Raw genomic sequence first — 72,089 nt, 5'->3', positions numbered from 1 at the left:
CAGTGACTGTATGTACATACCCCAACCAGAAGTCATGGATTACCGGCAACATTCATACTGAGCTAAAGGGTAGATCTGCTTATTTCAAGGTGCATGGAAGCTTATAAGAAATCCTGCTATGCCCTCCGATGATCCATCAAATATGCAAAGTGCCAATACAGTACTACACCGGCTCTGACGCTCGTCTTACGCGGCAGGGCTTGCAAACTATTGTAGACTACCAAGCGAAGCACAGCCGTGAGCTGCCCAGTGACACGAGCCTACCAGACGAGCTAAATCATTTCTATGCTCGCTTCGAGGCAAGCAACACTGAGGCATGCATGAGAGCATCAGCTGTTCCGGACGACTGTGTGATCACGCTCTCCGTAGCCGACATTCACCGGTCAACATTCACAAGGCAGCAGGGCCAGACGGATTACCAGGACGTGTGCTCTGGGCATGTGCTGACCAACTGGCAAGTGTCTTCACTGACAGTTTCAACATGTCCCTGATTGATTCTGTAATACCGACATGTTTCAAGCAGACCACCATAGTCCTGTGTCCAAGAACACTAAGGCTTCTTGCCAAAATGACTACAGTCCCGTAGCACTCACGTACGTAGCCACAAAATGCTTTGAACGGCTCGTAATGGCTCACATCAACACCATTATCCCAGAAAACCTAGACCCACTCCAATTTGCATACTGGCCAAAGAGATCCACAGATGATGCAATCTCTATTTGCACTCCACAATGCCCTTTCCCACTTGGAAAAAAGGAACACCTACGTGAGAATGCTATTCATTGACTACAGCTCAGTGTTCAACACCATAGTACACTCAAAGCTCATCATTAAGCTAAGGATCCTAGGACTAAACACCTCCCTCTGCAACTGGATCCTGGACTTCCTGATGGGCCGCCCCAGAGTGGTGAGGGTAGGTAGCAACACATCTGCCATGCTGATCCTCAACACTGGAGCACCTCAGGGGTTCATGCTCAGCCCCCTCCTGTACTCCCTGTTCACCCATGACTGCATGGCCAGGCACGACTCCAACACATTGACTACCCGGACTACCTGCATTGTGTCCCGCCACCCACCACCGATCGGTGGCCAGAAAGACCGATCGGCCGGCCATATGGGACCAGCCGGCCAGATAGGGCAAGTCGGATGGCCAGATAGGACCAGTCAGCCGGCCAGATAGGACCAGTCGGATGGCCAGATAGTATTAGTTAGCCGGCCAGATAGGGCAAGTCGGATGGCCAGATAGTATTAGTTAGCCGGCCAGATAGGGCAAGTCGGATGGCCAGATAGTATTAGTTAGCCGGCCAGATAGGGCAAGTCGGATGGCCAGATAGTATTAGTCAGCCGGCCAGATAGGGCAAGTCGGATGGCCAGATAGTATTAGTCAGCCGGCCAGATAGGGCAAGTCGGATGGCCAGATAGTATTAGTCAGCCGGCCAGATAGGGCAAGTCGGATGGCCAGATAGGGCAAGTCGGATGGCCAGATAGTATTAGTCAGCCGGCCAGATAGGGCAAGTCGGATGGCCAGATAGTATTAGTCAGCCGGCCAGATAGGACCAGTCGGATGGCCAGATAGTATTAGTCAGCCGGCCAGATAGGGCAAGTCGGATGGCCAGATAGTATTAGTCAGCCGGCCAGATAGGGCAAGTCGGATGGCCAGATAGTATTAGTCAGCCGGCCAGATAGGACCAGTCGGATGGCCAGATAGTATTAGTCAGCCGGCCAGATAGGGCAAGTCGGATGGCCAGATAGTATTAGTCAGCCGGCCAGATAGGACCAGTCGGCCCGCCAGATATTAACAGTTGGCTGGCCAAATAGTACCAGTCAGCCGGCCAGATATTAACAGTTGGCTGGCCAAATAGTACCAGTCAGCCGGCCAGATATTAACAGTTGGCTGGCCAAATAGTACCAGTCAGCCGGCCAGACGGGATCAGATTCAACTTCCTGTGTATAGTGAACCACAAGTCCAGCATTCATAGCGAATGCAGACACCACCCAGCGAGGTAGATGGGGCATGCCCACAAACATGATGTTGTTTATGTCGAACAGCCAACTCACAGTAATCTCAGATCTTCTCTAGGCAATTTTTTGTTTGTATTCGTTTTTCATCATTGTTTGTCATCATACACGTGTAGTGTTCTGTCTGACTGTGCTAATTGAAAACAAGCTTGTTCTACCTACCAGAGATTTACCCAGATGCAGCCAGTGGTTTGCGGCTATCAAAAATGATGCTTTCGGTACCCTTTGTCTGTTGTTTCAAGGACTTTGTCAGCATCTTCATCAAACTGGAGCCACTCTTTCTCCTGTTTGGCTCGAGGCCACTTACCTCATGGAATTACAAGGGAATAACAACAGCTCTGGACTTTCCTGATCTCTCTCTGACTCGGGTTCCTTTGGAAAAATCACATTAGTATTAATAAAGTTCAATGAATGTTCATTGAGCGTCCGTTCGTTATGCACTTCCTGACCTTGTTAACAAGCATGCAAATACACAATAATGAATAATTAATGAAGTCCGCACAGCATGGAACCCCCCCCCCATCACGTTCTTCCATGATTTGCATTCATGATTTCCCTCTCTAGTGGAGGAGAAGACCGAGAACATCACAGCAAACCTGAGTTCAAATAGTATTTGTTTTCTTTCAGATACCTTGAGAGTTTGTTTAAGCCTGCCTGGAGTGCCAGACAGGTGGGGTTTGCACTTTCGGGTCTATTCAATTGGTTCTGTTGCGCCAGACAAGCTAAATCAAGAGCAGATAAAATATTTGAACGAAAACAGATACTGCTTGACCCCAGGTCTACATCACACAAATACATCTCTCTTGCAAGTATGCAAGGGGAAGTTGGTCCATTTATCCAATAATCTATACACACATCAGTGTGAAAATGTATCTGTAGAAGCCAGAACATCCAGACCATCCCAACACCTCTCATTGATTTTATTGGTAGGGAAAGGTTTGTGAAGAATACTTGAGATATTACATGAAAGCTGAAAATGTCATCTGCGCCTAGAAAGCCCAAGGTGTCAGTAAAGAGTTCAGTCCTGGTTTTGACAGTATTGGAAAGATTGTTCTATAATTTTTATTTATTTAATTGAAATCTTTATTTGTTCAGATGCCTCTATTTCTGATTTGAAAATGGGAGAAGGTATACCAAGTCAGCAATAGTGTCACGCTGGTATAAAGAATTTTGGAGACAGGCGCAAGAATACACAATAGGGGTTTTTAATACACCCAAAACAAACACGTATACAAAAACACTTGGCTGTACACAAACAAACGACACGATACCTGTAACACACAATATATATAGCACGCAGCATAGCAACTGCACCAACGCATAGGTACTCGCTGCACCAACACATAGGTACTCACACCACTAACGCATAGGTACTCAAACCACCAACGCATAGGTACTCACACTACCAACGCATAGGTACTCGCTGCACCAACGCATAGGTACTCACACCACCAACGCATAGGTACTCACACCACCAACGCATAGGTACTCACACCACCAATAGGTACGCACCAAGGTACTCGCTGCACCAACGCATAGGTACTCACACCACCAACGCTGCACCAAACGCATAGGTACTCACACCACCAACGCATAGGTACTCACACCACCAACGCATAGGTACTCACACCACCAACGCATAGGTACTCACACCACCAACGCATAGGTACTCACACCACCAACGCATAGGTACTCACACCACCAACGCATAGGTACTCGCTGCACCAACGCATAGGTACTCACACCACCAACGCATAGGTACTCACACCACCAACGCATAGGTACTCACACCACCAACGGTCATGGGAACAATAACCGACAAAGACAGCGGGAACAGAGGGCACAGAAATAACACACTAATCAGGGGAAATGGGAACCAGGTGTGTGTAATCAGACAGTCCGGGGTTGATGATAATGAATCCCGTTCAGTGAAGCCTAGAAGCCGGTGACGTAACCCTCTGAAACTGGTGAACAGAATGAGGAGCACTACCGGGGGGATCCGTGACAAATAAGATAGAAAGAGTCATTAACACAATGCTAATCATGGACATTTCATGGTTAGAATACTCTACATATAATGTTTCATGTGAATCAATAACAAATATGACATGTTAATCACTGCCATCTGCTTGATGTAAATCCATTTTTCTTGTGAGATATTAATTAAACCGTGTGCTTTTTTTGACATCCCGATTTAGATATTTATTATACGTATTCATTAATGCCATACACAGTCGAGAAGTTTGATGTGCATCTAGATGTGAGTGAAACCTGCTTTTTCAGGTCCGTTGTTGAGTCTTGACAATGAGAGAATCAAGATGTTTTCTTCTTCTTCTCAATCTTCTCACCTCATGTTCACAGCTTCGCCGAGACCTCTGTCTAATCCCAGAGGGAGGTGGAAACTGCCACTCTTCCTCCAAGCCGGGGACATTTTTGAGAAAAATGTAGGAAGATGAAACAGAGAGATAGCGATGGTTGAAGATGTGGCCGGCCTCAGGAATGACTAAACACGTGCCGGATTTGACAGTCGTCTGCTGGGCGATCATTGGGATTCTGTCACACACCGTTTTCATCAGAAACTAAATGACACACAGTGGAGCAATAAATACTAGGCAGTCCTTTATAGTCTCCCCACTGTCAGTCAGCCCTACTGTATACTATGTACTGTCTTGTAAGTCTAACTTTCTGCTAACTTTTTGTGCATTTCACATTATTTATCAAAAATATCTGCTAATTCTCTTACAAATATTTTAGAGATTCAGTTGGTAGGTTCATAAAGCTTGAATTCGAACCTGATACATCAGACAGTATTTGAATGTTCCTCTTAATCTATTTTGTACATCATAGTACTTAAACATTGTTAGGCCACCCTGAAGCTTTGGTGCTTGGCCTCTGATTACTCTATGACTACTTGAAATATTTGCCCACGAGCAATTGAGAGTTCTTGCCCGTCTGGGCTTGTGAAGTTGTTTGCTGGTGCCCAGGGACTAAGCTAAACATCGGTCTGGAGCTGGCCCTTAATGACTGTGACTAGGAGCTTAATCATCCTGATGCTAATTGCATTTGCACCTCTTTCATGTAGTGAGAAAACCCTAGTGTCTTCCCCCTCCCTCCCAGCCTTCAGCTCCTGATCCGAGAGGGAGAGAGAGAGAGCACCACTAGATGAAAATCAGAGCATCTATCACCAAGAGTCAGTGGAGGGTAATCAACAGGAGTTTGGAAAAACCATAACAAAACAAAAACATTTATGGGTCTCATACCCCAAACACAGCAGTGTTCAGTGCTTAGCTGTAAATGGCTAAGCTCCGTACATACTGGAGAGTCACTGGAGAGTGCTGCGCTCTGCTTCTTTGCTCATCGTCTGTCACTCAGGCCACAGAAGTCCAGGAGTCGGGATAATTTGACGGTGTGGAGAAAATTGAGAAACAGCATCATTCCTCCTGCCCAGTAGTCTGTATCTGACTCATTGAGAACACCCCCCCCCAAAGAGAGATGTGAAGCTCCCTGGGGAAAAGGGTCTCGGCAGAACAGGTTGGAACAAAGCAGCTGACCTTTGACCTCTGTCACTCGCCCACAATAACAAGGTTGTCTACTGTCTCCTACAAACCTGCAGGCGAGGGCAGACTTCAACTTAATCTACCACTACCCCCAAACCCCCATCCCACTCTGCCTTACAGCAGAATAGCTGACAACTCCGTTTTGATGCCCAAATGAGACCCAATGCCCCTCCCATCCCCTCTTACCTCTCCTCACTCTGTTCATTCCGCAAGGTGACATTCCATCAGACAACTTATGCAATGTGACCCCAGTCTTTTTCTAGACACAGCTTTTTGTCTGTTAATTGGAAGGCATAAAAGGAAAATGACTGAAATGAAAAAAACATTTTTTTTCTTTTCATAGGTCAAGGTGAATCCAGGAGTGTGACACTAAGTGAGGTGATATCTGTCAGAGCTGCTTACAGCTTCATAATGCAGGGATTTTAATCCATACATGTAATAGTAGACAATATTACTTATTATCATTGATATGACATTCAATCAAACAAAAACGGACATAGACGGTGTATAACAAACTGATGGCTTGAAAAGCATGGATTGATGTTCAACTGACAAGATGGCCATAGTGGTCCGATCACCGGTAGCCACAACAGTAAAGCAAGTATAACATGACTAAGCCCTAGAGCCTAGCGAAGGCACTGTAAACTGGCGTACACAGATGGTTGCCCTGCCTGCCTGTCTGGTACATTCCTTCTACTGAATGTATTGTGACTAATCTGCTTATACAGTTGAGTTGCAGCCAGCAGCGGAGCAGTGGCCATACCAGGGAAACGCGGTGATGTCAGACTCACAGTGTGCAACTCAGGTAGCTATAGAACGCTCAGGTTCACGGCAAGGATCGGCAAAATCAGCTTTCACTCCACACAAAGTTGAAACGTGCCGTATTTGCTCACACGTTAACGCACGCACGCACGCACGCATGCACACACGCACACACGCACACACGCACACACGCACACACGCACACACACACACACACACACACACACACACACACACACACACACACACACACACACACACACACACACACACACACACACACACACACACACACACACATTGGTCTAGAAGTCATTATGACTTTATACAAAACATACACACTGGAAAGCATTCGAATCCTCTCTATCCCTCCTACGTGAATTAATTTCACTGAGACATTCCAAAGATTTCTTTTGTCTCTACCAAATTCAAAACAGTGGGGTCAAACATACTTGACTATAGACATGTATCTTCATGTATTTTATAATCTCACAGACAGGATGAAGTCCTGGATAATAAAACTTAATAACAAATGAAATCATACATATATCAAATTGACTAATCATCACTCGGAGCCATTTCAATGAGGTGGGAAGAAACCAGGGTAAACCTGATGCCAATGTTAATGGATGTAAAGTGAGTAGCACTAATTCCTTGTGAAGACATAACGGATTAAGCCTTAATTGAAGCTGATGTATGCATGGCTTCAGAAAGCAAGCCCCTTGCCCCTCCATTCACAGTCTATGATCTCCGGTGAGGAGAAATGGAAGTGAAAAGATGTGACTCCGAGTCAGGTTTGTCTACGTTGTTGACATGGCCAACGCTTCTTTTCTCGTCCAATTACGAGATGACGACGGCAAAGTCAATATTGCAGAGTGCATCTCCTGTGGCTCGATGAGGCAGACTTATGGCTCCTGGTGATTTTAATTGGCTTTAAGACCTAGCATTTTGTTGTCTGACCCACTGTGCTCAGCATGTATCCAGTTATCATGTTAATGGTTTGGCCTAAAATTCTACCAAAAAATGTGGGTCCGTAGCGGGGGTTGTACAATATCATGTTAGTCATCCTGTCTGTTCAAATACTTCAGCTGCGCTAGACTGAGCTTCTCTGGCGTGTCTGGCGCAAAGGAAACAATGGAACAGTCCCAAATGTGCAAACTCCATCTCCCACCCATTTGGCACTCCAGGCAAGTTCAATCAAATTCTAAAATAAAAGATTATACTATTTGCAACCAAGTACAGTAGATAATGATATATACTGCAGTCTTGCTAAACATTTTAGAAATCCTTGTCAAGAACAACATGTGAGATTTAACCCTCTGTACAGTGTATTTAACCCTGCATAGTGTGAATTTAACCATATATATGCTATGTATAACCCTCTATACGGTATATGTGATCCTCTATACTGTGTATTTAACCCTCTACACTGTGTATTTAAACCACTGTGATGTGTATTTAACCCTTTATGCTGTGTATTTAACCCTCTATGGTCAATTTGTGGATATTTGTTGTTTATTCCTTGATGGATCAGAAAAACCATTAGAAGCGGGCCAGCTGGACAGCCCACAGACTGAAAATACACATGACCACACAGCCTCCCTCTCCCTTAATTGCTCGGTGAAGCCAAGCTCTCACATATCAGGAGTAACAACAAAACCAAGAACAATTTCATGCCTGAGGGATTTGGAATACATTAGGACTAGAGAATGAACATCTCCAGTACAAAGATATCAGGCCAAATACAAAGAGGCTAAAATGCGGAGGAATTAATATGCCATAATCCGTTTTCTCTCCCAGGGGAATAGTCGCCATGTACTGCAAGCTGGGAGGATTGGAAGAAGCATTTTCTTTATCCACAAATCCTTTGTACTTAAAGTGGTCAGCAACAATTGGTCATCTTTATCGATGGACATTTTTGTTCATGACCCTCAACTAAGTATAATGCTGACGCAACTTCAAAGTAGGTTCAAATATCATGATAAGCGACAAAACATTAAAATGTATGAGTATATATTGCATAAGAAACAAACCGAGCTTGTGGTCTCTCCAGTATAAATGTAGCTCTTATTAACAAACTGCTATGGATATCATTTACTTGACTGTGATACAAGACCAAAGTATGTGTTGAGAATACATGACACATATCCCACTCTATATAAACAGGGCCCACAAAAAGTATTCACTCCCCTTGACTTTTCCACATGTTGTTCTGTTACAGCCTGAATTTAAAATGGATTACATTGGGATTTTTTTGTCACTGGTGTACAAACAATACCCCATAATTTCAAATTGGAATTATGTTTTTCTACATTTTTCCAAATTACACTGAACAAAAATATAAACACAAACATGCAACAATTTCAAAGACTGAGTTACAGACTGAGTTACAGGTCATAAACCCAGGAAAAAAAGAAACATCCCTTTTTCAGGACCCTGTCTTTCAAAGATAATTCATAAAAATCCAAATAACCTCCCATAACTTCATTGTAAAGGGTTTTAACACTGTTTCCCATGCGTGTTCAATGAACCATAAACAACTAATGAACGTGCACCTGTGGAATGGTGGTTAAGACACTAACAGGTTACAGACGGTAGTCAATTATGGTCACAGTTATGAAAACAACAACGTCGCCTATGGGCACAAACCCTCCGTCGCTGGACCAGACAGGACTGGCAAAAAGTGATCTTCACTGAGGAATTGCGGTATTGTCTCACCAGGGGTGATGGTCAGATTCGCGTTTATCGTCGAAGGAATGAGCATTACACCTAGGCCTGTACTCTGGAGCGGGATCAATTTGGAGATGGAGGGTCTGCCATGGTCTGGGGCTGTGGGTCACAGCATCATCGGACTGAGTTTGTTGTCATTGCAGGCAATCTCAACGCTGTGCGCTACAGGGAAGACATCATCCTCCCTCATGTGGAACCCTTCCTGCAGGCTCATCCTGACATGACCCTCCAGCATGACAATACTTGACATTATAAATCTTAGGCATTGACATCCACACCACTTCATATGTATCTTGTATGGTTCTCTAGCCTCCCAGAGACTACGTCCTGTACATATAAAACAACACTCCGTGCTCAATAACACCTCGTGCTATTACTAGTAGTCCCAGACTATGATGGGCGATGGTGAACGGAACCCCTAGATAACATTATATATCGAAAGGTATTATCCAAACGCACTCGGTAGTCCCAGACTACAGTAGTCCGTTGAAAAAGAAAAGGAGAGCCTCACACTCTAGGAGCTCAGATGCAATAGTTTTTTAACCAACGTTTCGACAGACAAGCTGTCTTCATCAGGGTAATGATCATGCTGTTTAATCAGCTTCTTGATATGCCACAGCTGTCAGGTGGATGGATTATCTTGGCAAATGAGAAATGCTCACTGACAGGGATGTGAACACATTTTTGAAGCGTGATAAAATTCCCGTTTGACTAAAAGACGACGAGGACCCGCCCAGACCCTTACTGTGAGCTGTCCAGGAGGAGACACATCATCCGCAAACAATTGAGGGACACTGCAAATGATTTCAGTAAGTACATTTAAATTAATTTGTATGAAAAAAAAAAAAATGAAATTATGTCTATGTGGTCTGGGACCACTAAAAAGATAGTCTCTGGGAGGCTAAAGAGGTCTGGGACTACTGAGTCAGGGTAGAGGAGCACCACCTGTCTATATGCATTTCTGGGAATTGTCTATGTGGTCTGGGACTACTTACAGTAGTGTGTTTGGAAATAGTGCTAAATGAATATGTATGTGAGAGTTGTGTGAGTGTGATTATATATAGGCTTTTCTGGGAATTGTCTATGTGGTCTGGGACTACTTACAGTAGTGTGTTTGGAAATAGTGCTAAGTGAATATGTATGTGAGAGTTGTGTGAGTGTGATTATATATAGGCTTTTCTGGGAATTGTCTATGTGGTCTGGGACTACTTACAGTAGTGTGTTTGGAAATAGTGCTAAGTGAATATGTATGTGAGAGTTGTGTGAGTGTGATTATATATAGGCTTTTCTGGGAATTGTCTATGTGGTCTGGGACTACTTACAGTAGTGTGTTTGGAAATAGTGCTAAGTGAATATGTATGTGAGAGTTGTGTGAGTGTGATTATATATAGGCTTTTCTGGGAATTGTCTATGTGGTCTGGGACTACTTACAGTAGTGTGTTTGGAAATAGTGCTAAGTGAATATGGATGTGAGAGTTGTGTGAGTGTGATTATATATAGGCTTTTCTGGGAATTGTCTATGTGGTCTGGAACCACTGCAGACTGGGACCACTGCAGACTGGGACCACTGCGGTCTGGGACCCTGTCGTCTGGGACCACTGCCGTCTGGGACCACTGTTGTCTGGGACCACTGCCGTCTGGGACCACTGCCGTCTGGGACCACTGTTGTCTGGGACCACTGTTGTCTGGGACCACTGTTGTCTGGGACCACTGCCATCTGGGACCACTGGTGTCTGGGACCACTGCCGTCTGGGACCACTGTTGTCTGGGACCACTGCCGTCTGGGACCACTGCCGTCTGGGACCACTGTTGTCTGGGACCACTGTTGTCTGGGACCACTGCGGTCTGTGACTACTTTGATTTCCTCGAGAACATGATATGTGTACCTCTCGGGCTGGCTGTGCTGTGATCATTGCTGGTGGTGTGGATGTAACTGGTGTGGATGTAAATACCTAAGTTGATTTATAACGTACAGGGGTTCTGTATGTGAAGATATGAAAGGAGAGAGTACTATACCGAATATGCTGTATGAATGTATAATGGGTTACTAGAGACTTGATAAAGTAACAATATAAATAGAGTATAATGTGTTACTAGAGATTTGAAAAACTAACAATGAAAAAAAAAAAAATAATAATATACAACTTGCATATCCACATGTAGACAGACATACCTTGTCCACAAGTGGTGTAAAACGTATTCTGAGAAATGTTCAGAGTGGTCCCTTGGTGGATAATTTGACGAAGAGAAGGTTAAAGCATTGTATGACTGTCTAAAGGGTCTGGAAACAGAGGTCTCAGACAAAGATGGCCGGCCTCATATTCACTTTTGGTAAAGGTTACGGGACTTGACTTACCCCTAACCACCTTACCTTACCCTTAACCTCTCAAGCTCTGTCAGGTAGGATGGGGAGCGTCGCTGCACAGCTATTTTCAGGTCTCTCTAGAGATGTTAGATCGGGTTCAAGTCCGGGCTCTAGCTGGGCCACTCAAGGACATTCAGAAACCTGTCCCGTAGCCACTCCTGCGTTGTCTTGGCTGTGTTCTTAGGGTTGTTGTCCTGTTGTAAGGTCCTGAGCTCTCTGGAGCAGGTTTTCATCAAGGATCTCTCTGTACTTTGCGCCGTTCATCTTTCCCTCCATCCTGACTAGTCTCCCAGTCCCTGCTGCTGAAAAACATCTCCACAGCTTAATGCTGCCACCACCATACTTCACCATAGGAATGGTGCCAGGTTTCCTCCAGACGTGACGCTTGGCATTCAGGCCAAAGAGTTCAATCTTGGTTTCATCAGACCAGAGTATCTTGTTTCTCATGGTCTGAGAGTCCTTTAGGGGCTTTTTGGCAGACTCAAATGGGCTGTCATGTGCCTTTTACTGAGGAGTGTCTTCCGTCTGGCCACTCTACCATAAAGGCCTGATTGGTGGAGTGCTGCAGGGATGTTTGTCCTTCTGGAAGGTTCTCCCATCTCCACAGAGGAACTCTGGGGCTCTGTCAGAGTGACCATTGGGTTCTTGGTCACTTCCCTGACCAAGGCCCTTCACCCCCGATTTATCAGTTTGGCCAGGTGGCCAGATGTAGGAAGAGCCTTGGTGGTTCCAAATTTCTTCCATTTAAGAATGATGAAGACCACTGTGCTCTTGGGGACCTTCAATGCTGCAGAAATGTTGTGGTGCCCTTTCCCAGATCTGTGACTCGACACAATCCTGTCTCGGAGCTCTACAGACAATACCATAGATCTCATGGCTTTGTTTAGGCTCTGACGTGCACTGTCAACTGTGGGACCTTATATAGACAGGTGTGTGCCTTTCTAAATCATGTCCAATCAATTGAATTTACCACAGGTGGACTCCAATCAAGTTGTAGAAACATCTCAAGGATGATCAATGGAAACTCCATTTTGAGTCTCTTAACAAAGGGTCTGAATACGTAAATAAGGTATTTCAGTTTTTTTATTTCATTCATTTGCAAAAATTTCTAAAAACCTGTTTTTGCTTTGTCATTATGGGGTATGGTGTGGAGATTCATGAGGAAAACATGTATTTAAACCATTTTAGTATAAGGTTGTAAAGTAACAAAATGTGGAAAAAGTCCAGGGATCTGAATACTTTCCAAATGCACTGTATATTCTACATAGGCCCACATTTACTATCAACACACTGTGCGGCTTCTCTCCTTGGCAGCCTTGACAGTTGTTCTTGCACACTCCCTGTGTCCTATGATATATCACCATGAAAGGCCTTTTTTAATTTCCACCTTTCTGCCTTATAATGAGGAGGAAGGGGAAGAAATTGTAAGAATCTCTGGATGAAGGAATGTTGCTTGGCATATGGCATGTTAGATTTATAGCAACATGCGTTTCCAGGGCTCAAGCATGCTTATACAGTGACACTATATCATCCAAGTCATACAGCATCTTCACAGGCCATTTGTATGAATATCCTCTTCTCAGCACACTGACACAACCTCTTGTATACCTCATTTGCAAACGTCCTGTTACTGCCCCTTCGCCCACACTCCATTTTTAAATGTTTGACTTTTCAGGTTCTCTCATCGTAGGAGACCAAATGCATGTTGAGACCAGGCTGTTGTTTTGAGGGAGTTTTGTATTGGGAGGAGGGAGTTACTTATTTTGGAAGGGAGGAGGGAGTTGTATTGGGTGAAGGTAGTTAGTTGTATTAGGAGGATGGAGTTAGTTGTATTAGGAGAAGGGAGTTAGTTTTATTTATGAGGAAAGAGTTAGCTGTATTGGGTGGAGGGAGTTAGTTTTATTAGGAGGAGGGAGGTAGTTTTATTGGGAGGAGGGAGTTAGTTGTATTAGGAGGAGGGAGTTAGTTGTATTAGGAGGAGGGAGTTAGTTATATTAGGAGGAGGGAGTTAGTTGTATTAGGAGGAGGGAGTTAGTTGTATTAGGAGGAGGGAGTTAGATGAATTAGGAGGAGAGAGTTAGTTGTATTAGGAGGAGGGAGTTAGATGAATTAGGAGGAGGGAGTTAGATGAATTAGGAGGAGAGAGTTAGTTGTATTAGGAGGAGGGAATTTGTTTTATTAGGAGGGTGTTAGCTGTTCTTGGTGGAAGGAGTTAGTTGTATTAGGAGGAGGGAGTTGTGTAAGGGAATAACTTTAATTGTATAATTCTTAAGACCTATGTTTGAGACCTGTACTAGAGACTATGTTGAAGGGATCAGATCCATTTCACTGCTCTCTGTCTCCCCTCAGCATGGTGATGGGGGGTGAGGAGAGCTGAACGGTGAATGGGATTCAGATTTGTCATCCTTTGCACCGTTGTGTCATCGCTGTTCACACTGTCCTTTTATGACACTTGCACTTTCTGAATGTTGGCTACTGTATAATTGCTCCCTCCTTCTCTCTCTCCCTCTGTCTTGTGCGGCTGTCAGTCCCTGTCATGCTCAGTTACAGTAGATCACATTTTTCCTGTGTGATAAGATATCCGCATCTCTATCCGCATCCCTGTTCCAGCAGCGCGAGGATGGTGGAGTATCAAATTCTCAACCTTTTTAACAGGCACCAGTCTTCTTCCATCATTAATTCACTAGACTTGACTGACGATCTCCCTCAACAGAAATGTTCAGACGTGTCGTGTTGCTAAAGTATTGTTGAGGCTCGCCAGCCTCGGGGGCTCAGGACCGATTAGGAAACAACCTGTTTTTGGAATTAATGAGCAGTGATGGACTCCCGGTAGTAGTCAGGAGCAGGTCACACATCCTTGTAGTGGTAAGGTCAAGGATGAAGAGATTGGTGTGGCAGCGCTCTGCTTATTTCTGTATTGTAGGTGTTATAGATTTCTACCCGGACAAATATTGTTTTATAAGAACTAGCTTTATCCACTGTATAATGAACATTATGTAGATGATCATTTACATGTAGAACAATACTGGTGTATTTTTTCTTCACAATGGTAGTTGTTATTGATAATCTTATCTTAATGTCTGTGGTCCTCTGCATGAAGGAAAACCATTTATGACAGATTCATTGTATATTATGTCTTATTTCATGAATAGTTTCTACCCTTATAAAGTTGGTAAAATGTCAATATTCCTGTCCTAGATTTCTATTAATGCACTTTATGCTTGAATGGATTGATATACTTTAATGCTGTATGTTGTTGTATTGTATTGATGTGTACAATATTTCCAAAGAACGAACAAGGGCTATATGCATAGTAGAAACGGGCTTGGCGTGATATTGGGACTGCATTCCCAGATTTGAGTACTGATATGCTTTATGTCATTCATATGAAATCATCCAACTATGGAGAATTGTTTTATCTTGACTGTGCACTTGTTACACATGCATACATGCACGTACGTACGTACGCACGCACGCACGCACGCAAACACACACACGCAAACCCTCACACACACATACAGGGAGAGAGAGAGAGGACCCTTCGAGACTACAGATAAGAGACTGAATTCCACCTGAGCCCGCTCCTTCTCCTTAAAATATACAAAACCCTATTTGGGAAACTGATCCAGCAGTAGACAGCGATGGGTCATTTAGATAGTGGTTAATATTCGATCCACCTCAGACAGACAAGACAGACAGTTCACATTGGTGACCCTACTGTCTCAGTCCTTATCACAGGCTTCCTAGAGCCTCCGAGGTGTGTATTCCAGGGTTCCACAGGGAGGTGTGACATTCTTCGTGAGAGGGGGGCTATGGGTGTATAGATCCTCATGCTCAAGGTCACAGAGATGGAGTTTCCTCCCCTCTGTCACAATGCTGTCACAAAACGACTCCTAGGGCCTCAATTCGGGACGTTTTTATCCAGCAGTGTTTAGAGGCAATGGCTTATTTACATTCTCGTCTGCATCCTCTGTGCTGCAATGTTGTTGTCGGCCAATCAAAGTGGCACTGTCTACAGTCAGTGTTGTTATTGTCGGCCAATCAAAGTGGCACTGTCTACAGTCAGTGTTGTTATTGTCGGCCAATCAAAGTGGCACTGTCTACAGTCAGTGTTGTTATTGTCGGCCAATCAAAGTGGCACTGTCTACAGTCAGTGGCTCCATGTGTAGCAAGCAACGTATTAGATCTCTAATTGATTCAAAATGGAATTAAAATGACAAAGTGAAGTTAGTTAAATGAGAAGGAGTGTAGGCAACAATGATGAGCAACCAAAAGCAGTGGTGTAGTGCTACATTGTTTTTGTATTTAACCTTTATTCAACCAGGTAAGACCCATTGAGGTTAAAAACTTATTTTGCGAGGGTGACCTGGCAGGTAGGCAAAACAGCAGCATTTACATAAAATATTACAAACAAATACAACATACACACAAAAGACAAAGTGTCAACACACACAAGTGTCAGAAGTTACAGATACATTTGAAGATCAGAAACTGTCACGCCCTGATCTGTTTCACCCGTCATTGTGCTTGTCTCCACCCCCCTCAAGGTGTCGCCCATCTCGCCCATTATCCCCTGTGTACCTGTGCAAGTTCATTTTGTTTCTCAACCCTACCAGCGTTTTTCCCCTTGCTCTTGCCTCGTCTATTTTCTTGTTTTCTAGTTTTCCCGGTTTTGTCCTTTCTGAGCCTGCCTGCCTGCCGTCCGGTACCTTTGCCCCACTACTCTGGATTACCGACCTCTGCATGACCTGACCCTGCCCATGTTCGAATTAATACACTTTTGTTACTTCGACATTGTCTGCACCTGGGTCTTACCTTCAAACGCGATAGAAAAAACTACAGCCATCACAAACAGTGTCGTCAGTCAGGATCTTAAAAACAGATGAAAAGTATTTTTCCCCCATCTCAGTTCTAGCCTTAGGAACAGACAAGGACAGCAGCTACTGTGACCGAAGGCTGTATTGAGTGACTGTTCTGGCCAGTAAAGAACAGAGATACAAAGGGAGTTTCCCTATCAATGCTTTATACACAAAAGTGTACCAGTGCTATAGCCTAAAAATGTCAGAGGCAAGATATTTTTCATCTGCTCCTAGTACTGTATTATTGTATCACCTGCTAACTTGCCATTAGTGCAATAAGTTGTTGTTAAATTCATAAGATGATGAGAGGGAAGGACAAATCGGAGCTGTAGGTGAGGGAGCTTTAGGTGAGGTAATCATTTCTCAATCAAAGTTTGTACGGACAGATTTAGCCTATTGAATATCATTGTAGAATATCAATATCCAATTGCAAGCTCTGCCTATGCCTACACATATTGTCTCAATAACATTTTCTATTCTTAATACCCTCAAACCCCAAGTTAGGCATGCCTAATTTCAAAATAGTCCGTCTTCACGGTCAATAGTGAATAATAATTCTTCCTGTTTTACCCGTGAAATGTACAAACTGCATGGCAATCATTTCATCTCAATCAGTTTCATGCATTCAGATCTTCTTGAATTACTGTATCTTGAGCGAATTAAAGCAGATGGTGTTCACAAACGAGTGTTTCGTGTAGGCCTATTTTGTTTCAATCAAAGCATATATCCTGCCTAGTGACATGTTCTGTTGAGTTTTCAGCTTCAGATAAGAAATGACTGAGGAGGTGTTTTGGTGTAACATATTATAGGCTTACTATGCGACAGTATATGCTGTTATATTCGGTTATGTAAAATACTAATGAATCATTATGTGATCTTCCGGGACAGTGATTCTGTCAACATGTGTGCGCAACTGGTAGAAGGACATCAGGTGCAGGAGAGCAGAGATGAGTGAACAGGCCCACTTTAATCAGGCAGAGGAAAACAGCCGGACGCAACTGCGTCACAACACACTGGCCCAAGGAAAAAACGATGGCACACAAATAGGTACAAAATAACAAAACCACGGTTTACAACAATACCCGGCGCAAAACCAGCCTGTAGCGTCACACATGTAACGAACAAACAATACCACACACAGAAATGGGGGGAACAGAGGATAATATACACGTAGAGTAATGAGGGGATGTAAACCAGGTGTGAGGGAAAACAAGACAAAACAAATGGAAAATGAAAGGTGGAGCGGCGATGGCTAGAAGACCGGTGAGGTCGACCTCCGAACAAGGAGAGGGACTGACTTTGGCGGGAGTCGTGACAGATTCAACTTTGATCTAAACGAGCACCATTGTGAGAAGTGAACATCTTCTATTTTTAATAATAATAATAATAATTAAATAATAGGTGATGAGTATGACTATTAGGTGTAGGCAACAGATGTTGATGATGAGGGTTATTTTAAGTGGTTTAAGCACCCTCATCATCATGGTGCTGAAAGGACATCACCTAAACCAAGTGATCCCATATCGTTGTGGGTAACACTGCAAGAGGGTGTCCCCAGAGTTTTATGAACGTGGAGGCAGACACACAGTGAATATGGGTGATAGATCTCATTGGAGTGATGAGGTTCATGCAGTGGATCAGTTTGTCTACGCAGTAGAGGTGGTACGCTAAGCACTTGGACAGTAGAGCGAGTTCAAGTGCGTCGTACACGAGCACCAAGTACATAACAAACTGTTTTGAGGACAGACAGTTTTTAGCAACCCTGGAATTTTCTATCTGTGGAAAAAAACAGAGTTTGCCCATTTAAAGTGGGACAAGCCTCTGACCGACAGGCCTCTGACCGACAGGCCTCTGACCGACAGGCCTCTGACCGACAGGTCTCTGCACACGCCTACAGTTAAAGCGAATGTATTCTTGATCCGTAAAATGTGGTTGGAGGCTTAGTATGACGCAATTTCGGAGCCTCTGGATGCATGCAGAGGCCAAATCGAGCTCCATACTGCATCGCCATGCACCTCTTAAATTTTTGTAACAACGTGAAGGTCTCTCTGTAGCCCCGCATTGACATGATTGGTTATCGGTAGGTGGGGGGTGGTGCGTCCTGTATTAACACAAACTAACTCCCTTCACCATAGCTCTCATCTGCTCCACTAAGCGTGAGAACAACTGCCCTGACGTCTGCGAAGGCTGCATCGCAATAAATGCTGTATGGCCACTTCAGAAATGGGACTGACCATGCACAGCCGTTTATTCATCATCTGGCCACCGCCAGAGAGAGAAGACAGGGAAGCAAATACCATTTATCTACAGTACCATTAGGCTGCTATAAATGTCATTATAGCTTTTTCATGGCATGTTAGTGGTTAATAAAAAATAACGGATTTAGAATTTATTATATTTTTACCATCTCTGTGTATTCTCAAATTGAAAAAATGTAGGGATCGCCTTCCACCCTGCTACAGCAGCACTACATCCATGACCATCAGGTAGGCTACTGTTTTAATCTGAATGGAGTTGTTGTAGACAAGGATTGGAAACACAGCAGCAGAGTGCTCCCTGGAACACCTCACCCCAATTACAGCCAGCTGGCTAGGAGAGAAGTATTACAGCACTTGGTCATTCATACTCTCTCAGATGATAGCTTCAGCTAGCCCACAGAGGAAATGGCATCCCTAGTGTCGTGAACAGCAGTATGCACTCTGATTGCCTAGCAAGGTCAACAGTCCACCAGCACAGGGAGTGTGTGTCAACGTTGTAGGTAGCGCTGGAAAGCTTCCCTCAGCATCAATTGAAAGAGGTAGAATTTTTTTAATTGACAAAGAGGGAAGATGAAAAATAGCTACTGTATATAACAGGAAGAAATATGAGCAAATAAAGGGGGAAATATGAATTTTCTGGCAACCAGTGAGCTGCTCCATCTCCAATATGAAAGCTAGTTATTTTGTTTTCCATAGAGGCAGTGATGGATTTGAGGCTAACTGTGGGAAATCACATTTCTTCATTAACTGTGTCAGAGTTCACCAACTGGCACAATGATCTCATTCCTCTTTGGTGATTGTTCATTACATTACAGAGAAAACATTTCTAAAACATTTCCTGTTCCATATATATCAACCATCCCCATGACAGCGAGCTACTTAGACTTATCAAGATCCATTAGTCATTAGCATACAAACAAAGCCCAGTCTTGGATTAAACATTTGCTGATGTGGTTCCTGTTGGTATTGTATGTGAAAGGCTCAATTCTGGACAAAATAACATTGATCCTTTGCCACATAAATGCATGCTAGTCGATTTTAGCTCTCAATTTTTTTACATGGAATTTAGCCAGTTAACATTATAGTTATTATTTAGATGTACATTTGTCAAATTCGGAGTCAAGATCGACATGATAATTTACATGAAACAAGGCTGCTTTTACATAAAGAACACATTTTACACCCAGATTGGTCCGTCGGACTGCCAGATGTTGAAGCGTGATTCATCACTCCAGAGAACGCGGGGTTGTATCATGGTGGAATGCCTTCGACACCTTGTAGAGTCCACGGCCAGACGTATTGAAGCTGTTCTGCTGCTCTCGGTCTCGATGGGAAGTTATTGGACGACGGCTAACATCGCTCACTAGCGATTTTAGTCTCACAATTCTCTTTACCAAACAAACCTCTTGGTAGATGGTGAAAATATCAAGGGATGTATTTCTAAATGCTGAAGCAATCTGCAGCAATCTGCCAAGTTATTTCAAATGTCAACGTTAAAATGACAGAAATGTTCATTTCTCTTTCATTTTCAATTAGAGAAATTCTATTTTTAGCCATTGGTCAGAGGAACAAAGCACAAGCTATCTAAATGATTACTAAGTTGTCTCCCGGGTGGAAAAGCTCTATTCAGAGCAAACCACAATGACATTATAATTTGCTATACTAAAAGGCCAAGTCAATTTGAGCTCTTTTCTTATTTCCAAAGATTACTAGTAAAGAATCCAACACCCATCCCTATAATTTGCATGTGATGTGTCTGTCTATTTGATATCCTAATGAAGGATGGTTGGCCTACATGCATTCTCATGACTGGATGACTTTGTTCACAATGCAGCAGAACAATGTCTATTACAGGACTGTGGCCAATTACTTTGTGTGAGGCTTCCCCTCTCTCTCTGTCATTTCACATATGATTAAAATGGGGGTGAATAGCTATAACAAACAACTTCACCAAAGTAGAAGGGTCTCTTTTAAATATTCACCATATGAAGACAGTCTACCATAGAGTCAGTTTGGGTTATTTCCAAATGTCCAAGGCTGGGTCTTTGTAAGGTTGCTTTGTCACACCCTGACCATAGTTTGCTTTGTATGTTTCTATGTTTTGTTTGGTCAGGGTGTGATCTGAGTGGGCATTCTATGTTGTGTGTCTAGTTTGTCTGTTTCTGTGTTTGGCCTGATATGGTTCTCAATCAGAGGTAGGTGTTAGTCATTGTCTCTGATTGGGAACCATATTTAGGTAGCCTGTTTGGTGTTTGGGTTTGTGGGTTATTGTTCCTGTCTTTGTGTTTGGTACACCAGATAGGGCTGGTTTTGGTGTTGCACGGTTTTTTTATATTGTTCATTTACCATCTTCATTAAAGACGTATCAAAAATAATCACGCTGCGTTTTGATCCGCCTCTCCTTCAACAGAAGAATCCTGTTACATGCTTGGTATTCTATTGAGCCATTACGTAAGTTGATGGTATATGCTTAAATGCAGTGTTGTTGAATTTGAATAATACTTCCATTTGATTATGTTGATCTGAATAAGAAGCACATTAGAATTACAACAAAATTAGACAGAACTCCACGTGGCGAGTAATAACTCAATCATCAGAATCATTAGCCTGGTCCAAACCCATATCAAAGCTAGGTTGACTAGCAGAGAAGACAGTTGGTCACAGAGGGTTGGCATCGCTTTGTCTACGATCAAACCCCCATCAAAATATGTCTGCACAAAAGCATTTACATCAAGGGGGATAGGAGAAGGAACAGCTCGGTCGACATTAAAAGAGCCACAGATCAAAAGAGCTGATTACTTTATGTGTGAAGGTTGAGATGCAGTGACAACATTGATGGCTGCGTATTGTTTGGGCATTCAGTCATAGATGCTAATTCGACATGGGTTCAAAAAAGTATGTATTTTTCTTTCAAGTACTTAATTGAGCTTGCCTGGCACAATGGAACCTATTTAATAGACCCAATATTGCATATATACTGTATGAGCACCATTATACAGTGTGGTATAAACCCCACTCACAAACATAATCAATTCAGCTTACAACTTATCACTATGTAAACTAACAGCACCTTATAATTTAGCCTCTGTTTCCTTAAGCAATGTTTTAGGAAACGGAGATAAATTCGCTCCGTTGGAGTTTTCATCTGTGGAAGATTTAGGGGTGTATTTTGCACCATAGTATTTCTCTCTGCTTCTTCCCAGAATCCTCTGCTGTCCGTTGTGATCTGCTGCCAAGTTTGTTAGCCAACGTTAACCTCCCCATTGTGGTGCTGGCTGACACATTTGCATATCAGGCAGGTAATTAATTTCCTTACCTGCTCCACTTTTGTTTTGTAGGAAAAGCCCAATGAATCGGGAGGGACAATACTGAATTCCTGCGTTGTTTTCTCAAGCGTGAAATTGCTTTTTCCAATGGTTTGCTTATGAGTTAATAAAACACTGGTCCCTCTCTACCCGCCTGCCTTTAAGAATGAATTGATGGGTGAGAGGAACAACATGCCCAAAGTATTGTTCTATTTCTGACCCTCACTCTCTCACACATACAAATGACACTTACATTATGGTAGATAATGTCTTACAAGAACCTTTGGCTTATCAAGTATCACGGACGGGTCTCCGTTTTGATTTTAGTACACACTGGGCTGTATTCAACAAGTAAGCAGATGCTACTGGGTAGGGCAAAACAACATTCTTTCCATGTCATAAGAATGCATATTTTGAATTACAATATAGTTAATTATAAATCAATTTTTTAATCATGTTAAAAAAACAGCACACGGATCCAAAAATGTGCATACTATAGTACGTATAAAATCTGCCATAACAGATTGTCCCTGTAAACAGCCGGTGCAGGTTGCTTACATACCTCTGGGGTCACATGTAATCCAGTGACCTACCAGTATTCTGACATCAATAATATACAGTAGAGGGTCATTTTAGGATATGTTCATGGGAGAAAAATGTAAATACTAATTATTGTATGTTCAAACCCAAATCATTTTTTTTTTACAGGTATCCATACATCTGAGAGAAAACAAGGTTGAGAGTGAGGGAGGGATAGAGAGAGGTGAAGTGTTTGACTGCTTAACATAGATAAGGCAATAGAAACACTACACAAATATTAATTATTGAAATTACAGTGAAACCTGGTGGTGGCGATTCATCCCAAGGTCAACGAGGACCAAGGCTGAAGCACACAGACTCACCCATACATGTGCCCAAATTATGGTCCCTAATATCAAAGCTAAGCCTATGAAATATTCAGGGGGAATCTACGGGGTGCCTAGTGACCAGGGCTGCAGTTTTACTCTGTTAACAGCTTTAAACGTGAGGCATCTCTATGACTCTAATCCCACAACCCTGAGTCTAGGCCAACTTCATGGAGGATGTACTAATGGTTCGTCTCTCTCTCTCTCTCCCCCCTCTCTCCCTTTCTGTCTCTCTATTTCTCTCTTTCTCTTTCTTTCTCGGTATCATGTTAAACTTTTTTGTGGATTTCATTCATGATTGTATTAACATCATGATAGTAAGTAGTACAGAACATGTTCTATTAACATCATGATAGTAAGTAGTACAGAACATGTTCTATTAACATCATGATAGTAAGTAGTACAGAACATGTTCTATTAACATCATGATAGTAAGTAGTACAGAACATGTTCTATTAACATCATGACAGTAAGTAGTACAGAACATGTTCTATTAACATCATGATAGTAAGTAGTACAGAACATGTTCTATTAACATCATGATAGTAAGTAGTACAGAACATGTTATATTAACATCATGATAGTAAGTAGTACAGAACATGTTCTATTAACATCATGATAGTAAGTAGTACAGAACATGTTCTATTAACATCATGATAGTAAGTAGTACAGAACATGTTCTATTAACATCATGATAGTAAGTAGTACAGAACATGTTCTATTAACATCATGATAGTAAGTAGTACAGAACATGTTCTATTAACATCATGATAGTAAGTAGTACAGAACATGTTCTATTAACATCATGATAGTAAGTAGTACAGAACATGTTCTATTAACATCATGATAGTAAGTAGCACAGAACATATTCTGTTAACATCATGATAGTAAGTAGTACAGAACATGTTCTGTTAACATCATGATAGTAAGTAGCATTACACATCAATCCCAAATCTCGCATCATACCCGATGTGGAAGATAATTCCTCAAGCAAATATGGAGAAATGAATCTGGAACTGCATAAACAAATATGAGGATAATTAAAATATGATACCTTCATTTTCTGCAATAACCAGTGGAGGCAAATACTAAAAGGGGGAAGTATTATTCCACATTTCCTCTGTAGCTAACCTGTGGATCTAGTGAATCTTTTGGGTTCCCTGGGAAATTACCGGGAGAAAAACAAGAAAACATGGTGTCAAGGTCGGCCTCTTGCAATCAAATCCACATGAACACTGTGATCAGTCTGCTGTTAGAATAAGTGGCTATCCATTCAAGTGATTGCTACGCACAATATTTCTGTCTCACAAATAATTAATTCAGGTAGAGTCAATTTCACGTGTATAATATAATTATTCAGGCTGTAGTTTAGTCCGTACTGGTTTCATCATATACATATTTAGATATGTGCTTGGTACTGGCTTTAAATTAGTGGTATTGTTTGCCTATGGACAGTGTTTTGTCTAAATTAAACTGTAATTTCAGACCCAGGATTCAAACTCATGCCACAATTCCACCATTGTGTCACGCCCAAGAGGCTGAAAAGATTTGGTATGGGCCCTCAGATCCTCAAAAAGTTCTAACTGCATCACTTCTTGGTAACAGCTTGGCATCCGACCGTAAGGTGCTATAGAGGGTAGTCCGTACGACCCAGTACATTACTTATTTTATTTACTTTTCTGCTCTTTTGCACACCGGTATCTCTACTTGCACATCATCATCTGCTCATTTATCACTCAAGTGTTAATCTGCTAAATTGTAACCGTTCGCTCCTATGGCCTATTTATTGCCTACCTCCTCATGCCTTTTGCACACACTGTATATAGACTTTCTTTTTTTCTACTGTGTCATTGACTTGTTTATTGTGTTATTGGCTTGTTTATTGTTTACTCCATATGTAACTCTGTGTTGTTGTCTGTGACACACTGCTTTGTTTTATCTTGGCCAGATCGCAGTTGTAAATGATAACTTGTTCTCAACTAACCTACCTGGTTAAATAAAGGTGAAATAAAATTTTTTTTTTAAACTGGGGCCAAGCTCCCTGCCATCCAGGACTTCAATACCAGGTGGTAACTCCAGCCACCCAGGTCATAGACTGTTCTCTCTGCTACCGCACAGCAAGCGTTACCGATGCACCAATTCTGGAACCAACAGGACCCTGAACAGCTTCTACCCACAATCCATAAGAATGCTAAATAGTTATTTAAATAGTTAACCAACCTGGACTAACTGCATTGACCCTTTTTGCACTAACTTGTTTGTCTCATCACACAGACTAGTTACTGGTACCCCGTGTATATTGCCAAGTTATCGTTACTCATTGTGTATTTATTCCTTGTGTTATTATGTATTTGTTTTTTCTCTCTGTATTGTTGGTAAAGTAAGCATTTCACTGTTAGTCTACACCTGTTGTCTATGAAGCATTGACAAATAACATTTGATTTGAAAGGGCATGTCGTGTTTGAATGACGCCATCTCAAGGAAGACAATGCAATTCCACAACATACACCATAAGCTAGCTAGCATGCTAATCACTAACCACTACTACCAAAACCATGGTCTGGGGATGACACTGCTTCAAGAAGGCAGTAGCAATGCTAATATGTATCAACCTGCTACATAAGCACCATATCAGAGTGAAAGTTGAGGAGTCACTGTCCTCTCCAATCTCACATGTTCTCCAAAGTTGTTCCATGCATGAACTGAAATGCACTCCTAGTATTTCAAATACATTTGATTCCTCTCACTCTCTTATCCGTTCTAAAATTCCCACAATGCATCTCTGAAAAAGATCAAAACAATGGCTGAAGCCTGATATAGTTGATCAGGAAGGATCTTCCCATTACATAATAAACAGAATTAAGACTTCCACTCATGGCTAATGTTTTAGTCTTAAACCCCAAGTTGATCTAAAGCTCTTTCAGCCATAGAAAAGAGTGGAGCAACCAAAAACCACACAAGCCTCTTAAGATAATTCTTCTATTAACTCTGGATTAGAATTATTGTCTGTTGTGGTCCCATTCTTTATTCCAGGAATGCATTATGATAAAACTTGGGTTTAATGGGGCTTACTTGGTACAAATACTTAAGGGTAATCCTAGTGTGATGCTACTATGTGGATTGTACTTGGCCAAGCACATACATTCGTACACATGATATGTACACACACGCACATACGCAAACACACACACACACACACACAGGCACATATACATGCACACACACGTACCTGACTGGACTCATAGTGGCTCATCATCATTTTTTTTACTAAATAGAATTTTATTAAACCGTTTTTTTTTTATAGCTTCCTCTGATGTAACATGCTCGGCGTATATATGCTATAGACGGGGAGAGTGAAACAATCAATGGAAAACACACATTGATTTGGAAAGAACTCACTCCATTAGGAAACATTCCCATCTCATTAGTTCAATATACTTAATGTCATCATGTCACTGTACATAATACAGGACCATCTATACAGTCATCGCTAGATAACCTTTTTTGCATATCAGTTTACAGTGTTTCAAAACAGGGATTTATGTCATAGTAGCCTCTATAAACTATCAAACATTTTGAAAGTGATGTGTTAATATTCATGTGATATAGTAAGGGGTGTATTAAATCAATAGCGTCAGGAGTTTCCTGGTTAAACATGACAGCCCAATTCTCTGAAAAAGAATGGGGTTTGATCACTGTATGTTTATTGACTAAGACTAACGTTAATGCAAGCATGTTGTCTTGCTGTGAGGTGTCAGTGTTGTTTTACCTAAATGCTGGAAAGCAAGTTTGATTGAATAGGGGCCAGAGCATGTTGTTTCTCATCAATGTCATACTGCAGTCAACATGTGATCCATCCCAATACAGTGCAGCTTGATGCATACACCCACAACCCCCAGGCATTCTGCACCCTATCAGCATATGCCAATCACTAGGATAAACCAATCACATTGTCAGATGACGAAACAGGATAAAGGATACAGTCAGTCAGTGAAATGAACCGATTTAGATTTAGAGGAGTTGCCAAAAACAGGATGTTTTGGTTTTCAGAGATACAGCTATTTTCAACCTAGCTTTCTTTTCCACTGAAAACTGGATTTGGGAGCTCCGCTCAGCTGTTTCTCTTACACCTGCTACGTTAGGTTACCATTATGGTGGCCTAGTTGCTCCATTCATAACAGTTGATTGGTGTCCATTTATTTCAGAAGAGTAGTTTGGAGGCCGACACGTTTCCCTGTGGCGTGACAGAAGAGACCCAAAGCGTTGCCAGGAGAAAAATGCAATCTTCATCCATTTTTTAAATGTCTCCTTGAAGGTCAGGTTTAGCAATTCCAAATGGGGTCCAATAGGAGTTCAGTGCTCCTTTGATAAGGACATGGGCATGCGTAAGGTCAGCAGAGAACACAGACATAAGAAAAGCTTTTGTGATCATGGTCACCTTTTATTATACAGTATATAATGATGATTCAACAGTGGTACAGGCCAAGTGAGACTTTGACTGCTTTATCTCTCTCTCTCTCTCTCTCTCTCTCTCTCTCTCTCTCACTCACTCACTCACTCACTCACTCACTCACTCACTCACTCACTCACTCACTCACTCACTCACTCACTCACTCACTCACTCACTCACTCACTCACTCACTCACTCACTCACTCACACACAGAGATGCGCACACACTCACTCATTGGCAAGTCTGCTAATTTGGCAAAAAAGACAGTCAAATCTCTAATTACACTTTACCATTAATTTACCCGTGATTAGCTTTTGTTACTCCTTTTATGTTTTGTTCCCTCTACAAAATAACAAGTGTAAACTTTCCCAATTAAAAGGTACTCCTCTGTGTGTCTCTGACATCAGTGCTGCGTCAGAGGAAGCTATAAAAAGACTGGTTCTATCTATCAATAAGTCACCATTAAGCCAGTAAGGTCACCTGTGTGTGTGTGTGTGTGTGTGTGTGTGTGTGTGTGTGTGTGTGTGTGTGTGTGTGTGTGTGTGTGTGTGTGTGTGTGTGTGTGTGTGTGTGTGTGTGTGTGTGTGTGTGTGTGTGTGTGTGTGTGTGTGTGTGGTGTGACATTAGACGTATGTTGACTGGACACTTATATGGTGTACTTTCTTTGTACTCTTAGGTATATGTGTGTACAGTAGGTGCATGTGCATCAAGGCAGAACATTTTGATTGATATAATTAGATCAGCAATCAACATTGACTATGTGATATCAAATAAATATTCCATTAGATATACATCTCAGTTTCTCACAGCAGAGGTACAATGTTGTTTCTCCTGCCTCAGAGGCTTCCTGCAGCTGTGATGACTTCAACTAGGATCATAACTAGTCACTACTGTAAATCCATATATTATTAGCTTTTCTTCACTTCCTATAACCAACCCTTCATGATAACCCTAACGTCTTCAGTCCCACACCACACATACTATATTTAAAAAAAGGTAGATACCCTTCCCTACAGGTTTACTTTACAAAGCGCTATCTCCAACCCCCAAGGTAAAACGTGTTGGGATTGATGAGTGGCGAAGCGGGACAATTAAGGACATTCCGACCGCTTTTAATTATTGCACAAATGAGAGGGGAATGAATCAGGTCACTTTCCTCGCCACCCTACGGCCATAGTGGAATGCTGGGTAATCCTTGTGACTGGCTGATTAATTGAAACGCAGTATGGAAGCTGGGGCCGGGAGGGTCAAAATGCATTAAACTGTCAGCCTTGACCTCTAGTTGTTCACTGAGCCAACTACTGAGCTGGATGAAGCGTATGCAGATGAGGCCATAATCCCGTTTGAAATTATACATGAAATGGCAAGAGAGAGTGATGGAGAATTAAGAGAAGGAGAACACTAAGGAAAATCAACAATGTGAAAAGATCCTATGTTGAGCGTATAGTTTAGAATGAAGATTTTATACCCTAATAGTTGGTTATGAGGATACAGTAAATCAGACTGGACTTTCTTACACACACACGCACGTGCACACACGCACACGCACACACACACACAAACAAAACACAAACAAAACACACACACAAATAATCGGGCTAACTGGTCCCACAGTGGCCATTCCTACAGCTCATTTGCTATGGCGATATGAAGGTTAATGGCTACGCTGGCCCATGAAACTGCCCAAAGACAAACAGCGTTGTCAGAAGCACAGTGTCTGGAAGCCAATAAAGATATATAAAAACACAGGGCCCCTCCGAGCCAAACAAAAGCCACCCTCAGAGTAGAATGGATGAAAGACTCAAACAAATCAATGTGGCAAGGGAGAGACCCACTAAATCATAGGTACACAACGGTTGCTCCAAATCATATGAAATCAAATCCCATGTTATTGGTCACATACACAGCAGATGTTAATGTTAGTGCAGCCAAATGCCTGTGCTTCTGGTTACGACAGTGCAGTAATATCTAACAAGTAATCTAACAATTCCCCAACAACTACCTAATACACAAAATTTGAATATTGAAGGGGTGAATGAGAATATGTACATATAAATATATGGATGAGCGATGGCCGGGCATAGGCAAGATGCAATAGATGGTATAAAATAGAGTATATACATATGGTATGAGTAATGTAAGTTATGCAAACATTATCAATGTGGCATTATTTAAAGTGGCATTGTTTAAAGTGACTAGTGATCCATTTGTTAAATTGGCCAGTGATTGGGTATCCATGTAGGCAGCAGCCTCTCTGAGTTAGTAATTGCTGTTTAGCAGTCTGATGGCCTTGAGATAGAAGCTGTTCTTCAGTCTCTCGGTTCCAGCTTTGATGCACCTGTACTGACCTCGCCTTTCGGATGTTAGAGGTGTGAACAGACAGTGGCTCGGGTGGTTATTGTCTTTGATGATCTTTTTGCCTTCGAATCAAATCAAATCAAATGTTATTGGTCACATATACAAGGTTAGCAGATGTCAATGCGAGTGTAGCGAAATGCTTGTGCTTCTAGTTCCGACCGTGCAGAACAAGTAATCTAACAATTTCACAACAACTACCTTATACACACAAGTGTAAAGGAATTAATAAGAATATGTACATATAAATATATGGATGAGCGATGGCCAAACGGCAAAAGCAAGATGCAGTAGATGGTATAGAGTACCTTATATACATATGAGATGAGTAATCTAGGGTATGTAAACATTATAAAAAGTGGCATTGTTTAAAGTGACTATGGATCCATTTATTTCATTCAATTTTTAATGATTCAAGTGGCTAGAGATTTGAGTCAGTATGTTGGCAGCAGCTACTCAATGTTAGTGATGGCTGTTTAACAGTCTGATGGCCTTGAGATAGAAGCTGTTTTTCAGTCTCTCGATCCCAGCTTTGATGCACCTGTACTGACCTCGCCTTCTGGATGATAACGGGGTGAACAGGCAGTGGCCCGGGTGGTTGTTGTCCTTGATGATCTTTTTGGCCTTCATGTGACATTGGGTGGTTTAGGTATCCTGGAGGGCAGGTAGTTTGCCCCCGATGCGTTGTGCAGACCTCACTATCCTCTGGATAGTCTTACGGTTGTGGGTGGAGCAGTTGCCATACCAGGCGGTGATACAGCCCGACAGGATGCTCTTGATTGTGCATCTGTAAAAGTTTGTGAGTTTTTTTGGTGACAAGCCAAATTTCTTCAGCCTCCTGAGGTTGAAGAGGCGCTGTTGCGCCTTCTTCACCATGCTGTCTGTGTGGGTGGACCATTTCAATTTGTCTGTGATGTGTATGCAGAAGAACTTAAAACTTCCACTTTCTCTGTTGCTGTCCCTTCGATGTGGATAGGGTGGGGGGGGGGGGTGCTCCCACTGCTATTTCCTGAAGTCCACGATCATCTCCTTTGTTTTGTTGACTTTGAGTGAGAGGTTGTTTTCCTGACACCACAATCCGAGTGCCCTCACCTCCTCCCTGTGGGCTGTCTCGTCGTTGCTGGTAATCAAGCCCATGTTGTTGTGTCATCTGCAAACTTGATGATTGAATTGGAGGCATGCATGACCACGCAGTTGTGGGTGAACAGGGAGTACAGGAGGGGGCTGAGAACGCACCAGTGTTGAGGGTCAGTGTTGAGGGTCAGCGAGGTGGAGATGCTGTTTCCTACATTCACCACCTGGGTACAGTCTGTCAGAAAGTCCAGGACCCAATTACACAAGGCGGGGTTGAGGCCCAGGGCCTCCAGCTTGATGATGAGCTTGGAGGGTACTATGGTGTTGAATGCTGAGCTATAGTCAATGAACAGCCTTCTTACATAGGTATTCCTCTTGTCCATATTTACCTAACATGCTGACCACACTGCTCGCGCACCTCTGCGTAGCCAGGCACTAAAATAGAACTGCAAGTCCTGATCTGTAAGATCCTCCCTGATGACTGCAGTAACACGTCTCAGCTGATGGCAGCCATCGTCAAAGAGACAAACTGTATTGCAGCTCTGTGAAAGCAGATACCATCATTTTACTTTCAGTCCAGATTAATTTTATTTGTTTCTCAAAGCAGATGAGTAACAACACAAACAATCTGGGCCATTTCAAGTGTTTAACTTTGGGTCCGGGAAATCCTGTTTTTCCTCCACTCCCGCAACACGTTACAAACCACTTTGCCTCTTTCTGTTGTCAACTTTGAACTCAAATTATGAAAGCGTTCAACACAAAGTCAAGGTTAATCGTTCATACTTCAGCAAGGGCACGTCTGTCTCTCTCTATTTCTCTCTTTCTATCTGTCTCTCTCTCTCTCTCTCTCCCTTGAGCACAGCATGAGACACGTTGGTAAACAACAAAACACACAGACATGAATTATTCAGGGAATCACAGCAAATTACATATGAGCTGATGCCCCTTTTAGATATAGCCAAACACAAACAGCTGGCAGCAGGCGAGCTAGGCTGCCATGTTGACTCACCAGCTAGGCTAGGCTAGGACTGCCATGTTGACTAACTAGCTAGGCTAGGCTGCCATGTTGGCTCACCAGCTAAGCTAGGCTAGGTCTGCCATGTTGACTCACCAGCTAGGATAGGTCTGCCATGTTGACTCACCAGCTTGGCTATGGCTGCCATGTTGACTCACCAGCTAGGATAGGCTACGGCTAACTATGTTGACTAAACAGCTAGGCTAGGCTAGGGCTGCCATGTTGGCTCACTATTTAACTATGACTAAACAGCTAGGCTAGGCTAGGGCTGCCATGTTGGCTCAACAGCTAGGATAGGCTACGGCTAACTATTTTGACTAAACAGCTAGGCTAGGCTAGGGCTGCATGTTGGCTCAACAGCTAGGATAGGCTACGGCTAACTATTTTGACTAAACAGCTAGGCTAGGCTAGGCTAGGGCTGCCATGTTGAGTTACCAGCTAGGCTAGAGCTGCCATGTTGACTCACCAGCTAGGCAAGGCTAGAGCTGCCATGCCTTTTGACTCAACAGGTAGACTGTTGAGGATGTGCACAGTCAAACACCTGGCCCACTGTTTAGTACAGGCGAAAATTACTGTTACATAATATAGGAAGGTGGCTCTTTTAACGACATTGTGTGATGAGTAACCTTTCCTGAGAGCTAAAGACTGGTGTTTGTTCCCACAGCTAAGACTCACATAGTATTCCTTAGCAAGGAGGTCAAACTGGGGTGAAGCGCAAGGAAGGTGGTTCAGTGAATCATGCTTGTGTGATGAGGAACCTGAAGTCTTGAGTTAGCTCCCGGCTAACGCCATTGCTAGCAGGCTAAAATATTATTGTGGTGAGCAAAAGACTGAGGATTGAACCTATAAATTCCTCTACAATCTGAAAGCTGTCAAAGATATGGAGGCCGTTGTGGTTATAATAGTTTCACCATTTGTTCTGGCTGATTGAAAGTCTCTGAACGACTCCTTTTAACATTCCTCTTCGTCCTTGAGGTTAAACCTTACAAGGTCAATGAAATTACTGAAAGGGGTTATGAACAGCTGCTGTTGAGAGGATCTCCACCAGGGGGTTTGGGTGCTAATTCGGTGAGGGCTGAAGAGGTCATCAACGCTGGACATACAAGTCATCTCATCTTTGTTACCCAGTTGTAATCGTATGACTCCTTGAGATTAAATTAGGGGCACGAAAGAACAGAATAGGTATGTATTATGCATTTACATGTAAATGATTCTTCCTGCTGTTTCAGTACCTTACCCCGATACACACAACCGTCTGGCAGCAGCACTCCTGCAGAAGTTAGCTAGCACTTGGGATATTGAGGCTAATGACACACATCCCACTAGCTTCTTCTCATCAGCCATGGGATTTGAAGATACAACCCTCTGGTTACTGGCATGCCGCTACAACCTCGAAGCTACCACCTTTGACAAACACATGGTTATGGCGGAAGCTCCTTCTATCCATATAATGACTTACATAACAGAGTGGGTGATACTGAAAGAAAACTAACAGATACAGTGGTTTTTGATGACAATTGATCCTGATCTGGTGTGTCTGACACTCTTGGAAAGAGGCAAAACACTGGGTCCTGGTCAACTGATCTACAGTCATGTTCAGCAACAGCACAACTAAGACAGCAAGAGACTCTCACTAAGAAACCAATTATAATCAAAAATGAGGGGGCGCATGAGGGCTGAGTGAACAAATTGAGATTTAAACGGGAAAGTGCGCCGTCAGACAAGCCGGTGATTATGTTTCTGTTTACTCATTAATTTTGAGATGTGTCAACGATGCTGGAAGACTTAATCAACAGAGGATTGGCTGTGGTTACGACCACAACTTTTAATTAGGATCTTGCATTATTAATGAGGACGGTTCAGAAATTGGTAATACTTTTGAGAGTAATAACGTTTTAGGTTAGAAATGCACCCAAAAAAGTGGGACAAGATTTTCATTCAAACATATCAGGATTTTCCTCCAAACTAATATATTCAGCCGTTTCTCTTGTCTTTTCCTGACATTGAATTTGGATGTGAATAATCGATGACACTGCAATATCAATTCTGGCACCGTTTCCATTCAATTTGCCTCCGCTAAAAAGATAATAATAGCACTCTCAATTACATCTGGATTCCCTGTTTGTACTAATTCTAATCAGGATTTGCGAGGAGGGAGATGTATTATTTATTAGGAAATGATGGCAATATGCTTGCTTACATAATTGTGGAAAATGCGTCGGTGAGGAAACAGCGATATCAGTTTCATTTGCGTTCATTATCCAATGCTGGCTGGCGCTAGGGGAGGGCGATGGGAGTGTTTCCTGGCAACAAGGCGGCTCAGGGACATAGCAGTGACAGCTGTTGGAGCAGAGACGAGTGGCGAAAATGTTTTTCCTCCTATCCCTGAGTGTCTATGTGCCACTGATAGTCATCCCCCAAGTTACTTGTGCCTTTAGAGGTACATGAACAGTTGCCCAGGGGTAAATCCATGTTTTTAGCCGTTTAAGAACGCCGGTCTCATGTGAGATAGAGGATCTTAACAAAGGTGATATGTTTTGCCTATTTTTCCCTCTGCAAAGTGGAGCTTTGGATAGCAAAGGGGGTCAGTTTTCACGTTTCCACTTAATACGATCTATCTTGATACCATCTATCTTCCCAGAGTAATGAGACCCACATGCTTAAATTTCACATCCAATACAAACTGCAGATATTTTCTGTGTGTGTGTGTGTGTGTGTGTGTGTGTGTGTGTGTGTGTGTGTGTGTGTGTGTGTGTGTGTGTGTGTGTGTGTGTGTGTGTGTGTGTGTGTGTGTGTGTGTGTGTGTGTGTGTGTGTGTGAGTGAGTGAGTGAGTGTGTAGGCTTCTGTGGAGACACAAGGCCTTAACTTGTTTCCAATATCTGGGCAAACAAGATTAGCTAGAGAGTTCCATTCTGTCAGACTGTGAGTTGATACCAGGCTTGAGTGACTTTCACTTTAGTTCCAAAGAGGAAGAGAAATATTTAGAGGCAAAATCCTTGTTCTTACAGACTTGGCCTCATTTCAGCAAAGAATTCTCTTCAGAGATGGAATTGAGGTGAATTGTATGAAAGAATACTAAACCATGTGAGTTCAACAATAATTTCCATATTCAGTGTTCTTAGAATACACTTTTTAAAAAAAATCACTGAATAATTATAATAATTCATATTGTCCTGAATAGACAAACATGTTCTCGATACTCATCAAATAGGACTTGGGTATTTACCCGTTTTGGTTCTAATTTGATAAAAATAAAGTAAGGTTTCAAGAATCACCCCTATAGTTTCTATCTGTGTCTTAGATTTTAAAAAAGGAACTCAATTTATATATAAGAAAGTGCGAATTAATGACACATTTGATCATAATTTGAGTAAAAAAACAAGTGTTGTTTAACTATTTGCTAAATGAATTTGATAATCTAATAAACCTGGCATGAAGATTTTGTTGAGCATTTTAATTAAATTACATAACTAAGAACACTCATCATAAGTATATTTCCTGGCCAAACTGGAAGAGTATGTCACCTCTGTATGACTATATGCATTGAAAAAGTCACAAGGAAGAAGACAGAGTGAGCAATCAAAACATACCCTGAAGAGAGAGTTCACCCAAATTACCATATTATTTAAGTATTTTATTACTTTGAAAGTGGTCTATAGACAAAGGCATTTTGTAATTGAGGTGAACTATCCCTTTAACATTTTGAACCATAATGTCCTTCATGGACATTTGTGTATCCACAGTAACCATTTCTGTCAATTCACTACAGCGTTACTCACCTCTCCAACACTGTCTCTTGACAACAAGATAAGCAGGGCAGGACATTCAAGATTAAACAGAAAAAAATAGAGAATTAATTCATAGAAACTCAATTAATTAAAAGATACAACAAGGTCGCAATGCACACAAGCAGGCCATGTAAAAATAGGAGTTATATTGTGCGCTGCATGGTTTTTAAATTGTGTTGAGAGTATATTCTTGGTCATTTAGACGGGTTAGCTGACAATGTCACAAAACGATGCACACGTGTGTATGTGTGCCATCCAGAGGGTGAATGGGCATAAGACTGAAGTGCCTTTGAACGGAGTATGGTAGTATGTGCCAGGCGCAAAGTTTGTAGGACACAATTATTATTTCATTTAAAAATCATTATTTATGACCATGTCAATGCCTTGACTATTTTTTAAAATTAGTTTTGAAAATAATTTTATGTATGTTTTCATGGAAAACAAGGACATTTCTAAGTGACCCCACACTTTTGAACTGCAGTGTATGTATATATATATATATATACAGTTGAAATTGGAAGTTTACATACACTTAGGTTGGAGTCATTAAAACTTGTTTTTCAACCACTCCACAAATTTCTTGTTTACAAACTAGAATTTTGGCAAGTCGGGTAGGACATCTACTCAGTGCATGACAAAAGTAATTTTTCCAACAATTTTTTACAGACAGATTATTTCACTTATAATTCACAGTATCACAATTCCAGTGGGTCAGAAGTTTAAGTTGACTGTGCCTTTAAACAGCTTGGAAAATTTCAGAAAATTACATCATGGCTTTAGAAGCTTCTGATAGGCTAATTGAGTCAATTGGAGGTGTACCTGTGGATGTATTTCAAGGCCAACCTTCAAACTCAGTGCCTCCTTTCTTGACATCATGGGAAAATCTAAAGAAATCAGCCAAGACCTCAGAAATATTTTTGTATACCTCCACAAGTTTCGTTCATCCTTCAGCAATTTCCAAATACCTAAAAGGTACCACATTCATCTGTAAAAACAAGAATACGAAAGTATAAACACCATGGGACCACGCAGCCGTCATACCGCTCAGGAAGGAGAATCGTTCTGTCTTCTAGAGATGAACATACTTTGGTGTGAAAAGTGAAAATCAATCCCAGAACAACAGCAAAGGACCATGTGAAGATGCTGGAGGAAACGCGTACAAAGTATCTATATCCACAGTAAAACGAGTCCTATATCAACATAACCTGAAAGGCCGCTCAGCAAGGAAGAAGCCACTGCTCCAAAACTGCCATAAAAATGCCTGACTACGGTTTGCAACTGCACATGGGGACAATGATCGTACATTTTGGAGAAATGTCCTCTGGTCTGATGAAACAAAAATAAACTGTTTGGCCATAAGGACCATTGTTATGTTTGGAGGTAAAAGGGGGAGGTTTGCAAGCCGAAGAACTCCATCCCAACCGTGAAGCACGGGGGTGGCAGCATCATGTTGTGGGTGTGCTTTGCTGCCTGAGGAACTGGTGCACTTCACAAAATAGATGGCATCATGAGGAAAGAAAACGATGTGGATATATTGAAGCAACATCTCAAGACATCAGTCAGGAAGATAAAGCTTGGTCACAAATGGGTCTTCCAAATGGACCATGACCCCAATCATTCTTCCATAGTTGTGGCAAAATGGCTTAAGGACAACACAGTCAAGATATTGGAGTGGCCATCACAAAGCCCTCAATCCTATAGAACATTTGTGGGCAGAACTGAAAACGTGTGTGTGAACAAGCAGGCCTACAAAACTGACTCAGTTACACCAGCTCTGTCAGAAGGAATGGGCCAAAATTCCCTCAACTTATTGTGGGAAGCTTGTGGAAGGCTACCTGAAGCGTTTGACCGAAGTTAAACAATTTAAAGGCAATGCTACTAAATACTAATTGAGTGTATGAAAACTTCAGACCCACTAGGAATGTGATGAAATAAATAAATCTGAAATATTTAATTCTATAATTCTACTATTATTCTGTGGGTGGGTGGGGTTATATCCTTCCTTTTGGCCCTGTCCAGTGGTATCATCGGATGGGGCCACGGTGTCTCCTGACCCCTCCTGTCTCAGCCTCCAGTATTTATGCTGCAGTAGTTTGTGTCGGGGGGCTAGGGTCAGTTTGTTATATCTGGAGTACTTCTCCTGTCTTATCCGGTGTCCTGTGTGAATTTAAGTATGCTCTCTCTAATTCTCTCTTTCTTTCTCTCTCTCAGAGGACCTGAGCCCTAGGACCATGCCTCAGGACTACCTGGCATGATGACTCCTTGCTGTCCCCAATCCACCTGGCCGTGCAGCTGCTCCAGTTTTAACTGTTCTGCCTGTGATTATTATTATTTGACCATGCTGGTCATTTATGAACATTTGAACATCTTGGCCATGTTCTGTTATAATCTCCACCCAGCACAGCCAGAAGAGGACTGGCCACACCTCATAGCCTGGTTCCTCTCTAGGTTTCTTCCTAGGTTTTGACCTTTCTAAGGAGTTTTTCCAAGCCACCGTGTTTCTACACCTGCATTGCTTGCTGTTTGGGGTTTTAGGCTGGGTTTCTGTACAGCACTTTGAGATATCAGCTGATGTACGAAGGGCTATATAAATAAATTTGATTTGATTCTGACATTTCACATTCTTAAAATAAAGTGGTGATCCTAACTGACCTAAGACAGGGAATCTTTACTAGGATTAAATGTCAGGAATTGTGAAAAACTGAGATGAATTTTACTTGGCTAAGGTGTATGTAAACCTCTGACTTCAACTGTATATATCAAGTGACAGGGTAAGGGTTAGGAGAACATCAGTCAGATGTACTACTAAAGTTATACTACCCCAGAGATACAGCAGGATATAGAGTTATGTTCAAATGTTATTTCATTTAAAGTAGTGTTATGCATGTTCATGAACTTCATTTAAAATGCAGTTGTCGATGGAATACAGAGGGGGATTACATAAGATATTGTTCCATCCTCAGTGTAATGCCACATACCATTTTCAACCATACTGTTTGTGAAAAGCATTACTGTAATGAAAATTCCAGATTGTCTGCATAATCAAAAACATTCAGCTCAGACACCCATACATACCCTATACACACCCTATACATACCCCATACATACCCTATATATACCCTATACATACCCCATGCATACTCCATACATACCCCGTACATACCATATACATACCCTATACATACCCTATACATACCCCATACATACCCCATACATACCCCATACATACCCCATACATACCCCATACATACCCTATACATACCCCATACATACCCCATACATACCCCATACATACCCTATACATACCCCATACATACCCTATACATACCCTATACATACCACAGACATACCCCATACATACCCTATACATACCCCATACACACCCTATACATACCACAGACATACCCCATACATACCCTATACATACCCCATACATACCCTATACATACCCCATACATACCCTATACATACCCCATACATACCCTATACATACCACAGACATACCCCATACATACCCTATACATACCCCATACACACCCTATACATACCACAGACATACCCAATACACACCCTATACATACCACAGACATACCCCATACATACCCTATACATACCCCATACATACCCTATACATACCCCATACATACCCTATACATACCCCATACATACCCTATACATACCCTATACATACCAGGTCCGCAGGGAGGGCGAGTTTTCCTCCATTTCCGTCGGCTGCCCGGCTCTGTTCTGTGAGCTCGCAATGAGTCATCGAGCCACGGACAGACATACCCCATACATACCCTATACATACCCCATACACACCCTATACATACCACAGACATACCCCATACACACCCTATACATACCACAGACATACCCTATACATACCCCATACACACCCCATACATACCCTATACATAGGGGTGTACATACCCCATACATACCCTATACATAGGGGTGTACATACCCCATACATACCCTATACATACCCCATACATACCCTATACATACCCTATACGTACCCCATACGTACCCTATACATACCCCATACATACCCCATACACACCCCATACGTACCCTATACATACCCCATACGCACCCTATACATACCCCATACATACCCCATACGTACCCCATACGTACCCCATATGTACCCCATACGTACCCCATACGTACCCCATACGTACCCCATACGTACCCTACACATACCCCATACATACCCCATACATACCCCATACGCACCCTATACATACCCTATACATACCCCATACGTACCCTATACATACCCCATACATACCCCATACATACCCTATACGTACCCTATACATACCCCATACATACCCCATACATGCCACCAGTCACTTCACAGTCCCCAAGTCCAAAACTAATTCCCGAGCAACGCACATTATTATACAGAGCCATGATCGCATGAAACTCCCTTCCATCTCCATTACTCAAGCAAACAGCAAAATGACCTTTAAGAAAAAGGGGACTGTGAGGACACACACACACACACACACACACACACACACACACACACACACACACACACACACACACACACACACACACACACACACACACACACACACACACACACACACACACACACACACACTCTCAAACACACATATTTATTGTTTGTACTATTCTTTGTGTTGTTGTTGTTGTATTGTTTGTATAGTGTTGTTTTATACATTTGTGTTACCATCCTTGCCAATCAGTGTTTTGTTATTTATCTTTGTTGCCCCATGAAGATTAGCTACTGCTTCTGCAAAGCTAATTGGGGATCCGAATAAACCAATAACCCATTCACACATGCTCTCCGCTGACAGTCTGTTATGTTTATTTCTAACATATTGCTTTAGGCACTGACACCCAGATAAAATGTATTAATATGATAAATGTTGTTGTTTTTCAAAAATGGCAAACAAATGAGGTGTCCAGCTAGTCTATCAATGTCAAAGTTCAAGCTAAATTTTTACCCCTGTCCATAAACACTCCAACTGTAAAATAAAGCAAATACTTGCATATGCTTCTACAACTGTTGTATTTACAGAAACAAAGCTGCACTTTTCCAAACCTTGCATAAACACTCAAATGGAAAACGGTGGCTAGGAAAAACTCACTCGAAAGGCAGGAACTTAGGAAGAAACCTAGAGAGGAACCCACTGAAAAACAGCTTCTATCTCCAAGCCATCAGACTGTTAAATAGTCATCATTAGCCGGCCCCCGCCCAGTACTCTGCCCTGGACTTAGTCACTGTTACTAGCCAGTTACCACCCGGTACTCTACCCTGCAGCTTAGAGACTGCTGCCCTATGTATAGTACATACATACATACAGTATATATATATTTATATTCCAGACTCTGACATTGCTAGTTATGATATTTGGGGGATTTGTGTTTATTGTTAGGTATCCTGCACTGTTGGAGCTAGAAGCATAACAATTTTGCTGCACTTGAGATAACATCCACAAAATATGTGTACGCAACCAATAAATGCTGATTTGATTTTGACAAATGTGAAAATCAGCAGTGACGTGTTTCATTTTGAGCCTTTCTTGCTGTCTGTCATTTAAAATGCAACTGTTTTTGCTAGGGCTCGTTCAGCTGAGGAAAAACTAATGAAAAATCAACACACACTGAGAAACAGCGAGAATGGGTTCATTTGAGTAATCCAAATCACAGAAGCCTCTGTATACAGTTTATTTCCCTAGGCAGTGACAGATTAATTAGCCCTAGAACTGTGGATTTGAGTACAAAGTGAAACTTTGTGGTAATAATATGACACTCATTTTACGCCACACAGTTGTTTGATAGTTTTATAGCTTGGGACCTCCCTCATTGGAAATTGTAGAAAGGTTTCATTACATGACATTAAATCCATAAAGAGATATGGGCATGGACAACTTACAGAAATATCATAAGAAGAAGTTCATTAAAAGTTTGTTCCGCACATAACACTACCGTTCCAAAAATTTGGGGTCACTTGGAAATGTCCTATTTTTTAAAAGAAAATCACATATTTTTGCTCATTAAAATAACATCAAATTGATTAGAAACACAATGTAGACATTGTTAATGTTGTAAATGACTATTGTAGCTGGAAACGGCTGATTTGGAATGGAATATCTACATAGGCGTACAGAGGCCCATTATCAGCAACCATCACTCCTGTGTTCCATGACACATTGTGTTAGCTAATCCAAGTTTATCATTTTAAAAGGCTAATTGATCATTAGAAAACTCTTTTGAAATTATGTTAGCACAGCTGAAAACTGTTGTTCTGATTAAAGGAGCAATACAACTGGCCTTCTTTAGACTAGTTGAGTATCTGGAGCATCAGCATTTGTGGGTTCGATGACAGGCTGAAAATGTCCAGAAACAAAGTACTTTCTTCTGAAACTCATCAGTCTATTCTTGTTCTGAGAAATGAAGGCTATTCCATGTGAGAAATTACCAAGAAACTGAAGATCTCATACAACGCACAAGTCCTCAAATGACAGCTTCATTAAATAGTACTCGCAAAACACTAGTCTCAACATCAACAGTGAAGAGGCAACTACGGGATGCTGGCATTCTAGGCAGAGATACAAAGAAAAAGCCATATCTCAGCTTGGCCAATAAAAATACAAGATTAAGATGGGCAAAAGAACACAGACACTGGACAGAGGAACTCGCATCCCGGAGTCACCTCTTCACTGTTGATGTTGAGACTGGTGTTTTGCGGGTACTATTTAATGAAGCTGCCAGTTGTGAGGCGTCTGTTTCTCAAATTAGACACTCTAATGTACTTGTTCTCTTGCTCAGTTGTGCACCGGGGCCTCCAGCTCCTCTTTCTATTCTGGTTAGAGCCAGATTGCGCTGTTCTGTGAAGGGAGTAGGACACAGTGTTGTATGAGATCTTCAGTTTCTTGGCAATTTCTCACATGGAATAGCCTTCATTTCGCAGAACAAGAATAGACTGACGAGTTTCAGAGAAAAGGCCTTTGTTTCTAACCATTTTGAGCCTGTAATCGAACCCACAAATGCTGATGCTCCAGATAATCAGCTAGTCTAAAGTCTTTAATCAGTACAACAGTTTTCAGCTGTGCTAACATAATTGCAAAATGTTTTTTTAACCTCTAGGGGAACTATTTTTATGTTTGGGAAAATAACGTTCCCAAAGTAAACAGCCTATTTCTCAGGACCAGATGCTAGAATATGCATATAATTGACAGATTAGGATAGAAAACGCTCTAAAGTTTCCTAAACTGTCAAAATGTTGTCTGTGAGTATAATAGAACTGATATTGCAGGCGAAACCCTGAGGAAAATCAACAAAATCAAATTGCTCCATTTAAAGGGATATCAACCATATTCCTTTTCCTATTGCTTCCTCAAGGTGTCAACAGTCTTTAGACATAGTTTCAGGCTTTTATTTTGAAACATGAGCGAGAAAGATAACATTGCGTCATTGTATGGCCGGGTGCCAGCAGCGTTTTGCTTGGGGCAACAGAGTTTGGGCAGCCATTGTCTTTCCCTCTCCTACTGCAAAAGACAGTTGCGGTTGATATATTATCGATTATATATTTTAAAAACAACCTGAGGATTGATTATAAAAAACGTTTGACATGTTTCTGTGGACATTACGGATACTATTTGGAATTTGTCTGCGTTGTCGTGACCGCTCTTTCCTGTGGATTTCTGAACATAACGCGCCAAACAAACGGAGGTATTTTGGAGATAAAAATAATCTTTATGGAACGAAAGGAACAGGTATTGTGTAACTGGGAGTCTCATGAGTGAAAACATCTGAAGATCATCAAAGATAAATGATTAATTTGATTGGTTTTCTGAATTTCGTGACCAAGCTACTTGATTCTAGGTGTTCATAATGTTTTGTCGAGCGATCGATAAACTTACACAAATGCTTGGATTGCTTTCGCTGAAAAGCATATTTTCAAAATCTGACACGACAGGTGGATTAACAAAAGGCTAAACTGTGTTTTGCTATATTGCACTCGTGGGTTTGACAAAGAGTATGAAGCGAGGGCCAGCCAACGAGAGCGTACAGGTCGCAATGGTGGGTAGTATATGGGGCTTTGGTGACAAAACGGATTGCACTGTGATAGACTGCATCCAATTTGTTGAGTAGGGTATTGGAGGCTATTTTGTAAATGACATCGCCGAAGGCGAGGATTGGTTGGAGGGTCAGTTTTACAAGGGTATGTTTGGCAGCATGAGTGAAGGATGCTTTGTTGTGAAATAGGAAGCCAATTCTAGATTTAACTTTGGATTGGAGATGTTTGATGTGGGTCTGGAAGGAGAGTTTACAGTCCAACCAGACACCTGGGTATTTGTAGTTGTCCACGTATTCTAAGTCGGAGCCGTCCAGAGTAGTGATGTTGGACAGGCGGGCAGGTGCAGGCAGCGATCGGTTGAAGAGCATGCATTTAGATTTACTTGTATTTAAGAGCAATTGGAGGCCACGGAAGGAGAGATGTATGGCATTGAAGCTTGCCTGGAGGGTTGTTAACACAGTGTCCAAAGAAGGGCCAGAAGTATACACAATGGTGTCATCTGCGTAGAGGTGGATCAGAGACTCACCAACATCAAGAGTGACATCATTGATGTATACAGAGAAGAGAGTCGGTCCAAGAATTGAACCCTGTGGCACTCCATAGAGACTGCCAGAGGTCCGGACAGCAGACCCTCCGATTTGACACGCTGAACTCTATCATAGAAGTAGTTGGTGAACCAGGTGAGGCAATCATTTGAGAAACCAAGACTGTCGAGTCTGCTGATGAGGATGTGGCGATTGACAGAGTCGAAAGCCTTGGCCAGATCAATGAATACGGCTGCACAGTAATGTTTCTTATCGATGGCGGTTAAGATATTGTTTAGGACCTTGAGCGTGGCTGAGGTGCACACATGACCAGCTCTGAAACCAGATTGCATAGCAGAAAAGGTATGGTGAGATTCGAAATGGTCGGTAATCTGTTTGTTGACTTGGCTTTCGAAGACCTTAGAAAGGCAGGGTAGGATAGATATGGGTCTGTAGCAGTTTGGGTCAAGAGTGTCCCCCCCTTTGAAGAGGGGGATGACCTCAGCTGCTTTCCAATCTTTGGGAATCTCAGACAACACGAAAGAGAGGTTGAACAGGCTAGTAATACCTAGGTGTCTGGTTAGACTGTAAACTCTCCTTCCAGACTCCAGACATTAAGCATCTCCAATCCAAAATTACATCTAGAATCGTCTTCCTATTTCGCAACAAAGCCTTCTTCACTCATGCCGCCAAACATACCCTCATAAAACTGACTATCCTACCGATCCTTGACTTCTGCGATGTCATTTACAAAATAGCCCCATATACACAGCAAATTGGATGCAGTCTATCACAGTGCCATCTGTTTTATCACCAAAGCCCCATATACTACCCACCACTGCAACCTGTATGCTCTCGTTGGCTGGCCCTCACTACATATCCGTCGCCACACCCACTGGCTCCAGGTCATATATAAGTCTTTGCTAGGTAAAGCCCCGCCTTATCTCAGCTCACTGGTCACCATAGCAACACCCACCCGTAGCACGCGCTCCAGCAGGTATATTTTCCTTCCAGTTCTCTGCTGCCAATGATCGGAACGAATTGCAAAAATCTCTGAAGCTGGAGCCTTATATCTCCCTCTCTAACTTTAAGCATCAGCTATCAGAGCAGCTTACCGATCACTGTACCTGTACACAGCCAATCTGTAAATAGCACACCCACTACCTCATCCCCATATTATTATTTACCCTCTTGATCTTTTGCACCCTAGTATCTCTACTTGCACATTCATCATCTGCATCTATCACTCCAGTATTAATGCTAAATTGTAATTATTTTCACCGCTAGGGACTATTTATTGCCTACCTCCCTAATCTTCTACATTTGCACACGGTACAGATTTTTCTGTTTTTCTTTTCTTTTTAGTTATTGACTGTACATTTGTTTATGTGTAACTCTGTGTTGTTGTTTTTGTCGCACTGCTTTGCTTTATCTTGTCCAGGTCGCAGTTGTAAATGAGAACTTGTTCTCAATTGACCTACCTGGTGAAATTAAATTAAGGTGAAATAAAAAAAACTGCTTTTAAATATAAACAATTTGCTAACACAACGTGCCATCGGAACACAGGAGTGATGGTTGCTGATAATGAGCCTCTGTACGCCTATGTAGATATTCCATAAAAAAACAGCTGTTTCCAGCTACAATAGTCATTTGCAACATGAACAATGTGTACACTGTATTTCTAATAAATGTTATGTTATTTTAATAGACAAAAAAATAGCTTTTCTTTAAAAAACAAGAAAAGTGACCCCAAACTTTTGAACGGTAGTGTCACGCCCTGACCTTAGTTATCTTTGTTTTCTTTATTATTTTGGTTAGGTCAGGGTGTGACAAGGGGTGGTTTGTTGTGTTTTTGTCCTATCTAGGGTTTTTGTATGTTTATGGGGTTGTTAACTAGTCTAGGTGTTTTGTATATCTATGGTTGCCTAGATTGGTTCTCAATTAGAGGCAGCTGTTTATCGTTGTCTCTGATTGGGAACCATATTTAGGCAGCCGTAATTTGTGGGTGATTGTCTACGTATTAGTTGCATGTGTCTGCACTTATTTGATATAGCTTCACGTTCGTTTTGTTGTTTTGTAAGTTTGTTGAAGTGTTCTTCGTTTCATTAAAATAGATGTATTCACATCACGCTGCCCCTTGGTCTCATCCATACAACGAACGTGACAGGTAGTGTAAGTGCTTTGTAACATAAAACATGTATTTGTGTCAGGGGTGCAACTTTCACTGCATCAGATGACCTGGCCTCCACAACCTCAGCCAAATTGCGATGGTTTGGGAAGAGTCAGATCGTAGAGTGAAGGAAAAGCAGCCAAGAAGTGCTCAGTATGTGTGGGAAGTCCTTCAAGACTGTTGGAAAAGCATTCCAAGTGAAGCTGGTTGAGAGAATGCCAAGAGTGTGCAAAGCTGTCATCAAGGCAAACGGTGGCTATTTGAAGAATCTCAAATATAAAATATTTTTTGATTTGTTTAACACTTTTTTGGTTACTACATGATTCCATATGTGCTATGTCATTGTTTTGATGTCTTTACTATTATTCTACAATGTAGAAAATAGTAAAAATAAAGAAAAACCCTTGAATGAGTAGGTGTTCTAAAACTCTGGACCGGTAGTGTAGGTAGGAGTAAAAGTGACTAGGCAATCAGGATAGATAATAAACAGAGTAGCAGCAGCATATGTGAAGAGTGTCAAAGTGTGTGTGTGGCGTCAATATATGCATGTCAATATGCATGTTTGTGTGTGTTTTGTGTGTTTGAGAGTATGTAGTATGTGTGTTGGAGTGTCATTGTAAGTATGTGTGTGTGTGTGTGTGTGTGTGTGGGTAGAGTCCAGTGAGTGTGCATAGAGTCAGTGCAAGGATCAAAAAAGGATCAATGTAAATAGTCCGGGTAGCCATTTGATTAACTGTTCAGCAGTTGGCTTGTTCAGGAGCCTTTTGGTCCCAGACTATGCTCTCCGGTACCACTTTCTGTGTGGTTGGAGCGCAGGGAGCTTGACCCCAGTGATTCACTCCAGTGGCTCGCCCGTGTTTGTGACCTCCATTATTCAGTTCACTTCAGCTGTACTATTGATTAAACGGAGGCCTTCAGAGGGTGGGAAGCTGAGTACAGCTGCATGCCTTAAATTGTTTACATTGCCTGTATGTTTCTCGACGTACCCTGACACTTCTTTCATATTGATCACCATCTCTGTCTCAAATGGATGTAGGACAGTGAAGCGCTTACCCTGACCTTTCGGTGCCAGCTCCCAGTAGCTCAGCACACAGTGTATTTAGTTCTAGCCCGTCAAGGGCCACTTAAGGTTAAAGGGGACATGGCTGTTGTGTGTTTCAAGGAACGTGTAATGAGGAAATATAGCAGAATATATGATAGTCTGTTACTGTACTTTTCAGGGCCCCATTGCATAACCAGTTCAGCACAGTAATGGATGTTATAGGGTACATTGTTGTAAGGGCAATCTGGGACTCCAAAAACAACAAAGTGGCCACCCCACCACTTGTTTTAGTAGAGCAATGGTTGCTTATAAAACATTTTTGGGGTTTGGATTTTTTAACAGTGCACAATTTATACAATCTGCAACTGAACATATGTAGTTGTATATTTAGTTGTGTGTACATCGTGTAACATGTTATTCTTGGGAACAAGGACTGATATGTGGTTTAGCAAATAAACACAACATTTCTGCACTCTCATCCAGCACTTTGATTCACTCATCAGTCCCTCTGGCTAGGATTGATAAAGCCTGTATTTCGACTATTTTAATAGCATTAATAGCTCTGTTCCTTGGGGGAAAGTGACATAGAAATTCTCAGACTTGTTCTTGTGAAGTATAGTATTATTGTTTGAGTTCATAGTCTTCTATTGATTTCCAGGTTCTCATCTAATGAACAATTATTGCGCTGCCGCATTGCTTTTGTAGAAATCTCAAAACACTTGTTAGAGTGTTTCTCCCAGGAAATGGGTTCTTACATTTTTCACATTTCAATTTCGCTGTTTCTGTGTACATGGTAACCTAACTTTTAAATAAGAATTGAGACCAGGGTGTTTTTTCTTGATTGATTAAATCTCCTGGATACCTTTGTATAAGCAGTATTCATCACCTCAATAACAATTCCAACAATATATAAATATTATATATATTATCTGTACATTTTAAAATATGGTTAACACTTCATTTGAAGAACTTTAAAACACATTCATAATCCATACACAATGCATTCATAAGCAGTACATAATCATTTCATAAACGCTTCTTTCACTGACTACAAAACAAGTGTTTTCGTTCAAGGGGAACCTAGCTGCAGCTATGAGTTGATCAATAAAACATACTTACCGACAACTTATTCTGCAGAGTGCTAAACGTTTGCAACACTTGTAAGTTGACGAGCGCAAGAGCACCAAGTCCTTGGAGCAGCCCACTGTGGCATTATAATGCAGGTCCTTGAGGACTGTGTTGGGCTAGTCCATCATGATAGGAATAGTGTGCTCTGCCTACAGGGCTGAAGTGGGACCAAGGGAAATTGCATTGGTGCTTTTTACAGCCTGCGACGATAGTTCAATTTGCCCCATCACCTGCTGTGGGGGAATGCATTCCGTTGGGATAACAAGTTCTGAAAAGAGCCATTTAGCTTGGAGTTTATTTTATTTGGCTCTCCCAAAGAAACCACGCACCTTGAAGAGACCTTGATAAAGCTCTCTTTCTCTCTCTTTTCTCTTTCTCTCTCTCTCTCTCTCTCTCTCTCTCTCTCTCTCTCTCTCTCTCTCTCCCTCTCGGAACTGATAAGGAATCCAAATACCAACTGATCTTCTCTTCTTTTAGGCAAAAGATGAAACAGACTGTAGGGTTGGGCAAAAGCTCAACGCAGGGGTTTGTTTGAGGTGTGGTTTGCATATTGAATTTCCATTTTTGCATTCTTGGTGTACACTTTGAATCACAGATGCCAGATCTCAAAAGTGATATATTTTTTAGCTTGTTGTCTAAGAAAGGGGATGGGCAGTGTGTGCAAAGACATGGAGGAGGAGTAGCCAAATTATTCATAGTGAGAGCTTGTCGGTGAATAATGCATCATGTCCTACTGCACACCCGAGAGGAAATATATATTAACAGTACACAACATGAATGTCCATCTTAAAGCCACAATCTGTAATTCCAACAGCCTGACCCTACACCACCTTGTTTGGCAAGATGAGGAATGGGGATGGGAAAATGTAACTATGTGTAACGTGTCTGCTGGGAATTGGAAAGCAAGTACAAGGAGTGCAAATTTGATAATAAATAGAACATAGTACAAAACAAGAAACACGATAAGTGTACAGACAGAGTCAATAACTCCTTAGGAATGAACCAAGGAGAGTGACATATATAGGGGAGGTAATCAGGAAGGTGATGGAGTCCAGGTGAGTGTCATGAGGCGCAGGTGCGTGTAATGATTGTGTCAGGTGTGCGTAATTAAGAAACAACTGGCGATGTCGAGCGCCGGAGAGAGGGAGCATGAGTAAACATGACACTATGAGATTGGGGAAAAATGGTCTGCAGAAGTATAGAACGGACCAGGGGTCTATTTCTGTGTGAGTACTCTTCTGAAAACACGTACTGCTGGTTCCAGCCTCGAACCCACCACCTTCATCTTTCAACTCACATACTTGATGAGTCAAGACTAAAGCTGATGGTGTGAGCTTGTATGCTGTTAAACAATCAAACCCACCATAGAAATAAAGAAAAATGACCAGCCACATTTCCAAATAAATGGGGGAACCAAACGTAAATATCCATGTCAAATTATGTGGACATTTCTTTAGAAAATCTATTTAATATGTAAAAGCACAAGGTCAGGAACTCAGGATGATAAGCAACCTTGCAGTAGACTTATTTATCTCTATCTGTAAAGATAATGTCTTTGATTTCAGATCGTTCTCCATTTGGCTGTAAGGGCTCTAAGGGCCTACTTGGTTGTTAGTTGCTGAAACAGAGAGGGTGATAACATTGATGGACTGGAACTTAATCGGGTGAACTGCACATGGTATGGCAGGGGATGTGAAGATGACTGTATGAATCAGAAGTATTAGAATACCAGTGTCATATAATGCTACATGTATAAAGCTACATATTATATAATGCTACAGGTATAATGCTACATGTATAAAGCTACATATTATATAATGCTACAGGTATAATGCTACATGTAATATAATGCTACGGGTTGTCACGTTCTGACCTTTATTTCCTTTGTTTTGTCTTTATTTAGTATGGTCAGGGCGTGAGTTGGGATGGGCAGTCTATGTGTGTTTTTCTATGTTGGGGTTTGAGTTCAGCCTGGTATGGTTCTCAATCAGAGGCAGGTGTCGTTAGTTGTCTCTGATTGAGAATCATACTTAGGTAACCTGGGTTTCAATTTTGAGTTGTGGGTGTTTGTTTCCACATGAGTGTTTGGGCCACACGGTACTGTTTCGGTTTTGTATAGTTCATCGTTTATTGTTTTGTATTTCAGTGTTCAGTTCGTTTTGAATAAATCATCATGAACACTTCCCACGCTGCGCTTTGGTCCTCCCGATCCTTCTCGCTACTCCTCCTCAGAGGAGGAAGAATGCCGTTACACAGGTATAATGCTACATGTTTAATGTACAGTAACAGTCAAAAGATTGGACACACCTACCCATTCATGGGTTTTTCTTTATATTTTACTATTTTCTACATTGTAAAATAATAGTGAATACATCAAAACTATGAAATAATGCATGGAATCATGTAGTAACCAAAAAATAATTAAAATATATTTTACCCAAACCATCTTGATTGGGTTAAATCAAATCAAATTTTATTTGTCACATACACATGGTTAGCAGATGTTAATGCGAGTGTAGCGAAATGCTTGTGCTTCTAGTTCCGACAATGCAGTAATAACCAACAAGTCATCTAACTAACAATTCCAAAACTAATTTCTTATACACAGTGTAAGGGGATAAAGAATATGTACATAAAGATATATGAATGAGTGATGGTACAGAGCAGCATAGGCAAGATACAGTAGATGGTATCGAGTACAGTATATACATATGAGATGAGTATGTAAACAAAGTGGCATAGTTAAAGTGGCTAGTGATACATGTATTTGTTATGTACTTGAGTGAAGACCCAAAAGCGGTTTTAACAGAAAACAGAGTTCTTTAATGAAAAAACAGGAATGGCATAAATCCTCTTCCGACGTTGTATAGTGCAGGATGCACCTGCCAGGCCGACTCCGACAGGATAGGACAAGGTGGAAGTCTGAACAGAGACGATAGCTTGCTTCTGGCATGAAAAACACAAACAAGAATCTGACACTGAAAGTAGCAGGAACAGAGAGAGAAATAGAGACCTAATCAGAGGAGAAAGAGAGAACAGGTGGGAAAGGATGAATGAGCTAGTTAGGGGAGATGTAGAACAGCTGAAGAAGGAGAGACAGAGAAGGTAACCTAATAAGACCAGCAGAGAGAGACAGAGTGAAGAGAAAGGACAGGAACAGACATAATAAGACATGACAGTATTACATAAGGATGCAGTAGATATAGAGTACAGTATATACAGTGCCTTGCGAAAGTATTCGGCCCCCTTGAACTTTGCGACCTTTTGCCACATTTCAGGCTTCAAACATAAAGATATAAAACTGTATTTTTTTGTGAAGAATCAACAACAAGTGGGACACAATCATGAAGTGGAACGACATTTATTGGATATTTCAAACTTTTTTAACAAATCAAAAACTGAAAAATTGGGCGTGCAAAATTATTCAGCCCCCTTAAGTTAATACTTTGTAGCGCCACCTTTTGCTGCGATTACATCTGTAAGTCGCTTGGGGTATGTCTCTATCAGTTTTGCACATCGAGAGACTGAAATTGTTTCCCATTCCTCCTTGCAAAACAGCTCGAGCTCAGTGAGGTTGGATGGAGAGCATTTGTGAACAGCAGTTTTCAGTTCTTTCCACAGATTCTCGATTGGATTCAGGTCTGGACTTTGACTTGGCCATTCTAACACCTGGATATGTTTATTTTTGAACCATTCCATTGTAGATTTTGCTTTATGTTTTGGATCATTGTCTTGTTGGAAGACAAATCTCCGTCCCAGTCTCAGGTCTTTTGCAGACTCCATCAGGTTTTCTTCCAGAATGGTCCTGTATTTGGCTCCATCCATCTTCCCATCAATTTTAACCATCTTCCCTGTCCCTGCTGAAGAAAAGCAGGCCCAAACCATGATGCTGCCGCCACCATGTTTGACAGTGGGTATGGTGTGTTCAGGGTGATGAGCTGTGTTGCTTTTACGCCAAACATAACGTTTTGCATTGTTGCCAAAAAGTTCAATTTTGGTTTCATCTGACCAGAGCACCTTCTTCCACATGTTTGGTGTGTCTCCCAGGTGGCTTGTGGGAAACATTAAACAACACTTTTTATGGATATCTTTAAGAAATGGCTTTCTTCTTGCCACTCTTCCATAAAGGCCAGATTTGTGCAATATACGACTGATTGTTGTCATATGGACAGAGTCTCCCACCTCAGCTGTAGATCTCTGCAGTTCATCCAGAGTGATCATGGGCCTCTTGGCTGCATCTCTGATCAGTCTTCTCCTTGTATGAGCTGAAAGTTTAGAGGGACGGCCAGGTCTTGGTAGATTTGCAGTGGTCTGATACTCCTTCCATTTCAATATTATCACTTGCACAGTGCTCCTTGGGATGTTTAAAGCTTGGGAAATCTTTTTATATCCAAATCCGGCTTTAAACTTCTTCACAACAGTATCTCGAACCTGCCTGGTGTGTTCCTTGTTCTTCATGATGCTCTCTGCGCTTTTAACGGACCTCTGAGACTATCACAGTGCAGGTGCATTTATACAGAGACTTGATTACACACAGGTGGATTGTATTTATCATCATTAGTCATTTAGGTCAACATTGGATCATTCAGAGATTCTCACTGAACTTCTGGAGAGAGTTTGCTGCACTGAAAGTAAAGGGGCTGAATAATTTTGCACGCCCAATTTTTCAGTTTTTGATTTGTTAAAAAAGTTTGAAATATCCAATAAATGTCGTTCCACTTCATGATTGTGTCCCACTTGTTGTTGATTCTTCACAAAAAAATACAGTTTTATATCTTTATGTTTGAAGCCTGAAATGTGGCAAAAGGTTGCAAAGTTCAAGGGGGCCGAATAATTTCGCAAGGCACTGTACGTATACATATGAGATGAATAATGTAGGGTATGTAAACATTATATTAGGTAGCATTGTTTAAAGTGGCTAGTGATATATTTTAACGTCAGGTGATTGTGGTCATCTCATGCAGCACTCCATCACTCTCCTTCTTGGTCAAATAGCCCTTACACAGCCTGGAGGTGTGTTGGAACATTTTCCTGTTGAAAAACAAATGATAGTCCCACAAAGAAGGGATGGCGTATCACTGCATAATGCTGTGGTAGCCATGCTGGTTAAGTGTGCCTTGAATTCTAAATAAATCACAGACAGTGTCACAGACAGCACCCCCACACCATCAAAGCTCCTTCCCCACACATGCCGAGATCATCCGTCCACCTACTTTGAGTCTCACAAACACATGGCGGTTGGAACCAAAAATCTCAAAGTTAGACTGATCAGACCAAAGTCCAGATTTCCACCGGTCTAATGTCCATTGCTTATGTTTCTTGACCCAAGCAAGACTCTTCTTCTTATTGGTGTCCTTTAGTAGTTGTTTCTTTGCAGCAATACGACCATGAAGGCGTGATTCACGCAGTCTCCTCTGAACAGTTGATGTTGAGATGTGTCTGTTAAACTCTGTGAAGCATTTATTTGGGCTGCAATCTGAGAATGGTAACTCTAATGAACTTATCCTGTGCAGCAGAGGTAACTCTGGTTCTTCCTTTCCTGTAGTGGTCCTCATTTGAAACAGTTTCATCATAGCGCTGGATGGTTTTGAAGACTGCACCTGAAGCAACTTTGACAGTTCTTGAAGTTTTCCGGATTGACTGACCTTCATGTCTTAAAGTAATGATGGACTGTCGTTTCTCTTTGCTTATTTGAGCTGCTCTTGCCATAATATGGACTTGGTCTTTTACCAAATAGGGCTACCTTCTGTATACCACCCTTACCTTGTCACAACACAACTGATTGGCTCAAACGCATTAAGAAGGAAAGAAATTCACTTTTAACAAGGCACACCTGTTAATTAAAATGCATTCCATTCCTCACGAAGCTGGTTGAGAGAATGCCAAGAGTGTGCAAAGCTGTCATCAAGGCAAAGGGTGGCTACTTTGAACAATCTCAAATATAAAATACATTGAACACTTTTTTGCTTACTACCTGATTCAATATGTGTTATTTCATAGTTTTGATGTCTTCACTATTATTCTACGATGTAGAAAATTGTAAAAATAAAGAAAATCCCTGGAATGAGTGGGTGTGTCCAAACTTTGTCTGGTACTGTACATCTGAAACTCATATCAGACGTGTCTTCAGGTTGATGATCATTAGCCACATTAGCGCACCCATCATAATGTTTCAGGTGTCGAGTTGTTCTACTGATGTGGGTCACAGTAAGAAACTACATTAGCTCTACATTATGTTACCTCCACAGTGAGTTCTTCAAAGCTTGTAATTACATATCTCAAAGGTCTAACTGCTTTGTCTTTCTGTGGTAACTAAAGGTGACATGCAAATTACATTTCTCAATTATGTTGAACGCTCTCAAGTCCCACGGCATGGTTTATATAATATATATATTACTACTGTATGTAAACCCTGCACAAAACACCCATTAATATGGCTATAACATGGTTATACTGTAAGAAATTAATTGGAATCTCAACATTGTTATTGAAATGTTGATGTTGTATGCATTATTCCCCATTTGATAGTTAACAAATAACTTAATATGAGCTGACAACATTTTTTATAATAATAATGTCAGCCAAAAAGATCAGATCTTTTAACTTTAGTGCGATTTACAATTAGTGCATTCTGGTCGAGGTTGAGCTTGAGGTGGTGGGCCGACATCTAAGCTGAGATGTCTGCCATGCATGCAGAATTGTGGGTCACCACCTGGGTGTCCGAAGTGGTGGGGAAGGAGAAAAGTAGCAAAAGTCCTAAAATGAAAAAGGGGGTTGAAAAATGGTCTTGATTCAATCGTCAGGATTCAAAGGGCAGTCACTCAGTGACATCAGTATGTTACCTGGGTGATATGAAAACCCCTTGGTCCAAATCAAGCCAAATGTTTTACTGAGCTGTGAGCATCTATTATTCATGGTCTCATAATCAGCCTCACCAAATGTGCCTGATGACCTGCATATCGATGAGGAAGGATGCATTTAAGAAGCCCACTCATCAATTCCTCTATAAGTCTTCCCTTGCTTACAAATTTCCAATCTATTCCAAATGGACACTTGGCGTCTGTTCATGATTTATTCATTTAAAGTATCTATTCTACCTTTACCAGGCGGGTTGATCGAGAGCCTTCTCATTTAGAGCAACCAAGGGACGGTTGAGGCTGGTCAGGGGAGATTTGATGGGTTGCCTGAGACAGTTTGAGGCAGGGTATGATTAGTTGAACATGATAACTTGACGGGGCAGGTGGGGAATGGCCCAGATCAACAAGGTTAACACCACTACTGGTATGTTGCTGTGGAAGGTGCAATGGAGCTTATTAAATGACCATAAAGAGTCAGAACCTCTGATTAGTCTCATCAGAAGGATGGCACCCTGTGCTCCTATCATTGTCCAGGGACATGAGGATTACCTAGAGATGTTCACACTACGGATTTTCAGGAAAGATGTTCACACTACTGACAGCACAAGTCTTCTAACACCAACCGGATTCTACCCAGAAAGTTGTTAGTCAAACACCTACTATGCCTGACCCTCCTCAGCTTCAAGAGCTAGCCAACATAATGCCACAGATCGGAAAAAACATCCACTGTATTTGGCTTTAGCTTATTTCTCCAACAACGCAATGATACATGGCAGGTACCTCTATAGGCACGGTGTGTCAATGCAGTAGTATAAAACCCAGTGAGGCAAACACAATAACCAACATTTCTAGAACATAGTGGTTGAGGTTAGTCTCCTGTTCATGGGTCTAAACCTCAATGGGTCTCGCTGTCATTTGATCTTTACAAAAACAGGACTACATTTGTTTTCGCTGACAACTAGGACAAGTTAACGGCGTTCATTTTGAGGGCACAAGTCTTTTTCATCTAACGCTATGAGAGGTAATGCACCCTCCTTCTGTTAAAATGTTAAACCTATATCTTACCTTGATGTCTTGTTTACCTTTGTCTTCATTGTATCGTCTTTCTAGCTATTTCATTATCAGAGTTATTACTGTCTTTTACCAGATACTGTATGAATTGATGTAATATTTATTAAGCTCCATGTAGAAGAGATCTTATGGTATGTCCTACTACATCATAATATGTGATGTGTGATTTCCTGGAGCAGCCAGATTCATAACGCATCGTCTTGTTCATGGAAATGTACTCCTGCAACCTCTCTGAAAGGCTAAAATAAGTAGGCAGTGAAAATAGACCCGGACCGTTCCCTCGGTGCCCATCTCAGCCAAGGCCTCTAAATTATACACAACCGAAGTGAACATTTAATTTAAGTCTTTTATCTTTTTTTGCTGAATGGGGAGTGAGAATCTGGCAACATTCCAGTCTGTGCATAACCTTATTCACAACGTACTGTAAAACATTACATTTACATCCAGTCATTCTCATAGGATAAGAAAAGACTAAACCACAACAGGTTGTGTCATTATATGAAAACAATGACCAATCAGAATGAATTATTCCATAAAGCCATGTACACAAAAACATAGATTTGTATTTCAAGAACTTCTGTGATGTTATCAGTTACACAAATAAAGCATGTGGAAAAACATTGGAGGCATGCCCAGTCAAATTAGGATGGGAATAAGAGGCTTACAAAATATATCACACCAGCCCTGGGTTCAAATATTATTTGAAATAATTTCAAATACTTTATCTGGGCAGTGAACCAATAGAATTGCACATTTGTAATCTCTGTCCATCTGGCATTCCAGGCAATCTAAAGCAAATGCAAAAAATAAGGTCTGTGTCACACCACCCTAGCTGTGTTATGTGCCCATCTGTCTCCATGCCACATGGGGAACCATACATTCCCTATTGATAATCCTGCGCCTGTAGGTACCACCCTGTCATCTGGCCTGTCTGTCTCACACAGGCTAGAGAGAGAGAGAGAGATCCAACAGTGTCAGTGGGGTTTCAGGTGGCTTGATCAGCTTTTCTCAGAAAGCAGAAGGCCATGTATTAAAAAAATAGAAAAGTGGATGAGAGTACAGAGAAGAAATGGCTAGCAAAGAAATAATAGGCATTCATTGGCAGTTGGAGGAATGGTCAAAGCAATGTATTAAATTAGGCAGAAAATAAGCAAGTGTTTTTGTCCTTCTTTTAGGGACATTTAGGTAAGTAGTTAGGTAGGTTGTTAGGCAGGTAGGTAGGTAGAATGTTTCCGACCCCCAAGCAGTACAGCCGCAGAGATTTCTGGAGTGACACTGTTTCAGTTAACTGCCAAACAGTTTGCAGCTACAATGCTGCCTATTGCTGAGGACCTCTCACAGTACCATATGGACAATTAATGGTTTAAATGACATAGCATTCAGGGACAGACAACACTTTTCTGCCATTCAATGCCACTTCATTCAATCAAACTCTTGCTGAGACCTTAAAGCATTTTACTGCAGTGGGCTAAATCATGGTCACACAGAGTGTTTCTTGGTAGTCTTAAATAAATCTACTTTGAAACAATGTCATTTTTTTCAAATGTTAGAATTTTTCAACCTTGAGATTAAAAGTATTTTGTGTAGATCAATGACAAAAAAATACTATTAAATCCATTTTAATCCCAAAATCTGGAAAAAGTCACTGTGTGCAATAATTGTGTTTAACATGATTTTTGAATGACTACCTCATCTCTGTACCCCACACATACAATTATCTGTAAGGCCCCTTAGTCGAGCTTTGAATTTTAAACACAGATTCAACCACAATGACCAAGGTTTTCCAATGTCTCGCAAAGAAGGTCACCTAATGGTATTGAAAAAAAGCAGACACTCAATATTTCTTTGAGCATGCTGAAGTTATTAACTACACTTTCAATGGTGTAAATACACCCAGCCACTACAAGCATACAGGTGTCTTTCACCATGAGGCCAAAGGTGCAGAGGTTGGCTCCTGCCATGTAGCCTTCCTCTGCACGATCGTTTGTTGAAACGGACCAAGGCGCAGTGAATGTTGAGTTCCACATAATTTATTAATAGTGAAAATGAGAAAAAACAATAAACTAACAACAAACCGTGGCTACAGCGGTGCTACATGCACTTACTCAAAATACAACATTCAATATCCCACAAACACAGGTGGAAAAAGGTTAGCTAAATATGATCCCCAATTAGAAACAACGATTACCAGCTGCCTCTAATCGGGAACCATATCGAGAACACCACATAGAAATGGTAAACTAGAACACCACATAGAAATAATCAACTAGAACACCCCAGTCACACCCTGACCTACCACACCATAGAGAAACAATGGCTCTCTATGGTCAGGGCGTGACAGAGTTACAGAGATTAATGGCTGTGATAGTAGAAAACTGAGGATGGATCAACAACATTATTCCACAATACTAACCTAATACTAGTTCTTTTGGACACATATTTAACCCCTTATTTTAGTAGGCACAAAACTACCTCTAGACATCCATTGACTGTATTTGTATGGGTAACTTTCAGACGAGTCCCGTGACACTTGTTAAGAACAAAACTGAGAACACCATCGTGTTCGTGAGAGTCTCACCTTTCCACAGGGTTATTAGTTTGTAGCCCAAACGTTTTGGACGCTACAGATGTTTTCATTAGAAGACCGATTTTCGGGATGTCTCACGGTCCGGTCCGACAAAAACCTCGGTAGCTCGAACACCTTCCACTATCGAACACCTTCCACTATCGAACACCTTCCACTATCGAACACCTTCCACTATAGACGCAGGAAGATGTTTGAGGTGGGGGATGCTGTGATATATCGGTCCACTATAAAACACTAGTAAAGGCCCAGTGCACTAATTTTGTGAGATATTTTGTATTTTAATTGTATTAACACAAGAATCATTTTGACTGCTCTTGATAACAACTATTTTATTACTCTGCCATTTTTTAAGTCCTGCCCATCTGTCCTTGACTTTTCCTAAATAAGTCTATATCACATACCGCCATTGTTAGAATCTTAATATCACAAACAGAACTGAAGTTATAACCAGTTTTAGGAAGGCATGTCATTTTTATTATTTTTTAGTTTTCCCCCATTGCCCCACACAACAGTAGGGCCTGCTCCACACCTTCTTCAGAAAGCTGAAAATGCAGTGCCCAGATGATAATCATCCCGACAATTGCTTCGAAACTGAACCTACACTGTACCGAAACTAATTTCTCACATACTATAGCAATAGATTAAATTAATTAAGTAAAGTATGATGGGGTGAAAGGGGGAGAATGGATGAATTGATGAGCGAGGAGAAGCGAACGATGCCGATTTATGTAATCATCAATTGTAAATGAAGGACAATTGTAATCTTAAAATGGTACAGTATGCACCCTATATCAGTCCACCTACTGTAATCAAGGCAGTTTTATCAGTCTACCCTGGCCTACTTGTAAGCTGCACAGCGAGTGTGTGTAATTGTACATGCTGAACGGCTGTCAATATCTGGTAAAATAGCCACATTGGGCAGCAGGTGCGAGTGTTGGAGAATGTGGTGATGAGGCTTGAGGAACCTTACGTTGGCAAGGGGAGAAATGTCATCATGGACAATTTCTTCACTTCACTGTCATTGACGAACAAAAAAGTTGCTTGCAAAGAAAACAAGTCTGAAAAATTGTGTCAACTGTTAGGACAAAGATAACAGCTAAATGAAATCCAACTGATGCCATCGCGTGAAGATCAACACAACCACGAGTTATTTTTGACTGCTATCATACAGCATCTACAAGTACTGTATATTCATTATAAGAGTTTCACTATTTATCAAGGCCACTTGGCTCTTCTTTTTTTTTAATACTTTTTTTTAACCTTTATTTAGACTACTGATGTTTTCATCATTTGACTACAAGTCTTTGAACTGTGTGTCTTGGTGTTTGGGGTATTTTTTACATTTAGTTGTTAGAAATAAGCTATTACCATGTTCCAACGCATACTTGAATTTTGCAGTTTTTTATGTTTTTACATGTAGCATAAACTAATGAAAATGCTATTGTATTAATTGACATAAAACACAAATCTAATCGTATTCAAATGTTACTGCTCTTTAGCTTGAAGGGGGGGTGGGGGGCTATGTTTTCCACCACAGATGTGGAAGGCCGAAATAGACGGATGAAGCCCATGCAGATCACTATAGCTTAAATTGACAGCATCTTTATTATGCCTCACGGGTGTGTCGATAGAACTTTGTGATGTCAAAATGGGAAAGTGACTCACACATCCCAAAGGGATACCCTGTACAACCATTTAAAACCTATCTCCAAACCATGCCCCTCGATGTTCAACCTATTAGAATCCTAATTAAACTCGGTAATTAGGATTTTAAATGGGTTCACCTTTAATCCGAATTGTACACTTCTGAATCGGAAAATCCACTCATTACAACGTCAGCAGATAATACGCTAAATCCTAATTTCCTCACATCTTTACTATTCCTATTGAGGGTCTCTTTGAGGACGGAGAATGAACAGGACATTTCGCTTGGACAAAAGGACCTTTCTGGCTACTGTTGTAAGGTTCACATGATTATACGGACATTGCACCAACGCTTCGTATGAATGCTTTACATTCAACAGGTTCTCTGTAAGACAGGAGAATCAAATGTCTCTCAAAAATGTGACATTCGTCGATCAGCAATAAAATCTAACTCACATACAAATGAATACTTGATTGCTGGTTTTGCATAAGCATGAGTCCTTCAATCTCCTATTACTAAATCTCCACTGCATGGATGGTGAGTGGTATACCCATCTGGTTCAGTGGGTGCACAGATTGGGGTCACTGGCTGCAATGAAAGTATTGCCCACACACTAGGTCAGCCTCTTCTATCAGTGTGGGTGGCTTTGATAAAATGTACAAATATTCCATTCACATACTATTTTCAGATAGCTTTGAATGGGCAGCTGATCTGTACTATTGGTGTACAACTCATAAACTTGGGAAAAATATTAAAAGTGTCAAAAGGTCCTAAGCTCAGTGTAATTGAGTTTAAACATTTGCTGAGATTTGATCAGTAGTTCACATCAAATCAAATGTAATTTGTCACACGCTTCGTAAACAACATGTGTGGACTGACAGGGAAAAGCTTACTTACGGGTCCTTCCCAACAATGCAGAGAGACAAATAGAAACATAATAGTAAGACAACAACACAAGGAATGAAACCACAATGAGTAACGGTAACTTTGCTATATACACAGTGTACTAGTAGTGATTCAATGTCCAGCAGTACGAGGTGATTGAGGTAGATATGTACATATAGGTATGGATAAAGTTACTAGGCAACAGGATTAATAATAAACAGTAACAGCAGGCATCTTATGTGATGAGTCAAAATAGTTAGTGCAATAAGGGTCAATGCAGATAGTCTGGAGGGCTTTTTGGTTAACTATTTAAATAACTATTTAGCAGTCTTATGGCTTGGGGGTAGAAGCTGTTCAGGGTCCTGTTGGTTCCAGTCTTGGTGCAATGTACCACTTGCTGTGTAGTAGCAGTCTGACTTGAGTGGCTGGAGTCTTTGACCATTTTTATGGCGTTCCTCTCACACCGCCTGGTATAGAGGTCCTGGATGGCAGGGAACTCGGCCCCAGTGATGTACTGGGCTGGACGCACAACCCTCTGTAGCGCCTTGCGGTTGGATGCCAAGCAGTTGCCATACCAATCGGGATGCAGCCATTCAGGATGTTCTCAATGGTGTAGTAGCTGTATAACTTTTTGAGGATCTGAGAGCCCATGCAGAATCTTTTCAGACTCCTGGGGGGTGGAAGAGGCATTGTTTTTACATTTACAATTTAGTCATTTAGCAGATGCTCTTATCCAGAGCGACTTACAGTAGTGAGTGCATACATTTTCATACTTTTTATTTCATTGTTGTGCCTTCTTCATGACTGTGTTGGTGTGTGTGGGCCATATTAATTCCTTATACTACTGACCACTGCGACCTGTATGATCTCGTTGGCTGGCCCTCGCTTCATACTCGTCGCCAAACCCACTGGATCCAGGTCATCGACAAGTCTCTGCTAGGTAAAGCCCCACCCTATCTCAGCTCACTGGTCACTATAGCAGCACCAACCTGTAGCACGCGCTCCAGCAGGTATATCTCACTGGTCACCCCCAAAGCCAATTCTTCCTTTGGCCGCCTCTTCTTCCAGTTCTCTGCTGCTAATGACTGGAACGAACTGCAAAATCTCTGAAGCTGGAGACTCTTACCTCCCTCACTAGCTTTAAGCACCAGCTGTCAGAGCAGCTCACAGATCACTGCACCTGTACATAGCTCATATGTAAATAGACCATCCATTCTACCTCATCCCCATACTGTATTTATTTATTTATTTATTTTTTATTTTTCTTGCTCCTTTGCATCCCAGTATCTCAACTTGCACATTCATCTTCTGCACATCCTACCATTCCAGTGTTTAATTGCTATATTGTAATTACTTTGCCACCATGGCGTATTTATTGCCTTACCTCTCTTATCCTACCTCATTTGCACATGCTGTATATAGATTTTTCTACTGTATTATTGATTGTATGTTTGTTTATTCCATGTGTAACTCTATGTTGTTGTAGGTGTAGAAATGCTTTGCTGTATCTTGGCCAGGTCGCAGTTGCACATGAGAACTTGTTCTCAAATAGCCTATCTGGTTAAATAAAGGTGAAAAAAAGGTGATGTAGACACCGAGGAACTTGAAGCTCTCGTTCCACCACTACAGCCCGATCGTCGGTACTCGGTCCTCAGTTTCCTATAGTCCACGATCAACACCTTTGTCTTGCTAACACTGAGGCAAAGATTGTTGGCACCACACTACCAGGTCACTGGCCTCTTCCCTATAGGCTGTCCTTTTGTCATCGCGGATCAGGTCTACCACCTTTCGTGTCGTCAAAAAAACGTAATGATAGTGTTGGAGTCATGCACGGCCACGCAGTCATGGGTGAACAGAGTACAGGAGGAGATTAAGCACGCACCCTAGAGGGGCCCCCGTGTTGAGGGTCAGCGTGTTATTGTGTTATTGTCTAACCTTACCACCTGGGGACGGCCTGTCAGAAACTCCAGGATCCAGTTGCAGAAGGAGGGGTTCAGTCCCAGGGTCTTGCGCTTAGTGATGAGCTTTGAGGGTACTATGGTGTTGAAAGCTGAGCTGTAGTCAATGAACAACATTCTCACATAGGTGTTCCTCTTATCCAGGTGGAAAAGGCCAGTGTGGAGTGCAATAGATTGTGTCGACTGTGGATCTGTTGGAGTGGTATGCAAATTGAAATGGGTCCAAGGTGTCTGGGATGATGGTGTTGATGTGTGTCATGACCAGCCTTTCAAAGCATATCATGGCAACAGTTATGAATGCTACAGGTTACCTTGGCATCCTTGGGCACAGGGACTATGTACTGAAACGTGTACTGTAGTTATTACAGTAGTGTAAACCGACTTAAAGTCATGTGTTTTTACCAATGTAGTGTTTGTTGAAGTGTTAACATTTGTATTCATGGTTACTTTGATGGTTAATTACTTGTTTTTCCTGATAAACAGAAGTCTACTTGTCCTGTCATCCTTCACGCAGTAGTAAATGTCCACATGGTAACCTAGCAATACAGGTAAATGTCTGGCATGACAGGGACTTAATTAGTGCAGTCAAGGATAACACCCATGTTCTAATTGTTTATCTTGTAAACCAGTGTCAAAGCTGCCACTGCGATGTGTGTCAGTCCACATAAATACCTGCTGAAGACCTCTTCTCTTGTCTTCAAGCCATGTCATAAAGAAGGGACTCCATTAGTGGTTCACTTAAAAAATAGATATTAAAACAAAAACTCAAAATTTCAATAGCAACTCCATTCAGGTCTGGGATGACATTAAAGTCAATGAGCTATCAGGGAAAAGCTTTCTCTGAATAAAAGAAGGGGGAAATAGGAAAAAGGCCTTCTTTACCCTCTAATCACAGTCTGCAAATGACCTCATCCTGCCTCCACTTTCCAGATCAATCTCCATTCTCCCTTGTATTATCTCTGCTTCTCTTGGACAATGAGCCCTGTCACTCTGCCAGTCAAGCCGTACCTTGGTATTACGGTAGGTACCTATCTTTTTAATGGATCCCATCAGGAGCCAAATGGTGCTGATAAATAAAAAATAAAAAGCCCAGACACAGTGTAGAGATGGAGAACTGCTCTAGATCTATACTCTTACATTATTTTCCGACCTGATTGCTACAGTCATCCATTGACCATTACAACCATGGCATCAGTCTCTTCATATCATTTGAACAGTGAAGTCTGAGCTGATCTGACAATAGTGGCCCATTAGCGTAGAAAGTCATAAGAGCAATTGAAGTAATTGAAGTCTGATATTTTTTACTTTGCAATATTTTCTATTCAATTATGTGGCCCTGATCTGTGGTCTTGATCTGATGAATACACTTTAAATGAAACATAACGTCTCAAGCTTAATGAAGGATCACAAACCCTTTATAAAGTCCATATAGATCCTATATCATTTATAAGCAAATGTCATGCTACTGTATATAAAGAGGGGTAAAACAAAGGTTATGCCACATCTTTTATAACACCCTTTATGTTGTATGACTTCACAAATAAAGTATTTACGAAGTATTCTATCTAGGGCGATACACTTGAAGACTTAATGAATGCTTCAAAGTTGTTAGTGTCAGTTGGGCCCATTGTATTGAAAACAATAGAACATCTGGGTGATAAATGGCAAGTACTGCCTATTGACTAGCTTGTTAGAATGTACATACAGTGGGGCAAAAAAGTATTTAGTCAGCCCCCAATTGTGCAAGTTCTCCCACTTAAAAAGATGAGAGAGGCCTGTAATTTTCACCATAGGTACACTTCAACTATGACGGGCAAAATGAGAAAAAGAAATCCAGAAAATCACATTGTAGGATTTTTAATGAATTTATTTGCAAATTATGGTGGAAAATAAGTATTTGGTCACCTACAAACAAGCAAGATTTCTGGCTCTCACAGACCTGTAACTTCTTCTTTAAGAGGCTCCTCTGTCCTCCACTCGTTACCTGTATTAATGGCACCTGTTTGATCTTGTTATCAGTATAAAAGACACCTGTCCACAACCTCAAACAGTCATACTCATGCCAGAAATATAGTATACGCATATGATTAGTATGTGTGGATAGAAAACAGTTTCTAAAACTGGTTAAATCATGTCTGTGACTATAACAGAACGTGTGTAGCAGGCAAAACCCCAAGGAAAACTGTTAAAAAAAACTAAACAAAATATCCCGCTGCCAGTTCTCTGTATTGTCTATGGCAAGGAAAATAGATAGCGCCAAGTTTCCAGTTTCTACAGCTTCCACACGATGTCGCCAGTGTTGGGAATTGGGTTGAAGTTAATCCTTGGTGAAATGAGGAATAAGCACTTCCTGTCATCGGGTACACCAAAGGAAGTTATAAAAGAGAGAATATCAACCATGATTTCAAGACTTGCTGCTATTGAATACAGATCGCCCCGTGATCAATTTGATCAATTATTAACGTTTACTAATACCTAAAGTTGGATTACAAAAGTAGTTTGAAGTGTTTTGTCAAAGTTTATAGGCAACTTTTTTAATTTAAAAAAATGACGTTGCGTTTTGAAAAGCTGTTTTTTCCTGGATCAGACGGGCTTCATAAATGGACATTTTGGGTATACATGGATGGATTTAATTGAAAAAAAGACCCAATTGTGATGTTTATGGGACATCGTCAAAGGTAATGAATGTTTTATATTTTATTTCTGCGTTTTGTGTAGTGCTGGCTACGCTAATTCTTTTGTTGACGTCCCCTTCTGGTATTTCGGGGGTTTCATGCTATCAGATAATAGCTTCTCATGCTTTCGCCAAAAAGCATTTAAAAATCTGACATGTTGGCTAGATTCACAACGAGTGTAGCTTTAATTGAGTACCCTGCATGTGTGTTTTAATGAAAGTTTGAGTTTTATCGAGTACGATTAGTTGTCACTCTGAAATTTCCCCTGATGTTGATCCCTGTACAGGGACAGCAGCCATAACTCGTTTAAGCCAGTACATGTCCAGGCCCATCTGAAGTTTGCTAGAGAGCATTTGGATGATCCAGAAGAAGATTGGGAGAATATCATATGGTCAGATGAAACCAAAATATAACTTTTTGGTAAAAACTCAACTCATTGTGTTTGGAGGACAAAGAATGCTGAGTTGCATCCAAAGAACACCATGCCTACTGTGAAGCATGGGGGTGGAAACATCATGTTTTGGGGCTTTTTTTGTTTTTCTGCCATGGCAACAGGACGACTGATCCGTGTAAAGGAAAGAATGAATGGGGCCATGTATCGTGAGATTTTGAGTGAAAACCTCCTTCCATCAGCAAGGGCATTGAAGATTAAACGTGGCTGGGTCTTTCAGCATGACAATGATCCCAAACACACCGCCCGGGCAACGAAGGAGTGGCTTCGTAAGAAGCACTTCAAGGTCCTGGAGTGGCCTAGCCAGTCTCCAGATCTCAACCCCATAGAAAATCTTTGGAGGAGTTGAAAGTCCGTGTTTCCCAGCAACAGCCCCAAAACATAACTGCTCTAGAGGAGATCTGCATGGAGGAATAGGCCAAATTACCAGCAACAATGTGTGAAAACCTTGTGAAGACTTACAGAAAACGTTTGACCTCTGTCATTGCCAACAATGGGTATATAACAAAGTATTGAGATAAACTTTTGTTACTGACCAAATACTTATTTTCCACGATAATTTGCAAATAAATTCATTAAAAATCCTACAATGTGATTTTCTGGATTTTTTAAAATAATTTTGTCTGTCATAGTTGAAGTGTACCTATGATGAAAATTACAGGCCTCTCTCATCTTTTTAAGTGGGAGAACTTTCACAATTGGTGGCTGACTAAATACTTTTTGCCCCACTGTACATGTAGTTACTTTAGTAGGCCTAACTTACAATGAAGTTCCTGTAGTAAGTCCTATGTAATCTGTATGATGAGCCTGTATTACTGCCTACTCATCACTCAGATTAAGAACTCTATGTTGTGTGAAGGTCATTGGGAAAATGTGAACTCGCCTTAAAATGGAAGATTTTATGAGTAGTGAGCCTACATACTCAGCTCCATAAGCACTCAGTCTCATCCTTGCTTTAATTCAGCGAGGATTCCTTCCTTTCATTGGAGAGAATGCAGATCGTTGCCTGAGGACATGGCGTCTGATGGTACTGGAGAAGTATTCTGACAGAACAATATGAAAAACAGAGGGAGCAGGGAAAGGCAGAGAACAGAGACTGGTGAAGAGGTGGAAGATAATTGCTGCCATGGGTACAGACAGCCAGTGTGTGTGTGTCTGCACACACATTCAATCCATTTTGTACAAAGCAGTGATTTGCTCTTTTGTCAAAATAACTTAACTACAGGTCAGGGTGAAGGCATGATTGAAAGAGGAGGAGAGGATCGTCCATGGGGTCACTGTCCATCACTGCTGTTAATCAGACCCAATTATTGCCATTGGTGGCTATGGTTCCAATAGGGAAGAAAATAATATGTTGGATAGAGGCCATCAATAATCTTAGTTTAAAGGGATAGTTTACCCAAATTACAAATATATATTTTGAGAGCTTGGGCATATAAGGTTCTATCTGCAAAAAGATGACTGTGAGATAATTGGCTTCAAAGTTCCAAACCTTCATTAGTTTTAATGGTATCAGCTATGTTTATCTTGTATTATTTTGCACTGGGGTATTTCGAGTACTATAACATTAAACACAACAACACTATGTCAATAACTCAATCTTTAAAAACAAACGCACACTGTATTACACTGCTAGTATGTGTGTTTAATTGTGTTATTTGTAACTTATTTTGCACATAATGTTTCTGCCACCATGTTTTATCACATAAAAGAGCTTCTAGATATCAGGACAGCGATTACACACCTCGCACTGAACGAAGATAATTTCTTTAACGAGTCGAACATGAAGGATTTACTTCAGATACCCGACAAGGCCCAAATCCCCGTGATTCGCATGAGAAAGAGACAGAGATATCGGGACGTAGGTAGGGTGTCTTTAATCTGCCTCTACCATGAGTCCTATTAGCCAACGTACAATCATTGGATAGCAAAATAGACAAACTACGATCACGAATATCATACCAACAGGACATTAAAAACTGTAATATCTTATGTTTCACAGTCGTGGCTGAACGACAACATGAATAACATACAGCTGGTGGGGTTTACACTGCATTGGCAAGATAGAACAGCTGCCACAGGTAAGATAAGGGGTGGCGGCCTGTGTATATTTGTAAACAACAGCTGGTGCACAAAATCTAATAGTAAGGAAGTCTTGAGGTTTTGCTCGCCTGAAGTAGACTATCTCATGATAAGCTGTAGAACACATTATTTACCAACAGAGTTTTAATCAAAATGTCTCATAGCTGTCTATTTACCACCACAAACCAATGCGGCACTAAGACCGCAGTCAATGAGCTGTATACGTCCATCAACAGAAAGCTGCCGCTTTCAAGGAGCGGGTCTCAAACCTGGAAGCTTATAAGAAATCCTGCTATATCCTCCGACAAACCATCATAAAGGAAAAGCGTACAATTGACCCGTACTACACCGGCTCCGACACTCGTCGAATGTGGCAGGGCTTGCAAACTATTACAGACTGAAAAGGGACACTAGCCTACCAGACAAGCTACTTTGATGCTCGCTTCAAGGCAAGCAACACTGAAGCATGCATGAGAGCACCAGCTGTTCCGTGTGATCACGCTCTCCGCAGCCGATGTGAGTAAGACCTTTAAACAGGTCAACATTCCCAAGGCCGCAGGCCCAGACGGATTACCAGGACGTGTACTCTGAGCATGCGCTAACCAACTGGCAAGTGTCTTCACTGACATTTTCAATCTGTCCCTGACTGAGTCTGTAACACCAACATGTTTCAAGCAGACCACAATAGTTCTTGTCCTCCAGAACACTAAGGTAACCTGTCTAAATGACTACCGACCCATAGCACTCACTCACAAAAGCAATGAAGTGCTTTTAAAGGCTGGTCATCAACACCATTATCCCAGAAACCTTAGACCCACTCCAATTTGCATACCGCCCCAACAGATCCACAGAGGATGCAATCTCTATTGTACTCAACACTGCCCTTTCACAACTGGAACACCTAACACCTAAGGAACACCTATGTGAGAATGCAACAACACAACTGTGGTAGACCTGATCACCGACAACGATGAGACAGCCTATAGAGAGGAGGTCAGAGACCTGGCCGTGTGGTGCCAGGATAACAACCTCTCCCTCAACGTGATCAAGACAAAGGAGAGAATTGTGGACTATAGGAAAAGGAGGACCGAGCACGCCCCCATTCTCATTGATGGGGATGTAGTGGAGCAGGTCGAGAGCGTCAAGTCCCTTGGTGTCCACATCACCAACAAATGTTCTACAGCTGCACCATCAAGAGCATCCTGACTGGTTGCATCACTGCCTGATATGGCAACTACTTGGCCTCTGACCGCAAAGCACGACAGAGGGCAGTGTGTACGGTCCAGTACATCACTGGGGCCAAGCTTCCTGCCATCCAGGAACTCTATACTAGGCAGTGTCAGAGGAGGGCCCTAAAAATTTTCAAAGACTCCAGCTACCCAAGTCATAGACTGTTCTCTCTGCTACCACATGGCAAGCAGTACCGGAGCACCAAGTCTTGGTCCAAAAGGCTTCTTAACAGCTTTTACCCCCAAGCCATAAAACTCCCGGACAGCTAATGAAATGGCTACCCAGACTATTTGCACCCCCCCCCCCCCCCCTTACACTGCTGCTACTCTCTGTTTATTATCTGTGCATAGTCACTTTAACTCTACCTACATGCACATATTACCTCAATTACCTCGACAGCACATTGACTCTGTACCGGTAGCCCCTGTTGTTATTCTTCTGCTGCTCTTTAATTACTTGTTATTTTTTGCTTATCTAATTTTTGACAAGTGGCCTAGCTGTTAAGGGAGTTGGGCCAGTAACCTTAAGGTTGCTGGTTAGAATCCCAGAGCCGACTAGATGAAAAACCTGTTGATGTGCCTTTGAGCAAGGCTCTTAACCCTAATTGCAACTGTAAGTTGCTCTACATAAGAGAGTCCGCTAACTGACCCAACAAATGTAGATAGAACCTTACAGTACCAAGCTTTCAATTTGTCCTATTGTCTGATTTCAGGGTACGCAAACAAATTAGGACACTGAACAATGCTCATAATTTGGTGGAATTACAGTAGCCTGTCAAACTGGGTGAACGTTTACAGTCAGTCAAAGTACATTTCCTGTGATCTTTAACCTTTTATAAGAGAGGCCAATGCACTCAATATCGCCTTTCATTCTGAAAAAGTATTTTTGTTTGATGGTGAATGTACAGAAATGTGTAGAGAGAAGTGGAAAAAATGAAATGTTTCTCTGATGATGAACACATACAACATGTTTGGAGCAGTGCCTACTGTATACTCATAATTATTACATACTCCTTTTGTTCAAGAGTGCACTCTTTAACAATCCTTCATAGACCCATCAGCTTCCAATTGACGGGTTAGCTATACGTGTTCATTTCACAGAGAAACAGGCATTATATTACTTGAATTACTGCTCTTCAGAGAGTTGATATCAGTTGAATTTGCATTTAGTCTACTGTTGTTATCGAGCGGGTACTTACATGCATGCTGTGACTGTGATGTTAGCACCCACTTGTTACACAACACCAAGATGTATGTCAATGTGAGTCAGCCCACAACGCTGGTTCAAAGAAGTTGATGAAAATCAGTTCCAGAGAGAACAAATGGGGCGTTTTATCGAAAATAAATAACGGCCCACACACTGCGAAAGTAGGATGTGTTGCATAATTGTCTCGCGTGCATCGCTTCTGCAAATTGCTCCATTTCATATTCTAATCATTCCATGTGAAGATGGAATTGGCAATCAGTGAGATGTCAGGTACTGAAGTTTATTTTAGAAAACACTTCATCTCAGACTATATAGAAAAAATGTTTTCCTGTGTCCTGCCTGCTATGATACCAGAGAGTTGTGTAAAAAATGCATAGGGTATCATCATAAAAACCAAGCCTGAATTATTTATTTTAAGAAGGCAGTGTTTCAGCCTGTGGGGAATGAGACACAACAGAAATGAGCCTTTACTGTCAGCCCACAGAACAGTCCTGCTTCAGCCAGAGACAAAAGCTCAATTTCTATTCCTAATTGTTCTGTCAGATAAATGGGTTTTAGTAGTGTCCCTTGGTTACTGACCCATTTCTTGTCCATTTGATCAGCACAAAAGCTCCCAGATTTTTCCTGTGCGGCTACGAGACAAATTGGACAGTAAACTAAGCAGGATTGGGATATGATGGACAAGCTTAATTTTTTCCCTTCCATTCTCTATCGTGTTAGAGAGATGAGCTCAGATCCTCTGAGTCATTTCTGGAGATAAGGCCGCAGGCCAGGTCCAGGCTTATACAGTGAGCCTGAATCTCTCAAGCCCCGTGTTCACCTTCCCACACTGCCACAGTGTAATCACTCTATTAAAACAATACCGTTCATGAACCTGTGAATTGGATACTCAGTAATCCCACCTCAATGTCAATGGATGCATACAGTAAACCCAAGTGTGCGCCTGAATACATATAACTTTTTTTGAAATGTTACTTTTTTCTTAATTTGACCTGTATTGTTGCAGCAAATTAGGCTATAGGATGGTCAAATTTAGGCTGCATGAAAAGTGTAATACTGTTTATATAAC

The sequence above is a fragment of the Oncorhynchus masou genome, chromosome 30 (genome assembly GCF_036934945.1).
Source record: "Oncorhynchus masou masou isolate Uvic2021 chromosome 30, UVic_Omas_1.1, whole genome shotgun sequence".
Lineage (NCBI taxonomy): Eukaryota > Metazoa > Chordata > Actinopteri > Salmoniformes > Salmonidae > Oncorhynchus > Oncorhynchus masou.
This window is presented reverse-complemented; position numbering follows the sequence as displayed.